Below are 72,089 nucleotides of genomic sequence, written 5' to 3'. Positions count from 1 at the left end.
TAACGAAAGCTTCCAGATCACCAAAGATGGGCCAGAGGGGGGCTAGGGGCCGTCCAGGCGACCTCCTGGCGCGACCTACCCCCTGGCCGCGCCAGCAGGCCACCTAGGTGGGGCCACCTCCTGTGATGCCCTACTTTGGCTCCTATTTTTACCCACATGGAGGAAACGCTGATTCCGGAACCCTTTTCTCCAGAAGCAATTCCGATCTCCGCCGCCATCGTCGACAAGTTTCAGGGGACAGAATTCCTGTGACGGCACCCTGCCAGGACGGGGAAGTGCCCCCGGATTCATCTCCAGCGATGTTGCTTCCTCCCTTCATGAAGCAGGAGTAGTTCCTCCTCGGGGCTGAGGTCTTCTACAATAGCTATGTGGTTAATTCTCTCTCCCATGATGTGATCTTGATTGTGATCATAGGCTATGTTAATCTAGGGTGATCCCATGATGTTTCCCCTTCTTCTATGTATTGGATTGATGTACTCACTTGATCTTATCTAGTATAATCCCTCAGACCATGGTGACAACGGTCTATTGGACATGGATTAGAAGAATATTTTCATGAGTGATTTCCTCTTTTGTGAATTGATTGAAGATTGAGAGTCTCTTGGTGCTTGTGTTTGACTATCATTGAGCTATGTTGTAGTGATTGTGGTACTCTCTTTGGATGGCCGCGGTGACACTGGAAAATCCATAGATGAGAACTATGAACTATGAGGTGTGCTTTTGTAGCCCTACATAATTCTCGTCCTCTCTTGATCACAAAGGAATGACCTCCAAGTACGTCTCCATTGCACATTTTAGTGGAAATATCATGTGATTAAACTATGTTAATGTTGTTGGGTGTTGCCACTAGTGAAAGTATGAAGCCTAGGCCTTGTTTTCCACCATTGAACACCGTTTACTTTCATTTTTGTTTCATGTTTGCTTGCTGCCATTTTTATTTCGGATTTACAATACCTTGTTTTACCATCCATATCACTTGCCTTTTAACATCTCTTCGCCGAACTAGTGCACCTATACAACTGACAATTGTATTAGGTGTGTTGCGGACACAACAGACTTCTTGTATCTTAATTGCATGGTTTCTTGAGAGAGACCATCTTAGACCTCTACTTCCCTGAGTTCGCTAAACCTTAGCTCATCCACTTGAGGGAAATTGCTGCTGTCCTACAAACCTCTACGCTTGGAGGCCCAACATAGTCTACAAGAATAGAAGCATGCGTAGACATCAAGCTATTTCTGGTGCCGTTGTCAGGGAGGTGAGTGCTTGAAGGTATATCTTTAGATCTTGCAATTAAATCTTTTTGTTTCTTGTTTTTATTTTCACTAGTTAGGCTTATGGACAACTCTGCTCTTGGTTTGTTGCTTGTGGGGAACCGCTCCACCGCTATTGTTGTGGAGAAGCCTCCCCCACCTACGAAAATTGTGCCCTTTAAAATACCAACTGGTATTATTGATTGTGTCTTGGCTAATCGATATGTAGGAGATAGACATCCAGGCGAACACTTGCTATATCTTTCACAACTATGCTCCTTATTTAAGCTCGTAGGTATATCAATGGATTTTGTTATGATAAAGCTATTCTCTCTATCATTAAAAGATAAGGCTTTGGATTGGTATAGGCTTCTTGATAACTCTCATTTGCTAAATTGGCAAGATCTTAAACCTCTCTTTTATGCAAAGTTTTATCCTCTTCATGAAATACATCAAGACAGGAAATATATTTATAACTTTTGTCTCGTGACGGAGAAAGCATCGCTCAAACTTGGGGGAGATTGAAGTCCCTAATTCTCAAATGCCCCAATCATGAGCTCCCCAAGGAAATAATTATTACTAATTTCTATGCGAGGCTCTCTCGACAAGATAAAGACTTGCTCGATGCTTCCTCTATGGGTTTTTCATAAATGGAAGGATTGATTCTAAATGGGAACTCCTTGAAATAATTTAACGCAATACTGAAGATTGGGAGATAGACAAAGGTAAAGAGTCAAGTATAAATTATGAGTATGATTGCATTAAGGCCTTTGTTGAAACTGCATGTTTTAATAAGTTTAGTGCCAAGTTTGGTATTGATTCTCAACTCCTTGTTGATTTCCCGAAATCTTTTGCTCACATCTTAATATGCCTAAGGAGAATTGGATCAAGCATCATGAACCTTTTAAAGAGATTTGCAAAGATAATGAAAATGTTAATGATAATTGCAACATGCATGATCCAATTCCTGAAAATGAAGTTTTATATAAGCATGTTAATTTTTGTGGAGTGGATATACCTTGTGAAAGGCCTATGATTGAAGAAGAGAAGTATTGTAAGCAACATAAGCATGAAAGAACAATCACTTGGGTTAGAGGTTTAAATGAAATTGCTAGAGAATTGTGTGACCTTTATCCTTTTACTTGTTAACTTTGTGGTATAGAGGGCCACTTTAATTTTCAATGCATGTATTTTCAAGACATAACTGTTAACCAGTTGTGTGATAACATGATCACTTCTGATCTTTATGATGAACTCATGTTATTTTTGATGTGTGAAGAGTTATCAGAAAAAACTTCTTGGCTAGATGATAATGCCTTAGGAATAAACAACACTTTGCAAAAATGCCATCTCTATTGTGTTGTTAATTGCCATAAAAATGATTACATAAGTAAGATTAGAAAGGAGGGAACTTTACCAAAGCATAAAAATGTCTCTTATGTTTCCACTAATAAAAAGGAGAGTTTCTCCCAAGTTTCCACTATTGTTTCTAATGATAAACCAGAATATTTGGAGGAGCTTTCTCTCCAACCACTTCCTCCTAAGGTGAAGATGAAGAAAAAGAAGAGGAGGAAGAGGAACAAGAAGGAAGAAGAACGGGTATCAACCTAGCCTGAGCATATTCCTCGCATCAACTTTTATCCTCAGAGACATAAATTTATGGAGGATGGTGAGCTTGATTGTTATTATCTTGATGATAAGTCCGTAGGTACTATTGAAGATGGTTTTGATTATGATATGCATGTTACTTATTGTGATTAGGAAGATGATGATAATGCTACTTATGATCTTGAAAATCTTTTTGGTACCAACTTTGAAAATGATGATATGGAAAGCTCTAAACTTGGGGATGGTAGGATTGCAAGTCCTTTACCCATTAGTGACGTGATAATTGATAATTCTTTTGCTAGTAAGAATAAATACAACATGTTTACAAATATAGTTGCTAGTAGTAATAATGCTCTTCTCTACCATGAAGATGTTATAACTCATATCTATAGTGATTGTAAAGATACATATGACATAAGGAGAAATGATCCATATGGAACTTGTCATAATCATGGAGGGAATTACTCCCTTGTTGAACACCATCTCTCCAATACACAATTAATCTATAGTGTTCAGGTTGTTTATGGTAGTCCTACTCCCACTATTACTAATGAGAGAGATTATGCTTATGGGGAGAGTAAGAGTACCTTTTTGCATGTGGATCATGGTAACAATGCTTTATGTGATACTTATATTGTTGAGTTTATTCATGATCCCACTAAAAATTATTATGAGAAGGGAACATATGCTTATAGATATTTCAATAATATCAAGTTCCCTCTCTTTATGTTGAAGGTTTGAAGCTGCACTTGTTTTGCCTTCCTATGCTTATTGATTTGTGCTTCAATGAATTATTATATTGCAATATTCCTATGCATAGGAAGCATTTTAGACTTAAATATGTTTGGTATTTGCTTCTTGATGCTCTCCTTTGTTCTACAACACTTATTCCTACGAGAGCATCGTTAAAATCTTAAGCCTATCTTTATGGCTATAAAGAAAGAGCTCTAGGAAGACAACCCTTGTTATCTTTACTTTGAGTTTTTAATTTGAGTTTTTAGTGGTCTTTATGTGTGTTACTACTGTAGCAACATCATTGTATCTTTATTTTTAAGCTTTGTGCCAAGTTATAGCCTCCGATGGCAAGAAAGTTCAAAAGTTGTGACATGCTGTCCAGAAACAGATTTTGTCTGCCTGGCGGAAAAATTCGCCAAAAATCACCAGATTATCTTTTTGATCTGAAGTTTTTTTACAGCATGATCTATATAATTGCCTTACTGGCATATGTTCTGAGTTTTTTTATTTGTGTTGCATAAGTGCCCCGGATAAATAATTTACTACCTATTGTTCTGTTTTTCACAGATTCTGCCATGTTTTGCGTTTCCATTGTTTTGCAAATCCTAAGTATACTTTTTATTTGCAAAAACCTTTTGGCAATCATGAAAAGCAGTATCTTTTCATGAAAAATCTTTATTTCCAGCACGTAATGAATTATTTTATTAAGGGTACTAACCACTCTAATCAGCTTATGATGAGTATCACATGAAGGGAGTTTTCAATTAGCGATGGGAGATGATGATGAAAGAAGATACAAGAGTGTGAAGCGCTCAAGCTTGGTGATGACCCCATGCACACCAAGAAATATTCAAAGGAGACTCAAGCGTCTAAGCTTGGGGATGCCCCAGTGCATTCCCTTCTCTATCAACAATCATCGGTTCATCCATCTCCGTGCTATATTTTTATCACTTCTTATGTTATGTGATATGCTTGGAGCGTCCCGCTCTTTACTTTTTTAGTTCGTTTTAGTTTTGCTTTCTGTTCATAACAAGTCGGAACCTAGCCTACCTTGTTTGGGAGACACACACGCTCCATTCTACTCTAGAACACAACATAGGTTTTCATGCCTATCTTTTTTGTGTGTTCTTCATCTTTTCGTAGCTACTGTCATGTTTAGCTCTTAGTTTTCATGCCTATCTTTTTAAGAGCTTTTATTTAGGTTGCATTTGTAACTCTCTTGATTTATCATGCTTATATTGTTTAGAGAGTTGTATCGTTGCACTGAGTTGTGTGTCTTGCATGAGTGGGTAATTGAGGTTGCTATTTAAGTATAGTAATAACTTGCAATAGTTTTCAGGTATTGATTTGAGTAATGTTTGGACTACTGGTGCCAAGAGCTTAAGCCTATTAGTGATAGCTGTCGTATTTTGGGAAATCCGTGTGTTTTTCAAAAACTAAAAATTAGTTGAGAACTCTAGCTACTAAATTGATCGCTAACCTCTGGAGGGGTTGGAATATATAGAGTACCCTCACGTTACCATGAGTCGAGGATGCGCAAGGATAACCGAACCCCCAAACACTCCTCCTCGGGGTACTTGTCTCTTTGTGGACCTCCTAACTAGATAGAGAGTTACCGATAATAAGTGTAAGAGTTCTTCGGACTAATGTGAGTATTCGATTGTTGGCACTTCCACCATGCATATTTTGCTAGCCTCTTCAGTACCGTGCATTTCCCTTTCCCACATTGAGAGTTGGTGCAAACTCCGCCGATGCATCCAAACCCATGACATGATATGCTCTGTCATACATAAGCATCATTATATATTTCCTCAAAACAGCCACCATACCTACCCATTAAAGCATTTCCATAGCCTTTCCGCGATACATTGCCATGCAACATCCACCATCTCATGACTTGATCTTCATATCGTACATGCATTTGCTTGATCGTAGATTCGCATGATAGTTGGGCCTAGCTCCAATTATTGCTACATGACGTGCTAGTATCATTGCATATCCTGCTACGCTGGTAGAGGCATACATTTGCATACATCATGATAGTTTACACTTGTCTTTATGTTGAGTACTTATTATAAAGTGTGATGATTTTTCTTTTATTCTTGTAAAACATTGAGTGTTGCCCTTAAGAGAGGAAAAGATCCCAAAGAGGACAAAACAAAAGATCCCAAAGAGGACAAATGAGAGATAAAACAAAAGAGCCAAAGAGGCCACAAAAAAAAATAAAAAAGAGAGAAAAAGAAAGAAAAAAAAAAGAGAAGGGGGCAACACTACTATTCCTTTTGAAAGATCCACACTCCTGCTCCATTGCTATATTGGTACTACATAGAGATTATCACTCATGCATAACTATGTGGGGACCCTTACACTATAGAACTTGGTTTGCGTATTCCAATGACGAGCCTCCTCAAATGAGCTGTAGGTCTTCATGAGCAAAAAAGTTGGATGCACCCCCACTACTTCCATTGAAGAGCTTACCTTAGCTCATATGTGCATCCATTACATGGCAATCCCAACTACACATATTTGGACTAACCTACTAACTCAGTGCACCCAATGCCAGTTTCTATCTGTTGATGTCTATTTTGCAGGGGCTTTTACCCAATCTTCCGAAGCCCGAAAAAATCCAGGAAAAATATATAAAAAATCAGCTTAACGAAAGCTTCCAAATCACCGAAGATGGGCCAGAGGGGGGCCAGGGGCCATCCAGGTAACCTCTTGGCGTGGCCTACCCCCTCGCCGCGCGAGAAGGCCGCCTGGGTGGGGGCCACATCCTCTGGTGCCCTACTTTGGCTCCTATTTTTACCCCCGTGGAGGAAACGCTGATTCCGGAACCCTTTTCTCCAAAAGCAATTCCGATCTCCGCCGACAAGTTTCGGGGGAGAGATTCCTGTGCCGGCACCCTGCCGGGACGGGGAAGTGCCCTCGGATTCATATCCATCGACGTTGCTTCCTCCATCCATGAAGCGGGAGTAGTTCCTCCTCGGGGTTGAGGTCTTCTACAGTAGCTATGTAGTTAATTCTCTCTCCCATGATGTGATCTTGGTTGTGATCATAGGCTATGTTAATCTAGCGTGATCCCATGATGTTTCCCCTTCTTCTATGTATTGGATTACTATACTCACTTGATCTTATCTAGCATAATCCGTGAGACCATGGTGACAGCGGTCTATTGGACATGGATTAGAAGAATATTTTCATGAGTGATTTCCTCTTTTGTGAATTGATTGAAGATTGAGAGTCTCTTGGTGCTTGTCTTTGACTATCCTTGAGATATGTTGTGGTGATTGTGGTACTCTCTTTGGATGGTCGCGGTGACATTGGAAAATCCATAGATGAGAACTACGAACTCTGAGGTGTGCTTTTATAGCCCTACATAATTCTCGTCCTCTCTTGATCACAAAGGAATGACCTCCAAGTACGTCTCCATTGCATGTTTTAGTGGAAATATCATGTGATTAGACTATGTTAATGTTGTTGGGAGTTGCCACTAGTGAAAGTATGAAGCCTAGGCCTTGTTTTCCACCATTGAACACCGTTTACTTTTAGTTTTGTTTCATGTTTGCTTGCTGCCAATTTTATTTCAGATTTACAATACCTTGTTTTACCATCCATATCACTTGCCTTTTAACATCTCTTCGCCGAACTAGTGCACCTATACAAGTGACAATTGTATTAGGTGTGTTGCGAACACAAGAGACTTCTTGTATCCTAATTGCAGGGTTGCTTGAGAGATACCATCTCAACCTCTACTTCCCTGAGTTCCATAAACCTTAGGTCATCCACTTGAGGGAAATTGTTGCTATCCTATAAACCTCTGCGCTTGGAGGCCCAACATAGTGTACAAGAATAGAAGCATGCGTAGACATCTGTTGTCCAACCAGTCTAGGTGGAAAACTTCCATTATGAAGCCGGCTGCGAGCAACCAGGCGATTTCTTCTCTTATTGTGCGCCACTTGCCCTCGGCGAAGCGGGGCAGGGGTTGTTTCACCGGCTTGGCATCCAGCGGCACAAGAAGCTTGTGATCGACGTACTTCGTCGGAACTCCCGGCATGTCCTTCGGAGACCATGCAAAGATGTCCCGATTCTCACGGACGAGCTCGCCTTCCTATTTGGCGCTGAGGTTAGCGCCAATGGTGATGCACTGCTTGGGGTTCGCAGGGTTGAGCGGCACCTGCTTGGTTTCCTTCACCGGCTCGAATGAGCCTTCGCCAACCGACTAGGACGCTGGAGTAGGGATCGCCGGCTGCTCGGTAGCCTGAGCCATGAGCTGGTCGATCTGCCTCTTCTCCTCAACGATCACCAGGGCATCGGCCAGACGGTTGTTGTCATGTGCACACTCGAGCGACTTCTTGTAGTCGCCAGGGATGGTGATGATTCCCTTAGGACCCGGCATCTTCATCTTGAGGTAGGCATAGTGGGGGATGGCCATGAATTTGGCCAAAGTCGGCCTGCCCAGCAGTGCATGGTAGGGGCTATTGAGGTCCACCACTTCGAACCAAATTGGCTCTCGGCGGAAGTGCGCCTTGTCACCGGAGAGGACATCCAACTGGATTTTGCCAATTGGCGAGCATGACTGTCCCGGTACGATGCCGTGGAAGACAGTGTTGATTGGCTGGAGGTCTTTCTCCTTCAACCCGAGCTTGAGCAGGGTGTCGCGGTCAAGGATGTTAATGATGTTGCCGCCATCGACCAACACCCGGGAGAACCGGCACGCAAAGTTGTCAGAATCGTGACTCAAGTCTTAGAATCTTACGATCTTACGATCCAAACTAGCCCCTCCGATTCTACGACTTTGCTCGTAGAATATAAGTTTCTGCGATCCTGATAGTTAAGATTCTACGATTCACGATCCTAGCAACAGAGCTCCGATCCGATTCAGGATCACGATTCTGACAACTTTGCCGGCAGGTGAGCCTCTTGGAGGCGAAGGTGGGGTCGAGGACGAGCGCGTATGAGCTAGGATTTGGCATCACCGCAGGATGGTCAGCTTGGCTCCATGTGATTGGCTTTTTGGACCAATGCATGAATTGGGGAGCCGAGGGGAACGTGGCGTTCACCTCGCACCGGCGGTGTTGCTGGTTGTGCTTGTCGCCACCTTCGCTGGTGAAGATGACGTAGGCCCCGTCTTGCTCGGGGTACTGGTCCTGGAGACAACCGTCGTTAGGAGGCGGCAGTGGTGGAGCCGGAGCCGGCCCTGGAGCCATAGCGCGAGGCGCTACAGCTGCCACCAGGGGAGCCGGCAGACCCTCACCTCAAGAAAATCATTGTGCGAAGCTGCACTGTCGGAGTGTATGGGTGGCCGGCTTCTCCCCGGTGTGCATCTTGCACGACGCATCGAGCATTTGCTCGAAGGTGAGCTTGGGCTGCTAGGTATTCTTGTCGGTCCGCTGCCGCTGAGTGCCGGCGTGAGCAGCCGGCGCTTCTTCCTCCACGTTGGCCACCTGCTTGCTTGCAGAGCGCGAATCAAGTTGATCCGCCTTGCGCTTGTTGTTCTGGCCACCTCGGTTGTCGCCAGACGTCTTGGGAGTGGACGACGTGGGGACAAACTTGTCCGAGGCGGTGACCTTGACCCGCATGGCGGAGTCGGCTGTGGCGTATTTGTCCGCCTTGGCCATGAGCACCACCAAAGAGGTGGGCTCGGAGCACATGAGCTTGTGCTTCAGTAGGGTGCCGTCTCGGCAGTCGTCAATGAAGTATTGAATTGCTTGTACCTCGTGAACTCCTTCGCAAGAGTTGCGCAGTTCTGTCCAGTGCGTGACGTAGTCGCGAAGGGGCTCGTCGGGCTTCTGGACGCACATGGCCAGCTCGCGAGGCTGGCCAGGGCGTTTGTAGGTGTCGGTGAAGTTGCGGACAAACGCCTCCTCGAAATCAATCCAAGAGTTGACGCTGCCGGCTGGCAGGCTATTGAGCCAAGTCCTGGCCGAGCCGGTCAGCATAAGAGGCACATAACAGACCGCTATGCGCTTGTTGCCCCTCGCGATGCTGACTGCGGTGGTGTAGTCGATCAGCCAATCCTCTGGCTTGGCGTTGACGTTGTACTTGGGGGTGTCTCAATGGAGAGTGAAGCCTTTAGGGAACAGCTCCTCTCGGATCCGGGGGTCGAAGCATGCCGGAACAATAGGGCCCTCCTCCTCCAGGAGGGTCGACTGCGCCAGAAGGTTGAGGTGCTTGCGAGCGTCGTTGTCGTTGTGAGGGACACGAGGGTCGATCCGGGCCGAGATCCCAAGGGTGCCCTGGGACTCAGTCGCCTTGGCCTTCTCTCGATGCCTTAGCAGGGGAACCTCGTGCACCGAATCACCCTCGTCGCCAGCCTCCTTGTGGCGCCGTATGGAAACCGGCTCGCTCTGGCACTGGGAACGCCGGTCTTGGCTGCCCTCACCCTTCCAACAAGAAGTGCGATGCATGGAGGAGCCTTGGGCATGATGACGGACGTTGGGGTTGCGGTGAGCCTCCGGGTCAGCTACCGGAGACATAGACTGCACGTGGCTGGGGTCGAAATGAGCCTCCTGCTCGTTGGCAGCGTCAAGGAGATCCCTGACACGCTTCTCTTGAAGGGCGCACTCCTTGCCCTCCAAACCAGACCTCTCTGCCATGGCCGCCTGGGCGGCCCGCATGTTGGCCACGGGAGTATCATAGATGGGATGCCTGCCACCTAAGGTTTCAGCCATGACCCGGCGGCAGCCGCGGACTTCGCCGCGCCGGCTGAGCCATCAGCAGACAGAGTGAGGCCCTAAGCGGAGTTATACTCATGCTGCGCGGCCTCCATCCGACGCTTGGCGGTGGCGATAGCAATGCCCTCTTCGAGGATCTGCTTGCAGGCCTCCTCGAGTGTGGCCCTAGCATCAGCTCGGTTCGCGATTGTAGTGATGGGCGTCTTAAGGCCGGCAAGGGTGGCGTGAAGCAGGCCTGCACAGCCCGCAGTGGGGTCGGCTGCATCTGCTGAAGCCTTGCCATGATCCTTACTGGTGCCAGCACCGATAACCATCACCTCCATGAGGTTGGAGATGATGACGATGTTATGCGGGGCAAGACATCCCGCACATGAAGGTCGATCGTCGCACACGAGTACATCGCTAGGGTACTCATCAGGTGCAAGCACATCCTCAAGGGAGAGCTTGCAGAAGCTTGCGCATAGCGTGTCGATGTCGATGCCCTTGCCGAGGTGGTGAGGCCCATAGTCGAGGCGCGGGTCGCAAAAGAGAATGCCGAGGTTCGCAACGTCAGCGACGACATCACTGGGCAGCTGCCCGCTGGCGAACTCCTCATCAAAGTCCGTGAGATGGCCTCGATCATCGGTCAGCATCGCGAAAACATCCGCAAGGGTGTGCTCCACAGGCATGCTGATTGATCCGGACGGGAGGCATCCGGTGGTGTTGGCGAAGGGTCCCGCCTAGAGCGTAACTCCGACCGGTGCCGCGGACGGCCCCACGGTGGGCGCTAAATGTCGTTGTTTACTCACTACAGTAGCCATGGGTAGGCTAAACATGAGTGGTGGGAACCGAAGGACACCAGCGGGCTCCGGGAACGGGATTGGTACAAGCAAGATAGATGCACGATGTACCCAGGTTCGGGGCTCTCTGTGGGAGATAATACCCCTAGTCCTGCCGGAATGGTTGATGAACCAGAGAGATTACAATGTGCTCCTTGAGCTGTTAGATGGAGGAGGAAGAAGAAGCCGCCGGCTGCTATGGCAACAATAGTCCTTCCTTGGCGCTAGGAATTCTTCTTGTTACTTCTCTGGTTTGCGTCGGTTTTTCTCTTGAAGAGGAAAGGGTGATGCAGCACACGAGAAGTAAGTATTTCCCTCAGTTTGAGAACCAAGGTATCGATCCAGAAGGAGGGTCTCGTCAAGTCCAGAGTACCTGCGCAAACACAAACAAGCTTGCACCCAACGCTTCAAAGGGGTTGTCAATCCCTTCAAGTTTGTTTGCAAAGTGAGATCTGAAGGCGGAAAGTGCAATGAAGTAAAAAGTGTAAGGCTGAAAATATGGTGTTGAGTAGACCCGGGACCATAGTGTTCACTAGAGGCTTCTCACAAAATAGCAAATATCACGGTGGGTGAACAAATTACTGTCGAGCAATTGATAGAACCACGCAAAGTCATGACGATATCTAAGGCAATGATCATACATATAGGCATCACGTCCGAGACAAGTAGACCGATACTTTCTGCATCTACTACTATCACTCCACACATCGACCGCTATCCATCATGCATCTAGTGTATTTAGTTCATGACGAACAGAGTAACGCCTTAAGCAAGATGACATGATGTAGAGGGATAATCTCAATTCAATGATGAAAACCCCATCTTTTTACCCTTGATGGCAACAACATGATGCGTGCCTCGCTACCCCTTCTGTCACTGGGTGAGGTCACCACATGGTATGAACCCAAAACCAAGCACTTCTCCCATTGCAAGAATCTTAGATCTAGTTGGCCATACAAAACCCACAACTCGAAGAGAATTACAAGGATATGAAATCATGCATAAGAGAGATCAGAAGAAACTCAAATAAGATTCATAGATAATCTGATCATAAATCCACAATTAATCGGATCTCGACAAATACACCGCAAAAGAAGATTACATCGGATAGATCTCCATGAAGATCATGGAGAACTTTGTATTGAAGATCCAAGAGATAGAAGAAGCCATCTAGTTACTAGCTATGGACCCGTAGGTCTATGGTGAACTACTCACGCATCATCGGACAAGTCATGGTGTTGATGAAGAAGCCCTACGTGTCCGAATCCCCCGTCCGGCAGGGCACCAGAACGTGCCCTAGATGGGATCTTGCGGAGACAAAAGCTTGCGGCGGCGGAAAAGTACTTTCGGTGATCTCCTGATTTTTTTGGGATTTTTAGGGAATATATAGGCGCAACGCCTAGGGTAGAGCGCGCTCAGGGGGGCCACAAGAATGTGGGCCGCGACCTCCCCCTGGCCGTGGGGTGGGGGCTTGTGGGGCCCGTGAGGCTCCCCTGCCTTGGCTCTCACAAGGGACAATGCTCTAATGATGATGATCATCACACTTTTATTTACTCACTGCTCAAAAAATGGTGATGACTCTATAGGAAATGCCTCCGGTAGTGTACCGGGATGTGCAACGATCTAGCATGGCGTATGACGTTGAAACATCTCGGTAGCTATCTTACGATCATGCAATGGCAATATGAGAGTGACGACACAAGTCATGAGACGGAACGGTGGGAGTTGCATGGCAATATATCTTGGAATTGCTATGAAAATGCCATAGTAGGTAGGTATGGTGGCTGTTTTGAGGAAGGCATATGGTGGGTTTGTGCACCGGCGAGAATTGCGCGGTACTAGAGAGGCTAGCAATGGTGGAAGGTGAAAGTGCATCTATACCATGGACTCACATTAGTCATGAAGAACTCACATACTTGTTGCGGAAGTTTTTATTAGTAATCGAAACAAAGTGCTAAACGCATACTCCGAGGGGAAGGGTTGGTAGGTGTTAACCATCGCGCGATCCCGACCTCAACACAAAGGATGACAATCAATAGATCAATTATGCTCCGACTTCCTAACATAGCGGTTCACCATACGTGCATGCTACGGGAATCACTAACTTTAACACAAGTATTTCTAGATTCACAACACCCTACTAACATAGCTCTTAATATTACCAAATCCACGTCTCAAAACTAATTGAGAGGAATCAAAACTTCTCTTTCTACTCAATGCACATGAAGATGGAGGTTTTTGCATCCTCTTTGGGTACCTATCACATTTGGGACTACTTTCATAGCATAAGCCAAATACCAAATCATGTACCGCCGTGCTCAAAAGATATGAGTGAAGCACCAGAGCAACAGTATCTAGCTCAAAAGATATAAGTGAAGCACTATGAGCAAAAGTATCTAACTCAAAAGATATAAGTGAAGCACAAAGAGCAAAAGTATCTAGCTCAAAAGATATAAGTGAAGCACTATGAGCATTCTAGCAAAATCACGATGAGTGCATGTCTCTCTCTCTCAAAAAGGTGTGCAGCAAAGATGATTGTGACAGAACAAAAGGAAAATACTCCTAAGATACAAGACGCTCTAAGCAAAACACATATCATGTGGTGAATAAAAATATAACTCCAAGTAATGTTACCGATGTATTGAAGACGAAAGAAGGGATGCCTTCCCGGGGCATCCCCAAGCTTAGGCTTTTTGGTGTCCTTGAATTGGCTTGGGATGCCTTGGGCATCCCAAAGCTTGATCTCTTTCTTCTCTTTATCTCTTTGTCCATAAGAACATCACCCAAAACTTGAAAACTTCACAACACAAAACATAAACAGAAACTCGTGATAACATTAGCACAAGAAAACAAACTACCACTTCTTTTGGTACTGTAGCAAACTTGAATTCTATATATATTGGTGTTGGGCTACTGTATTTTCACTTTTCCATGGCTAGTACCCCCGATACTAACCATAGTTTCATCAAAACAAGCAACCAACTCAACAAAAACAGAATCTGTCAAAAACAGACCAGTCTGTAGCAATCTGTATACTTCGTATACTTCTGGTACCTCACAAAATCTTAACAATTACGACGGCCTGGGAAAAAGGCATATCAACCAGCAGCAAAAAGAATCAACTCAAAAGCTCTTTCTGAATAAAAATTAAAAATCATCTCGTGAGCGAAAAGTTTTTGTCTTTTTCCACCAGGATCAAACAACCATTACCAAGACTAGTCATAAAGGTTTTGCTTGGCTCAAACACAAAAATAAACACAAAAAACACAATCACAACATAATTGTGAAGGTGTGGACACAACAAAATAGAAAGAAAAAGATAAATTCATTGGGTTGCCTCCCAACAAGCGATATTGTTTAACGCCCTTAGCTAGGCATAAAAGCGATAGAATCACGTATCGTCGTCTTTGGTGCTCAAACCGTAAGTGGCCCTCATCATGGATTCATAAGGCAATCTTATTTTCTTTCTAGTAAAGTGTTCCATGCCCTTCCTTAAAGGAAATTGGAATCTAATGTTCCCTTCCTTCATATCGATGATAGCACCGATAATCCTCAGGAAATGTCTACCAAGAATAATAGGGCATGTAAGATTGCAATCAATGCCAAGCACAATGAAATCCATGGGTACATAGTTCCTATTTGCAATAATAAAAACATCATTGTTTGCAATAATAAAAACATCATTGATCCTTCATATGGGTTTCTTGACAGTAGAATCAGCAAGATGCAAATTAAGGGAACACTCTTCAATCTCATTAAAACCCAGAACATCACATAAGGACTTTGGAATCGCAGAAACACTAGCACCCAAATCACACAAAGCATTGCATTCATAGTTTTTGATTTTGATTTTGATGGTAGGTTCCCACTCATCATGAAGCTTTCTAGGGATAGAGACTTCCAATTCAAGTTTCTCTTCAAGAGATTTTATCATAGCTTCGACGACATGATCGGTGAAGGCCTTGTTTTGGCTATAAGCGTGTGGAGAGTTTAACATGGATTGCATCAAAGAAATGCATTCAATGAAGGAGAAACTATCATAATTTAATTCCTTGAAATCCATGGTAGTAATTTCATTACTACTCAAAGTTTTAACGTCTTCAACTCCACTTTCAATGCTTTTAGCATCAAGATAGATGGACTCCGAATCATTGGGGCACTTTTCGACCAAAGTGGATTCATATCCAGCCCCGTAATCATTAGGTTTGACACAAGAAAACAAAGATTAAATAGGAGTCACACCAAGCACTTTACGATCTTCGTGATTCTCATCAAGAGAACACGCCTTTTTAAGCCATTCATGTCTAGCACGAATTTGGGCGGTTCTTTCTTGGCTCTCAATCATGGAAACACGCATAGCTTTCAAAGTTTCATCCATGTTGATTTTGGGAGGAGCACATCTAACTTTAAAAGCATCAACATCACTAGAAATTCTATCAACACTCTTACCCAAATCGTCAATTTTGATTAGTTTTTCCTTTATGGACGCATTGAAAATCTTTTGAGAGTTGATGAACTCTTTGATATTACTCTCTAGATCAGAGGGTAATTTATTGTAATTTCCATGATTATTGTTTTAGGAGTTGCCGAAGTTATTAGAGGAGTTACTAGGAAAAGGCCTAGGAACATAGTTTCCTCTAAAAGCATTGTTGTTGCCAAAGTTATTCCTACCAACAAAATTAACGTCCAAGCTAGCATTACTACTCTCAATCAAAGAAGACTAGGGCATATCATTAGGATCCAAAGGAGCACTTCTACTAGCAACCAAATTCATTAACTCGTCCATCTTAGCACTCAACGAGTTAATTTCTTCTATAGCGTGTACCTTCTTACTAGTAGGTGACCTTTCAGTGTGCCACTGAGAGTAGTTCGTCATGATGTTGTCTAAGAGCTTTGTGGCTTCCCCTAACGTGATTTCCATGAACGTTCCACCTGAGGCGGAGTCCAAGATATTTCTAGAAGTGAAATTCAAGCCTGCGTAAAAGATTTGAATAATCATCCAAAGACTCAAGCCATGAGCGGGACAATTTCTAATCATTAATTTCATTCTCTCCCAAGATTGTGCAACATGTTCATTATCAAGTTGCTTGAAATTCATGATATCATTACGGAGAGAGATGATCTTAGCCGGCGGAAAATACTTGGATATATAAGCATCTTTGCACTTATCCCAAGAATTGATACTATTTTTGGGCAAAGAAGAAAACCATGTTTTTGCGCGATCTCGCAACGAGAAAGGAAAAGGCTTCAATTTAATCAAGTCATTATCCACATCTTTCTTCTTTTGCATATTGCAAAGCTCAATGAAGGTATTGAGATGGGATGCGGCATCTTCACTAGGAAGGCCAGAGAATTGCTCTTTCATAACAAGATTCAGCAAAGCGGCATTGATTTCGTATGACTCCGCACTAGTGGCGGGAGCAATCGGGGTACTAATAAAATAATTATTTTTAGTATTCGAGAAGTCATAAAGTTTGGTGTTTTCATTCATGGTGACTTCGGCAAGCAGGCAAGCACACAAGCAAACAAAGAGCAAGCGAGGAAAAAGGGCGAACGAAAAAGGCAAACGAAAAAGGTAAATTGGTGAAGTGGGGGAGAGGAAAACGAGAGGCAACGGGCAAACAAAGTAAGTGAAGAGACGAGTTTGCGACACCTACTTGAATGAGTTCTTGACTTGATCTTCCTCCCCGGCAACGGCGCCAGAAATTCTTCTGCTACGGCAACAAAAGTTCTTCCTTGGCGCTAGGAATTCTTCTTGTTACTTCTCTGGTTTGCGTCGGTTTTTTCCTTGAAGAGGAAAGGGTGATGTAGCATAGGAGAAGTAAGTATTTCCCTCATTTTGAGAACCAAGGTATCGATCCAGAAGGAGGGTCTTGTCAAGTCCAGAGTACCTACGCAAACACAAACAGGCTTGCACCCAACGCTTCAAAGGGGTTGTCAATCCCTTCAAGATTGTTTGCAAAGTGAGATCTGAAGGTGGAAAGAGCAACGAAGTAAAAAGTGTAAGGCTGAAAATATGGTGTGGAGTAGACCCGGGGGCCATAGTCTTCACTAGAGGCTTTGATACGTCTCCAACGTATCTATATTTTTTTATGGTTTCATGCTATTATCTTGTCAAACTTTGGATGTTTTGTATGCCTTTTAATTATTTTCTGGGACTAACTTATTAACTCAGTGCCAAGTGTCAGTTCCTGTTTTTCCATGTTTTTGACCCCTTTCAGAGGAGATTTCAAAACGGAGTCCAAACGGAAGAAAATCACCGAAAATATTTTTTCTGGAACGGAAGAAGATCGGAGGACTTGGAAGCCAAGCCAGAAGAGCCCCAGGGGCCCCACAAGTCCCCAACCCGCGGCCAGGGGGGCTGCGCCATCCAGGCTTGTGGGCCCCCTAGAGGTCCCCTGACCTAGATCTTGCACCTATATATTCCCAAAAAAATCAAGAGACGATCGCAATTACTTTTCCGCCGCCGCAAGCTTCTCTCTCCGCAAGATCCCATCTAGGGCACGTCCTCGTGTCCTGCCGGAGGGGGGATTCAGACACAGAGGGCTTCTTCATCAACACCATGACCTCTCCGATGATGCGTGAGTAGTTCACCATAGACCTACGGGTCCATAGCTAGTAACTAGATGGCTTATTCTCTCTCTTGGATCTTCAATACAAAGTTCTCCATGATCTTCATGGAGATCTATCCGATGTAATCTTCTTTTGCGGTGTGTTTGTCGAGATTAGATGAATTGTGGATTTATGATCAGATTATCTATGAATCTTATTTGAGTTTCTTCTGATCTCTCTTATGCATGATTTCATATCCTTGTAATTCTCTTCGAGTTGTGGGTTTTGTTTGGCCAACTAGATCTATGATTCTTGCAATGGGAGAAGTGCTTGGTTTTGGGTTCATACTGTGCGGTGACCTCACCCAATGACAGAAGGGGTAGCGAGGCACGTATCGTGTTGATGCCATCAAGGGTAAAAAGATGGGGTTTTCATCATTGGTTTGAGATTATCCCTCTACATCATGTCATCTTGCTTAAAGCGTTACTCTGTTTGTCATGAACTCAATACACTAGATGCATGCTGGATTGCGGTCGATATGTGGAGTAATAGTAGTAGATGCAGAAAGTATGAGTCTACTTGTCTCGGACGTGATGCCTATATGCTAGATCATTCCCTTAGACATCGTCATGACTCTGCGCGGTTCTATCAACTGCTCGACAATAATTTATTCACCCACCGTGATATTTGCTATTATGAGAGAAGCCTCTTGTGAATTCTATGGCCCCCAAGGTCTACTGCACACCATATTTTCAGCCTTACACTTTTTACTTCGTTGCACTTTCCGCCTTCAGATCTCACTTTGCAAACAATCTTGAAGGGATTGACAACCCCTTTGAAGCGTTGGGTGCAAGCTTGTTTGTGTTTGTGCAGGTACTTTGGACTTGACGAGGCCCTCCTTCTGGTTTGATACCTTGGTTCTCAAACTGAGGGAAATACTTACTGCTCCTGTGCTGCATCACCCTTTCCTTTTCAAGGGAAAAACCGACGCAAACCAGAGAAGTAACAAGAAGAATTCCTACGTGCCAGGGAAGGACTTTTGTTGCCGCAGTAGAAGAATTTCGGGCGCCGTTGCCGGGGAGGAAGATCAAGTCAAGAACTCATCCAAGTAGGTTTCGCAAACTCATCTCTTGCATTTACTTTGTTTGCCAGTTGCCTCTCGTTTTCCTCTCCCCCACTTCACCAATTTGCCTTTTTCATTCGCCTTTTCATTCGCCCTTTTTCTCGCCCGCTTTTTGTTTGCTTGTGTGCTTGATTGCTTTATGAAGTCACCATGAACGAAAACACCAAGCTTTGTGACTTCTCGAATACTAATAATGATGATTTTATTAGTACTCCGATTGCTGTCGCCACTAGTGCGGAGTCATACGAAATCAATGCCGCTTTGTTGAATCTTGTTATGAAAGAGCAATTCTCTAGCCTTCCTAGTGAAGATGCCGAATCCCATCTCAATACCTTCATTGAGCTTTGCGATATGCAAAAGAAAATAGATGTGGATAATGACGTCATTAAATTGAAGCCTTTTCCTTTCTCGTTGCGAGATCGCGCAAAAACTTGGTTTTCTTCTTTGCCCAAAAATAGTATCGATTCTTGGGATAAGTGCAAAGATGCTTATATATCCAAGTATTTTCCGCCGACTAAGATCATCTCTCCCCGTAATGATATCATGAATTTCAAGCAACTTGATCATGAACATGTTGCACAAGCTTGGGAGAGAATGAAATTAATGATTAGAAATTGTCCCGCTCATGGCTTGAGTCTTTGGATGATTATTCAAATCTTTTACGCAGGCTTGAATTTCACTTCTAGAAATATCTTGGACTCCGCCTCAGGTGGAACATTCATGGAAATCACGTTAGGGGAAGCCACAAAGCTCTTAGACAACATCATGACGAACTACTCTCAGTGGCACACTGAAAGGTCACCTACTAGTAAGAAGGTACACGCTATAGAAGAAATTAACTCGTTGAGTGCTAAGATGGACGAGTTAATGAATTTGGTTGCTAGTAGAAGTGCTCCTTTGGATCCTAATGATATGCCCTTGTCTTCTTTGATTGAGAGTAGTAATGCTAGCTTGGACGTTAATTTTGTTGGTAGGAATAACTTTGGCAACAACAATGCTTTTAGAGGAAACTATGTTCCTAGGCCTTTTCCTAGTAACTCCTCTAATAACTTTGGCAACTCCTAAAACAATACTCATGGAAATTACAATAGATTACCCTCTAATCTAGAAAGTAATATCAAAGAGTTCATCAACTCTCAAAAGATTTTCAATGCGTCCATAGAGGAAAAACTACTCAAAATTGGCGATTTGGCTAAAAGCGTTGATAGGATTGCTTGTGATGTTGATGCTTTGAAAGTTATATGTGCTCCTCCCAAAATCAACATGGATGAAACTTTGAAAGCTATGCGTGTTTCCATGATTGAGAGCCAAGAAAGAACCGCCCAAATTCGTGCTAGGCATGAAAGGCTTAACAGGCGTGTTCTCGTGATGAGAATCACGAAGATCTTAAAGTGCTTGGTGTGACTCCCATTGAATCTTTGTTTTCTTGTGTCAAACCTAATGATTATGGGTCTGGATATGAATCCACTTTGGTTGAAAAGTGCCCCAATGATTTGGAGTCCATCTATCCTGATGCTAAAAGCATTAAAACTGGAGTAGAAGACGTTAAAACTTTGAGTAGTAATGAAATTACTACCGTGGATTTCAAGGAATTCAATTATGATAGTTTCTCCTTGATTTAATGCATTTCTTTGATGCAATCCATGTTGAACTCTCCACACGCTTATAGCCAAAACAAAGCCTTTACCGATCATATCGTCGAAGCTATGATAAAAGCTCTTGAAGAGAATCTTGAATTGGAAGTCTCTATCCCTAGAAAGCTTCATGATGAGTGGGGACCTACCATCAAAATCAAAATAAAAAAACTATGAGTGCAATGCTTTGTGTGATTTGGGTGCTAGTGTTTCTGCGATTCCAAAGTCTTTATGTGATATTCTGGGTTTTAATGAGATTGAAGAGTGCTCTCTTAATTTGCATCTTACTGATTCTACTGTCAAGAAACCCATGGGAAGGATCAATATGTTCTTATTATTGCAAATAGGAACTATGTACCCGTGGATTTCATTGTGCTTGACATTGATTGCAATCCTACATGCCCTATTATTCTTGGTAGACCTTTCCTAAGGACTATCGGTGCTATCATTGATATGAAGGAAGGGAATATTAGATTTCAATTTCCTTTAAGGAAGGTCATGGAACACTTTCCTAGAAAGAAAATAAGATTGCCTTATGAATCCATGATGAGGGCTACTTATGGTTTGAGCACCAAAGACGACGATACGTGATTCTATCGCTCCTATGCCTAGCTAAGGGCGTTAAACAATAGCGCTTGTTGGGATTTAACCAATGAATTTATCTTTTACTTTCTGTTTTGTTGCATCCACACTTTCATAATTCTGTTGTGATTGTGTTTTTTGTGTTTCTTTTTGTGTTTGAGCCAAGCAAAACCTTTATGACTAGTCTTGGTAATGGTTGTTTGATCCTGCTGGAAAAAGAAAGAAACTTTTCGCTCACGAGATTATTTTTCATTTTTATTAAGAAATATATTTTGAGTTTATTCTTTTTTCTGCTGATTTATATGCTTTTTCCCGAGACCTTCGTAATTTTTCAGATTTTTTGAGGTACCAGAAGTATACGAAGTATACAGATTGCTACACACTGGTCTGTTTTTGACAGATTCTGTTTTTGTTGAGTTGGTTGCTTGTTTTGATGAAACTATGGTTAGTATCGGGGGGTACTATCCATGGAAAAGTGAGAATACATTAGCCCATCATCAATATAGACGGAATTCAAGTTTGCTACAGTAACAAAACAAGTGGTAGTTTGTTTTCTTGTACTAATGTTATCACAAGTTTCTGTTTAAGTTTTGTGTTGTGAATTTTTCAAATTTTGGGTGACGTTCTCATGGACAAAGAGATAAGTAGTGGAAAGAGCTCAAGCTTGAGGATGCCCAAGGCACCCCAATCCAAATTAAAGGACACCAAAAAAGCCTAAGCTTGGGGATGCCCCGGGAAGGACTCCCCTATTTCGTCTTCAATCTATCGGTAACATTACTTGGAGCTATATTTTTATTCACCACATGATATGTGTTTTGCTTGGAGAGTCTTGTATCTTAGGAGTCTTTTCTTTTTGTTGTGTCACAATCATCCTTGCTGCACACCTTTTTGAGAGATAGAGACATGCACTCATCGTGATTTTGCTAGAATGCTCCTAGTGCTTCACTTATATCTTTTGAGTTAGATACTTTTGCTCTAGTGCTTCACTTATATCTTTAGAGCACGGCGGTGCGTGATTTGGTAGTTGGCTTATGCTATGAAAGTAGTCCCAAATGTGCTAGGTACCCAGAGAGGATGCAAAAACCTCCATCTTCATGTGCATTGAATAGAAAGAGAAGTTTTATTCCTCTCAATTAGTTTTGAGACGTGGATTCGGTAATATAGAGAGTTATGTTAGTAGGGTGTTGTGAATCTAGAGATACTTGTGTTGGAGTTAGTGATTCCCGTAGCATGCACGTATGGTGAACCGCTATGTTAGGAAGTCGGAGCATAATTGATCTATTGATTGTTATCCTTTGTTTTGAGGTCGGGATCGCGCGATGGTTAACACCTACCAACCCTTCCCCTCGGAGTATGCGTTTAGCACTTTGTCTCGATTACTAATAAAAACTTTCGCAATTAGTATATGAGTTCTTCATGACTAATGTGAGCCCATGGTACAGATGCACTTTCACCTTCCACCATTTCTAGCCTCTCTAGTGCCGCGCAATTCTCGCCGGTGCACAAACCCACCAAATTCCTTCCTCAAAACAAGCACCATACCTACCTACTATGGCATTTTCATAGCCATTCCGAGATATATTGCCATGCAACTCCCACCGTTCCGTCTCATGACTTGTGCCGTCACTCTCATATTTCCATTGCATGATCATACTAGATCGTTGCACATCCCGGTACACTGCCGGAGGCATTTCCTATGGAGTCATCATCATTGTGATCTTTGAGCTTTGAGTAACTAAAAAGTGTGATGATCATCATTATTAGAGCATTGTCCCATGCGAGGAAAAAAAATAGGCCAAAGAGCCCAAAAAAAGAGAAAATAAAAGAAGAAAAAGAGGCCTAAGAGCCCAAATAAAAAAAGAAATGAGAGAAAACGAGAGAAGTGATAATGCTACTATCTTTTTCCACACTTGTGCTTCATGTTAGCACCATGTTCTTCATGTTTGAGAGCTTCTTCCTTTGTCACTACCATATGCTAGTGGGAATCTTCGTTTTATAACTTGGCTTGTATATTCCAATGATGGGCTTCCTCAAAATTGCCCTAGGTCTTCGTGAGCAAGCAAGTTGGATGCACACCCACTAGTTTTCGTCTTGAGCTTTCACATACTTATAGCTCTAGTGCATCTCTTGTATGGCAATCCCTACTCATTCACATTGATATCTATTAATGGGCATCTCCATAGCCTATTGATACGCCGAGTGAGTGTGACCATCTCCTCCTTTTTGTCTCACAACCACCACCACACTCTATTCCACGTATAATGCTATATCCATGGCTCGCGCTCATGTATTGCGTGATAGTTATAAAAAGTTTGAGAAAGTAAGAGTGCGAAAACAATTACTTGGCCAATTCCGGGGTTGTGAATGATTTACATTAGTTGTGTGAGGATGATGGAGCATAGCCAGACTATATGATTTTGTAGGTATACCTTTCTTTGGCCTAGTTATTTTGAAACTTCATGATTACCTTGCTAGTTTGCTTGAAGTATTATTTTTTTCATGTCAATAGCAAACTATTGTTTTGAATCTTACAGATCTGAATGTTCATGCCACGTGAAAGAAGTTGCAAAGGACAACTATGTAGGTAGCATTCCACATCAAAAATTCATTCTTTATCACGTCCCTACTCGAGGACGAGCAGGAGTTAAGCTTGGGGATGCTTGATACGTCTCCAACGTATCTATAATTTTTGATGGTTTCATGCTATTATCTTGTCAAACTTTGGATAGTTTGCATGCATTTTATTTATTTTCCGGGACTAACTTATTAACTCAGTGCCAAGTGCCACTTCCTGTTTTTTCCATGTTTTGACCCCTTTTAGAGGAGATTTTGAAACGGAGTCCAAACGGAAGAAAATTCCTAAAAAGATTTTTTTCTGGAACGGAAGAAGATCGGAGGACTTGGGAGCCAAGCTAGAAGAGCCCCACGGCCCCCACAAGCCCCCACCCCGCAGCCAGGGGGGCCGCGCCATCCAGACCCTGGGGGCCATAGTGTTCACTAGAGGCTTCTCATAAAATAGCAAATATCACGGTGGGTGAACAAATTACTGTCGAGCAATTGATAGAACCGCGCAAAGTCATGACGATATCTAAGGCAATGATCATACATATAGGCATCACGTGCGAGACAAGTAGAACGATACTTTCTGCATCTACTACTATTGCTCCACACATCGACCGCTATCGAGCATGCATCTAGTGTATTGAGTTCATACCGAACAGAGTAACGCCTTAAGCAAGATGACATGATGTAGAGGGATAATCTCAAACCTATGATGAAAACCCCATCTTTTTACCCTTGATGGCAACAACACGATGCATGCCTCGCTACCTCTTCTGTCACTGGGTGAGGTCACCGCACGGTATGAACCCAAAACAAGCACTTCTCCCATTGCAAGAATCATAGATCTAGTTGGCCAGACAAAACCCACAACTCGAAGAGAATTACAAGGATATGAAATCGTGCATAAGAGAGATCAGAAGAAACTCAAATAAGATTCATAGATAATCTGATCATAAATCCACAATTCATCAGATCTCATCAAACACACCGCAAAAGAAGATTACATCGGATAGATCTCCATGAAGATCATGGAGAACTTTGTATTGAAGATCCAAGAGAGAGAAGAAGCCATCTAGTTACTAGCTATGGACCCATAGGTCTATGGTGAACTACTCACGTATCATCGGAGAGGTCATGGCGTTGATGAAGAAGTCCTCCGTGTCTGAATCCCCCCTCCGGCAGGGCACCAGAACGTGCCCCAGATGGGATCTTGCGGAGAGAGAAGCTTGCGGCGGCGGAAAAGTACTTTCGATGATCTCCTGATTTTTTTGGGATTTTTAGGGAATATATAGGCGCAACCCCTAGGGCAGAGGGCACTCAGGGGGGCCACAAGCCTGTGGGCCGCGGCCTCCCCCTGGACGCGGTGTGGGGGCTTGTGGGGCCCCTGAGGCTCCCCTGCCTTGGCTCTCAAGCTTCCCGATCTTCTTCCGTTACGGAAAAATCTTTTCCGGGATTTTCTTCCATTTGGACTCTATTTCAAAATCTCCACTGAAAGGGGTCAAAAACATGGAAAAAACAGGAACTGGCACTTGGCACTGAGTTAATAAGTTAGTCCCATAAAATATATAAAAGGCATGCAAAACATCCAAAGCTTGACAAGATAATAGCATGAAACCATCAAAAATTATAGATACGTTGGAGACGTATCACCGGCTCGCGCCTACCCCTCATTTATGAGTGGGGAGTGTGTGTATGAAGTTGACCGACCCTCTGCATGGAGGGGGATCGGGGGGGTTTTATAGTCGAACCCACCGACCTACAATATGGATAAAAGTACATAAGAAGGGGCCCGCCGTGGTCTGGTCTTGTCGATGGAGGGGCCACCGGCTGCGAGGTCCCATCTGGTCATCGGACCCGCCGGCCAGCCAATGGGGTAATGGAGTGGGTGCTCGCGGACTGGTACTATGCTGGGTTGACGGATCGGAGACGGCGTAGGTCAGCGCATGGCCGCTGACACTGTATCTGCCGTGTGCCTCAACCTTGTACCCGTGCTGACGCGTCTTCACCTTTAATCATAGAGTCCCGTCAAAGCCTAGGATTGGATGTGACAGGATCTCGCTAGCCGGCTAGCGGCCTCGCTAGCCGGCCTTGGAGTTGCCGTCTCTCCCCTAGCCATCAGGTGGCGTTCTAAACGGCCAGGAGAAGTAGCTGTGTGGCTCCTAGCCGGAAGGCGCTTCCTAGCCGGCCAGGAGGAGCTCGCCGTTTGGAGGTAGCTGAAGATTCTCTTTATACTTGGGCACAAAGGAATAAGCTCGATGAGCCTACCCCGAGGTTATCCCGCGTCACATATGTATTGTTTCTCGCTTCATATTCACCTCAGGCAGATGGTAGTTGTTGGTAGTTGTTGCCCTTTTTTACGGAAAACTTTTAAAATCCATCGGTTGATCAATGCGGGCACATCAGCCGCTTCCCCGACGAATCAGGGACTGTTTTAACCCATAAGACGTAAATAATTCACAGAATGAACTTGATCTGAAAGTATTTTTGGATCTGACCCTTTTTAGAAACGCCAGAACCCGTGGCGTTGCTACTCGACGCAAAAACATTAGTCTAACGTGACTGTTTCTGGTCCACATTCAAACGCCAGTCTATTTTGCATTGCAGTTCACATAAAAACGCCAGTAACCTTGGCGTCGCCACCCACAAGAGAAACGGCGTTTCAGCAGAGCCAGCAGTGGTGGGGGAGTACTAGTGGGAAACCAGGCGGGAAACGCCAATATCCGGTAGGCAGTAGGCAGCAGGCCGCGCTAGCGCAGCGACACTCTGCCAAAAGCCTGGTGCGGCCCAGGACGGGGGTCAAGGCTATCCGGGGTCGGTGACCGTAGGGATGGAGCTAGCTACTACTGTATCTCCTATCTATCTCCATCGGCGTATAGGCAGCTAGTAGCATGCGCGAGGGGCAGTTTCGTAATACCCCCAACACTAGTAGCTAGCACACAGCACCACAGGACAATACCCCCAGCGGATTTTTTCACTGTTTTGATCCTTAAGGCGTAAGTTCATCACATAACGAACTCGGTTCGAAAGTATTTCACGTTTTGACCCTTTTGGAAACACCATAGTCCGTGGCGTTGCAGGCCTTAGGCCAAACGCGAGTCTACTGAACGTTGCAGGCCTCATGTGCAACGCCAGTCTACTGGACGTTGCAGCCCTTAGTAGAAACGCCAAGGGGGCTGGCGTTGCAGACCAAAGCAGAAACGTCAAGGGGGTTGGCGTTGCAGACCAAAGCAGCATGCCGTGGGCTGGCTGGATGTCATCGCTGCGTTCCATAGTGGGTCTGCAACGCCAGGACTGTTGGCGTTTCACAATCGGCCTGCAACGCCACATTAGACTGGCGTTGCAAGAAAGAAAAAACGCCACGGTAGACAGGCGTGTCACTGTAGGGAAACAACGCCACCACTGTTGGCGTTTCACAGTGGGTCTGCAACGCCACGATAGACTGGCGTTGCAGAAAATAGAAAACGCCACGGTAGACAGGCGTATCACTGTAGGGCAGCAACGCCACGGTAGACTCGCGTTTCTATATGCGTCTGCAACGCCACGGGCTCCGACGTTTCAAAAAAGGTCAGATCGTGAAATAGTTTCAGTCAGAGTTCATTCCGTGAAATACTTTCATCCCAGGGGTCAAAATCGTGAAAAAAAATCCACCCCCAGCACTAGTAGCTAGCACATAGCATAGGCAGCGGCACAGGCGCTCTTGCTACAGCTACAGCTAGCTATTGGATCTCCTATCTATCTCCACACCCGCTGCCTTACAGACTTACAGCTACGCAGTTGCATGCATGCATGTTGTACGTGCCACCAAAGTGAGCAGCAGCGGGCCCTGGCCATTCATTCAGAGCATGGTTAATAGTATAGCCAACTGCTGGCTATAACCTATCTTATAGCTCATCTTATAGCTAGCTTGTACAATAGTTAACTATAAAAGAGTACTACTTTTATTCTATATGGCCCACATTTCATTCTCACAAAGCACCTAGGAGCACGTGCTAGAGCTGGCTCTTCACGAAGAGCCCGCTTTTTTCTCTCTCTCCTATTCTCTCTCATCCAACTCATCAAAAATATAGTATTTTAATCCTTACAGCGTGCTGACTGTACCTTATTGTACTTGCTCTCAGCTCATAGGAAAAGTCATCAGGATGAGCTAGTCATTACATGAGCAGCAGCGGGTTGTAATAAAATGCTGCAACGCCATTGTCAATGGCGTTTGCTACGTGGATAGCAACGCCAACACCACTCGCGTTTCTTAGTTTAACTACAATGCGACGGTAGACTGACGTTTGAACGTGGATCAGAAACGCCACGATAGACTGGCGTTTTTACGTGGAGCAGCAACACCACGAGCTCTGGCGTTTTTAAAAGGGTCAGATCCGAAAATACTTTCAAATTAAGTTCATTCTGTAATTTATTTACGTCTTATGGGTTAAAACTGTGAAAAAATCCGATGAATCACGTGTCCAGGTGGAGGCCCATAGTTGCTTTCTTTCATTTTTCCTAAATGACGTAAAGTTTTTGCCCTGCTGCATGCCACTTTTTTGACTGTTGCATGCCACTAACACTACGTACTAGTAATGCATGGCTGAATTATTGTCACGTCAAGTTGTGCTGTAGCTAGTAGTCCTATACAACTACACTAGACGTGCTAATATTTACGAGACATATGTGTTGCTACTGATGTGTGCATGTTGATGGCCATCGTAGCACGGGCTTGCTACACGGCGTGTCGTCACAACACGTCGACGATCGACCCAGCAAGGCGGTAGTGTCGCAGCACGTGGTGGCATTGTCGCAGCACCGGCTCACAGCATGTCAGTGGCGTCCCACCAGCTCGTAGCACAACGGCGTCCTCGCAGCACTGGCTCATAACCATGCCCGATCATAGCACGATGGTGTCGTCACAGCATCGGCTCACACCACAGCGACGACACTGCTCCACCGTCTCGCAATCATGGATGATCGTATTATGGTGGTATTGTTGCAGCACTGGCCCACAACACGGCAGCGACATCACAGTGCAACACGAAAAGCGCCAACCGGCTCACAATCATGACCGCTCGCAGCACAATGATGTTGTCGTAGCATCAACTCACAGTACGATGAAAGTGTCGAAACATGGGGTCGTAGCACGGCGGCACCCTTGCATCACCCAAGCACCATCTTACAATCATGACCACTCACAACACGATGTCATCATCACAGCATGAGCTCGCAATCATGGCCGCTCGCGGCAGAGTGGCGTCGTCCCAACACCGGTTCACAGCATGACGTCGTCCTCGTGACACCGTCTCGCAGCACTAGCTTGCAATCATGGCTGCTCACCACACGGTGGCGTCGTCGTAGCACTGGCTCGCATCATGGCGCTGTCGTTGCAACACTCGCTCGCAATCATGGCTACTCGCAACACAGCGGCGCCATTGCAGCACCGGCTCGCAATCGTGGCTACTCGCAGCACGACAGCGTTGTCGCAGCACCCACTCGTATCACGGCGGCACCCTCGCAACATCGACTCACAATCATGCCCGCTCGCGGCACGACGACACGCTCACAACATCGGCTCGTAGCACGGCGGCACCCTCGCAACAGTGACTCGCAATCATGCTCGCTCACGGCACTGTGGCATCACCGCAACACTGGTTCGTAGCATGGCGGCCTCGCTCGCAGCACCGACTCACAATCATGCCCACTCGCAGCATGGTGGCGCCGTCGCAGCATCAGCTATAGCACGACGGCACCCTCGCAACACCGGCTCGCAATCATGTCCGCTCGCGGGACGTTGGCATCGTCACATCAAAGGCTCGTAGCACGGAGGCACCCTCGCAGCACCGACTTGCGTCGTCGTCACAACACCAGCTCATACCACGGCTACACCCTTGCAGCATAGGTGAAAGGACGTGGATGTCGCCTAGAGGGGGGGGGGTGAATAGGCGCTTTAAAATAATTACAGTTTAGGCTTGAAAAAATGCGGAATAAAACTAACGTTTAATTTGTGAAGCACAAAACCTAAAACAACTAGGCTCACCTATGTGCACCAACAACTTATGCTAAGCAAGATAAACAACTAAGTGATAGCAAGATATATGACAATAAACAATATGGCTATCACAAAGTAAAGTGCATAAGTAAAGGGTTCGGGTAAGAGATAACCGAGGCACGCGGAGACGATGATGTATCCCAAAGTTCACACCCTTGTGGATGCTAATCTTCGTTGGAGCAGTGTGGAGGCACAAATGCTCCCCAAGATGCCACTAAGGCCACCCTAATCTCCTCACGCCTCGCACAATGCAAGATGCCGTGATTCCACTAAGGGACCCTTGAGGGCAGTCACCGAACCCGTACAGATGGCAACCCTTGGGGGCGGTCATCGGTACCCGTACAAATTGCTCGGGGCAATCTCCACGACCTAATTGGAGACTCCTACGCTTGCCCGGATCTTTACACCACAATGATTGAGCTCCGAGACACCACCAAGCTTCTAGGACGCCAAAGCATCCACAAAGAACAATCTCTAGGGTACTAAATACCAAAGGGTAATAAGCTTCTCAACTTCTCACTTCCACGTATCACCGTGGAGAACTCAAACCGATGCAACTAATGCAATGGCAAGAACACACGAAGTGGTCAAGTCCCTCACACTCAAATCCCTCCACAACAACAAAAGCTATGGAGAAATATGAGAGGAAGAACAAGGATCTCACAAAGAACTCCAAGATCTAGATCCAAGGGGTTCCCCTCACATAGAGGAGAAAGTGATTGGTGGAGATGTGGATCTAGATCTCCTCTCTCTTTTTCCTCAAGAACTTGCAAGAATCATTGGAGGGACTGAGAGTTAGCAAGCTCTAAGAAGGTCAACAATGGGGGAAGTACACGAGCTCAACGGATAGATACATCCAAGGGGGAAGAAGACCCCCTTTATATAGTGGGGGAAGAAATCAGACCGTTACCCCCACTTACAGCCCGAGCACAGCGGTACTACCGCTAGCCCCTGGCGGTACTACCGCTAGACCCTGGTGGTACTACCGCTAGACCCTGGCGGTACTACCGCTAGAGCAAGTCTTCGCAAAAATTCCGACGAAGAACAACCGCTCAGAGAGAGGTACAACCGTCCCGAAGCGGTACTACCGCCCACCCGGAGCGGTACTACCGCTCGCCACTGAAACAGCCATAACTTTCGCATACGAGCTCCGAATTGAGCCAACCCAAGCTTGTTGGATTCAGGACGACAAGAGCTATCCAAACAACGACAAACCCAAGCTTGTTGGATTCAGGAAACCTAAAGAATATGCAGTTATGAAAATGCCAATGATATAGAGATGTGAGACCTCTATGAATGAAGAACCGACAAAAACTCTAACATCGAAAACATCATAGAAGATGCATATGGACTTTGTTTTTGATGAAATCGAGCTTGTCAGGAAGATGACCATAAGCTCTAAAACTCACAAAGAGAAACACCAAACAAGAACCAAGAAGAATGATGCAAGGATGCAAATGTTTGAGCTCTCAACGAAGGATATGATCAAGCTACTCACTTGAGAGCCTCCCTTGATAGTACGACAATCTATGCTACAACAGAAAACCTATCAAGGGCAAACCTATACCTTGCACCTTGTCCTCTTGAGCTAGATGACGATGATCTTGGCTTCCTCAAGATGGACCACCTTTCTTGATTGCGTTGGCTTGATGAAGACTAGTTGATTGCTCCCCCATACACAATATGGGTGAGATGCTCTCCAACATATCTTCACAAGTCCATTGCCACCACAATGGACGCCAAGCTTCAAGCATGATATCTTCATGTTGATCCACTTGAACTTGCACACCGCAACCTTGATGACGATCACCACTTGACGTCATCCTCCATGGGTTGCATGAGATCTTTCTCTTGACGCAAGCCCATGGGAACACACCTAACCCCACACAGAACTCTCACGAAGACCATGGGTTAGTACACAAACACGTAATGGACAATGCTTACCATACCATGGGATCACTTGATCCCTCTCGGTACATCATGTACGCTTTGTGTGTTGATCATCTTGATTTACTCTTTGTCTGGCGATCTTGATCAACCTTGTGTCTCTATGACCATTCTTTGGATAATACTTTGAATACCACCTTGGTCATCATATAAACTCCTTGAACCCAATAGATGGACTTCAAGAAGTACGTATGGTCAAATCCTATAAATATAACCAAGGCAACCATTAGTCCATAGGGATTGTCATCAATTACCAAAACCACATATGGAGAAATATGCTCTAACAACACGCTCGCAATCATGGACACTCGCAACATATTGGCATCGTCGCAGCACCAGCTCACATCATGGCGGCGCCCTTGCATCACTGGCTTGCAATCATGGCTATTCACAGCACGGCATCATCGTGGCAACCGACTTGTAGCATGGTGGCATCGTTGCAGCACCGACTTGAAGCACGACGACACCCTCACGACACCGGCTCACAATCATGACCGCTTGCGGCATAATGGTATCATCGCAACACCACTCGTAGCACGGCGGCACCCTCGCCAAGTACCGGTTCGCAGTCATGGTCGCTCGCGATACTGGGGCATCATCGTAGCACCGCTTGTAGCACAACGGCACCCTCGCAGCATCGGCTCACAGTCATGGCCGCTCACCACACGATGGGGTGGTCGCCAGCTGGTCGCAACATGGTGGTGTCGTTGCAGCATGGGCTCATAACATGACGGTGCCCTCGCATCACCGGATTGCAATCATGGTTGCTCGTAGTACGGTAGCGTCATCGTAGTATCAGCTCATAATATGGCGTCTTTGTCGAAGCACCAGCTAATAGCATGGCGGCGCTGTCACAGCACTGGCACACAACACGTTGATGACAGTCGCGGCGTGGCGCCGTTGCAACATCGGACGGTAAATGACTGAACATACGCATGTAGCATAAATACTTGATGATGTATGAAATAGGAAAAAATGGTGCATTGTAGCTAGCTTTCTCTATAATGTGTAGTGAGAATGAATGGCCTGATACTTGACTCAAATAGAAGTATGTACCTGGTTCATGCGGGGTTGCTACATCAATATTGAAGTGACTAGGTAGCCTTTTGGAGCTGATGCCATGCGAAACAGTGTGTCGTGGCCTCAGCACCCGCGCAAATAAGAAAAGACAGATTGATCGGGAGAATCAGACGGTTGACAAATCCAGTTTTGTATAGTGTAGGTTTATTGTTAGTTAATGTATTTGGTTTCGTCGGTCTGCTTTTGAGTAGAAAGCATCGTAGGAGGCCAACAGGACAAATCACGCGAACCATCCTAGAGGCATAATGGGTCATAATTGGGTTGGCCCAAACCTGTGTGTTAAACAAATATGACCCCTAACGGGCATATATCGCATTGAAAATAACTAGACCAAAATAAGTGAAGACCTCAAAATATCTAGCCATAAACATCGGGTTGTAATGTGGGCCATAGTAACTATGGGTAATTAATAGGCCCAAAATAAGATGGAGGACTTATTTGGCCCACAGAGGCAATGGGCCATTAATAGGCCGAAACTCAACTCGTGCCTTGATGGGCCAGAAGATACCCAACACTTTTAGCAGGCCAAAGGAAAGCTTGGGCCTGAAATGTGCTGGGAAGCCCATGGGACAAGTTGAATGTTCATGAGGCAGTACACCCTACCTTAGACCAGTGTTGGCCCAATTACATGTTAGGTTGTTAACAAGCCAAATGCCGCTCGGGCCGTAAATGCGTTGACATACTACACGGGACTTTAACAAGCCGGATGTGAAGACGGGTCGGAATTGTGACCTGAAGGACATGGGTTGTTAATAGGCCGGATGTCACGTCGGACTATAAATGGTCCAAGTGTATTGTCAACCATTAATAGGCTGAAAGTTACACATGTCAGGAAAAGGTCCAACTCTCTAACGGGGCGCTAAAAGGCCGAAATATATACCTGATGGAAAACGGCTCAATTCCAACATGGGCCATTAATAGGCCGAAAACACATCAGGTTGTAATTGGTCTCATATACATAGCGGACTGTTAAAGGGTGGAAACTGCGGATGGGCCTCAATGGTGTAGAATGGAAAAGGGCCGCTGATGGGCCGAATTGATAACCTCCTTATGGGTCGTAGTTGTAAATGGGTCATGTGCAAGCAGGTCATTATTGGGCCCACCTATTTATACTAAATGGGCCATTGTTGGGTCGTGCCATGTGCCGACGTATCATAGACACCTCTGGTCCATTGGATGGATGACATCCATTGCAATGCAGAGCTGACACGTGCTTCCGTTGACAAAGAGAAGTTGACACGTGGAAAATTGCCATTGGTCGTGCCTCTTAACGGGTTTCGAATCCAAAACCGACACCCGATAGCTTAATGGTGACCCGTTATGGTGGCTACCATGTGCCAGTTACCCTTGACAAAATCACTTTCATGATGCATCATTCATAGTCATGAAAGTGAACACTTCCGTGATGATAAATATGGAACACTTCTATGGCACCACAGGTATGACTATCTTGATTCTATCATAAAATCATCACGAATGTTTACATGCGTGGCAGAAAATGTGATCTGTTGTGACAAACATGTATTATAATGAAAGTGTTTTTTTAGTGTTTGTCTATGGGAGGGATAGTTGCATGTCTCTCACTAGGCATGCAACTATAACGATCGCCCTCGACTACAACTGCATGTCTTTAACACGACTATGTTTATCTCGCGAAGGAAGAAATTGTTGTCTATCAATAGGCATGCACCTGAGTCGCCACTTGATTGCAACTACATGTCTTTGACATGATTGCAACTTAATTAGTGGTATTTATTAAGTTAAAAGTGTCATCCTAAGTCGACTTTTTCCTTGGAGATATCTTTTAGCTTCTTTTCTATTATTATCAAACAAGCATAGTCATCAGAGAACCAAAATCCGTTTGATCATTTCTAAATTAGTGTTTTTAACATTTCTCCCTTTCTGTTTATTTTTTTTTTATTTTCATTTTCCTCTTTATAACTAGAATGTGCCCCCTACTCTCTAAAAATATCCCTTCTACCATCACTTCTAGCGTTCTAACACTTCTAGCTATTTTTGGGCTTCTTTTACTTTGTGTCTGATTATCATTTTTTTGTACTTTTTTGTCACGTGGGAGGGCATGTTAAATACTATCATTTTCCATAGCTGGGCTTTTTTGGTTCTTGTAATTTATTTTCCCTTTTTTATTCATATATTTTGTGCAAAAAAAAAAGAAAGGGAAATAGACAAAAGACAACATGGTTACAGTGGGCAAATCCAGCTGAAAACATTCAAGTCTGTCACAGAAAACAAAGGACAACAGTACAATTTTTCTTGAATAACAAAAATTTCCTACCCCCCACGCCCTTATAGAAACAGCACACGTGCGAACGCAATCGATAATCCTCACATAAGTATGGATGACAGATAGTTCATGCGTTCATGAATTAATCAAGCATGAAACACGCTCTTTATTTTGTAAGTTACACCAGTACATACTTCTTGGACTTGAAACATGCATAGGGAGTGCTCAAGTGACGAGAAAAAGAGTGCAACCAGGGTAGTAATAACGACACAAAACCAGCACGGAGCGCACATACGTACTCCTGACAGCCAGCCTGTCGATTATTTGGGAGACGGCATGAAGGACACGAGCTCCTTGGACTTGGCCCACGCCTTGACGACCACCACGGCGTCGAACGGCCTATCCCCGCCGCCGCCCGCCGGGGCCCGGGCGATAACCTTCAGGTAGTATACCACCCCGGAGATGACCTGCTTCTGCGCCGCCGCCACTGCGGTGAACGCGAGCTGGACCTGGACGGGGTCGCCGTTGTTGCCTGATCCGCCGTGGCCGAGGCGGCGGTTGTGCTCGGCCACCGCGAACCGGCCCAGGGACTGCACCAACTTGTTCTTGCCCACGTCACTGATCTCCGTCCGGCCGCCCACAGCGCCTGCGGCTGCCGCCGGAGCCTGCGGATGCCCTATTTCCGCAGCGGCGATGGAGAGCGTGGCGAGGAGGAGGAGACAGGAGACGGCGGCTGCGGTAGAGGTGGCCATTTTTGTAGCTCTGTGTGTTGCGAATTCCTGTGTGTTGGGAGGGACAATACGCTGAACCCTCGGTATACTAATACCCGTGCTACGCTATGGAATGGATGACGAGGTAGTCATTGTTTATTTAAAGGAAAAAAGTCTATTTTAAATCTCAAATTTGTAAAGATCGGACCGAACGAATCCCCAAATCAAAATTCTGATCGATTACACTAAACTATTCAATCTCGATCTAAATCAAACCTTAAAACGAAGATTGTCGACGTGGGAAAGGATTACCGGGATTGGGCCCACCCAGTTCACAGCAACACGTGATGCACATTGTTTTGCTTCGGGTTTTTAGTTTGTTTTTCTTTTCTTTTCTGGTTCTTTTTTCTTTTGTTATTATTTTTATTTTCTGTTTCTGTTTCTATTTTTCTATTTTTATTTCTTTTCTCGTTACTGTGTTTCCTATATTATATGAACTTTAATGTGTGTTGCCAAAAATGTTCATTGTATATTTGAAAAATGTTTTTAAAATTTGTGTGCATTTTCAGAAAAAGTGTACAATCCCAATTTGTTCGTACTTTCGTGTTTTCACTTTCTTGGTGCTGAATTTAAAACATATTTTGTTTTTCATTTTTATTAAAAAATTGGAAAGTGTTTGTGATCTTAGAAAATATTAAAAAAATTCAAATAATGATCGTGTTTCTCGTAATTTGTTCATTTTACAGAAAATGTTAATTCTCACAAATTGTTCATATTTTTGGAAATTGTTTGGGATTTTCAAATTTTGTCCTTGTGTCATTTTTAAATTGGAATACCAAAATATTTTCACTTTTTAAAAAAATTCCACATTTCAAAACTGCTAGCAATATTCAAGAATTGTTTTCAAATGTCACGGGCACACATACATTGTTGCTGCCTTCGACGTCCAACAGACTCCATGCAATACATGTGTCCGATCTGATGCAGTGCAACAACCCTTCTCTTCCATCGTGAGCGCAAGCCAAAAATCGTCTTATAGGCTGAGCGCGTCGAGCGAGGTCTTGCCCTTTCCAGCCTCGAAGTAGAAGATGAGCATGGCAAGCATGGCGAGGCACGGGTGCTTGATCTCGGCCACCTTCACCCGCTCGGGCTTCTTGATGTCGGGCATGTAGACGCCGTCCTTGGTCTCGCCACCGAGGCCGAGGGGGGCGAAGAACTTGCTGTCCGGGTACCCTTGCTTGCCAGTGAAGTTGGCGAAGTTCTTGGCTCCGCGTGACCACGGCGTGGCCCACTTCACCGACTGGGAGTCCGGGTTGAAGAAGTCGACCCACCGCTTGGACACCACCCACCCCATGAGGAGCAGCTAGGTGCCGAGTGTTGGGGAACGTTGCATGGGAAACAAAAAATTTCCTACGCTCACGAAGACCTATCATGGTAATGTACATCTAAGAGTGGAGATTAGATCTACGTACCGTTGTAGATCGCACAGCGGGAAGCGTTAAGAAACGCGGTTGATGTAGTGGAACGTCTTCACGTCCCTCGAACCGTCCCACGAACCGTCCCTCGATCCGTCCCACGAACCGTCTCGCGATTTGTCCCACGATCCATCCCGATCTAGCGCCGAACGTACGACACCTCCGCGTTTAGCACATGTACAGCTCGATGACGATCTCGGCCTTCTTGATCCAACAAGAGAGACGGAGAAGCAGATGAGTTTTCCGGCAACGTGACGGCGCGCCGGTGTTGGTGATGAACTATTCCTGCAGGGCTCCGCCCGAGCTCCGCAGAAATCTAATCTAGAGGAAGAACTATGAGGTGTAGGTTTGAGTTGCACGTGACAATGTTGTCTCAAATCAGCCCTAAACCTCTAGTATATATAGGAGGAGGGGAGAGGCAGCCCTAGGCAGCCTTGGCGCACCAAGGAGTCCTCCTTGAGTCAGCCGAAGTGGGAGAGAGGGAGGAGTCCTTCTCCAATCCCACTTGGATTAGGACTCTTTTCTTATTTTTCCACCTCTTTTGGATTTTCCACTTTTTCCTCATGTGCTTTCTTTGGATGACTTTGTCAGCCCATTATACCTTATTGTACATCCAATAAACCCACGTGGACCCCTTGGGGCGTGGTGGGCCCACACAGTGGGCCCCCGGAACCCATTCGTCCCTCCCGATACACTGCCGACAATGCCCGAAAACTTTCCGGAATCCAAACACCAACTTGCTATATATCAATCTTCATTTCCGTACCATTCCGGAAACCCTCGTGACGTACGTGATCTCATCCGGGACTTCGAACAACCTTCGGTCACCAACACATATGACTCAACTATACTAAAACACCATCGAACCTTAAGTGTGCAGACCCTACGGGTTCGAGAACTATGTAGACATGACCCGAGACACTCCTCGGTCAATATCCAATAGCGGGACCTGGATGCCCATATTGGATCCTGCATATTCTACGAAGATCATATCGGTTGAACCTCTGTGCCAAGGATTCATATAATCCCGTATAACATTCCCTTTGTCCTTCGGTATGTTACTTGCCCGAGATTTGATCGTCGGTATCCCTATAGCTATTTCAATCTCGTTACCGGCAAGTCTCTTTACTCGTTCGGTAATACAAGATCCCCGTGACTCACACTTGAGTCACATTGCTTGCAAGGCTTATATGTGATGTTGTATTACCGAGTGGGCCCCGAGATACCTCTCCGTCACACGGAGTGACAAATCCCAGTCTTGATCCATGCTAACTTAACGGACACCTTCGGAGATACCTGTAGAGCACCTTTATAGTCACCCAGTTACGTTGCGACGTTTGATACACACAAGGTATTCCTCCGGTGCCAGTAGGTAACATGATCTCATAGTCATAGGAATGAATACTTGACACGCAGAAAACAATAGCAACAAAATAACACGATCACATGCTATGTTTATAATTTGGGTCTTGTCCATCACATGATTCTCCTAATGATGCGGTCCCGTTATCAAGTGACAACACTTGCCTATGGCCAGGAAACCTTGATCATCTTTGATCAACGAACTAGTCAACTAGAGGCTCACTAGGGACCGTGTGTTGTCCATGTATCCACACATGTATTTGAGTTTCCAATCAATACAATTCTAGCATGGATAATAAACGATTATTATGAACAAGGAAATATAATAATAACTAATTTATTATTGCCTCTAGGTCATATTTCCAATAGTCTCCCACTTGCACTAGAGTCAATAATCTAGTTCACATCGCCATGCGATTTTAACGAATCTAACACCCATATAGTTCTGGGGTTTGATCACGTCTTGCTCGTGAGAGAGGTTTTAGTCAACGGTTCTAAATCTTTCAGATCCATGTGTGCTTTACAAATGTTTATGTCATCTTATAGATGCTGCTACTACGTGCTATTTGGAAATACTCCAAATATCTACTCTACTATACGAATCCGTTTTACTACTCATAGTTATTCAGATTAGTGTAAAAGCTTGCATCGACGTAACCCTTTACGACGAACTCTTTAACCACCTCCATAATCGAGAAAAATTCCTTAGTCCATTAGTTACTAAGGATAACTTTGACCGATGTTCAGTGATTCAATCATGTATCACTCTCTGTACCTCTTAACAGACTTGTGGTAAGGCACACATCAGATGCGGCACACGGCATGGCAAACTTTAGAGTCTACGGCTAAGGCATAGGGGACGACCTTCGTCCTTTCTCTTTCTTCTACCGCGGTCGGGCTTTTGAGTCTTACTCAAATTCACACCTTACAACACAGCCAAGAACTCCTTCTTTGCTGATCTATTTTGAACTCCTTCAAAAACTTGTCACGGCATGCATTTCATTTGAAAGTTCTGTTTAGCATTTTGATCTATCTCCATAGATCTTGATGCTCATTGATCAAGTAGCTCTTTCCAGGTTTTCCTTTGAAACCCCCCTTTCAAACAACCTTTATGCTTTACAGAAATTCTACATTACCTCCGATCAACAATATCTCAACCACATATACTTATCAGAAATTCTATAGTGCTCCCACTCACTTCTTTGGAAATACAAGTTTCTCATAAACCTTGTACAAACCCAAAAGCTTTGATCATCTCATCAAAGCATATATTCCAACTCCGAGATGCTTGCACCAGTCCATAGAAGGATTGCTGGAGCTTGCACACTTGTTAGCATCCTTAGGATCGAAAAACCTTCTGGTTGTATCACATACAACTTTTCCTCAAGCAAACCATCGAGGAAACAATGTTTTGACATCCTATGTGCAATATTTCATAAATAATGCAGCAACTACTAACCTAATTTCAACAGACTTTTAGCATCGTTACGATTGAGAAAGTCTCATCATAGTCAACTCTTTGAACTTGTCGGAAACATCTTTGCGACAAATCGAGCTTTTCTTAATGGTGACTTTTCACCATCATCGTCTGTCTTTATTTTAAAGATGCATCTTTACTTAATAGTCCTACGACCATCAAGAAGTTCTTCCAAAGTCTACACTTTGTTTTTATACATGGATCCCCTCTCGGTTTTCATGTCCTCAAGCCATTTGTCGGAATCCGGGCTCACCATCGCTTCTCCATAGCTCGTAGGTTCATTGTTGTTCAACAACATGACCTCTAGGACAGGGTTACCGTACCACTCTGTAGTAGTACGCGACCTTGTCGACCTACAAGGTTTGTAGTAACTTGATCCGAAGCTCAATGATCACCATCATCAGTTTCCACTTCAATTAGTGTATGCGCCACAGGAACAACTTCCTGCGCCCTGCTACACACTAGTTGAAGTGACGGTTCAATAACTTCATCAAGTTCTACCACTCTCCCACTCAATTCTTTTGAGAGAAACTTTTCCTCGAGAAAGGACCCGTTTCTAGAAACAAACACTTCGCTTCTGGATATGAGATAGGAGATGTACCCAACTGTTTTGGATATCCCATGAAGATGCATTTATCCGCTTTGGGCTCGAGCTTATCAGACTGAAACTTTTTCACATAAGCATCGCAACCCCAAACTTTTTAGAAACGACAGCTTAGGTTTTCTCCAAACCATAGTGTATACTGTGTCATCTCAACGAAAATATGCGGTGCCCTATTTTAAAGTGAATGCGGTTGTCTCTAATGCATAACCCATAAACGATAGTGGTAATTCGATAAGAGACATCATAGTATGCACCATATCAAATAGGGCGCGGCTATGACGTTTGGATACACCATCACACTATGGTGTTCTTAGGTGGCATGAATTGCGAAACAATTTCCACATTGTATTAACCATGTACCAAAATTCGCAACTCAGATATTCATCTCTATGATCATATCGTAGACAGTTTATCCTCTTGCCACGATGATCTTCAGTCTGAAATAGCTTTGAACTTTTCAATATTTTAGACTTGTGATTCATCAAGTAAATACTCCTGTATCTACTCAAATCATCAGTGAAGTAAGAACATAACGATATCCACTGCGTACCTCAGCACTCATTAGACTGCACACATAAAAAATGTTTTGCATCCAACAAGTTACTTTCTTGTTCCATGTGGTATGATTTTGCATGTCTCAAGTGATTCAAAATCAAGTGAGTCTAAACGATCCATCTGCATGGAGTTTCTTCATGCGTTTATACCAACAGGTATGGTTTGCATGTCTCAAACGTTTCAAAAATGAGTAAGTACAAAGATCCATCAGCATGGAGCTTCTTCATGTATTTTACACCAGCATGACTCAAGCGGCAGTGCCACAAGTAAGTGGTACTATCATTATTACTTTGTATATTTTGGCACCAATATTATAAATATGTGTAACACTACGATCGAGATTCAATAAACCATTGAAGGTAATTATTCAAGCAAATAGAATAACCATTATTCTCTTTAAATGAATAATCGTATTGCAATAAACACGATCCAATCATGTTCATGCTCAATGCAAACACCAAATAACAATTATTTAGGTTTAACACCAATCCCGATGGTAGAGGGAGCGTGCGATGTTTGATCACATCAACCTTGGAAACACTTCCAACACTTATCGTCACCTCGCCTTTAGCTAGTCTCCGTTTATTCCGTAGCTTTTATTTCCAGTTACTAATCACTTAGCAATCGAACCGGTATCTAATACCCTCGTGCTACTAGGAGTAGTAGTAAAGTACACATCAATATCATGTATATCAAATATACTTCTGTTGACTTCGCCAGCCTTCTCATCCACCGAGTATCTAGGGTAGCTCCGCCTCAGTGACCGTTCCCCTCATAACAGAAGCACTTAGTCTCGGGTTTGGGTTCAATCTTGTGTTTATTCATTAGAGCAGCAATTGGTTTGTCATTTCATGAAGTATCCCTTCTAGCCCTTGCCCTTCTTGAAACTAGTGGTTTTACTAACCATCAACAATTGATGCTCCTTCTTGATTTCTACTTTCGCAGTGTCAAACATTGTGAATTACTCAAGGATCATCATGTATATCCTTGATATGTTATAGTTCATCACGAAGCTCTAGCAGCTTAGTGGCAGTCACTTTGGAGAACCATCACTATCTCATCTGGAAGATTAACTCCCACTTGATTCAAGCGATTGTTGTACTCAGACAATCTGAGAACATGCTCAACGATTGAGCTTTTCTCCTTTACTTTGTAGACAAAGAATCTTATCGGAGGTCACATACCTCTCAACAAGGGCACGAGCATAAAATCTCAATTTCATCTCTTAGAACATCTCTTATGTTCCCTGACGTTTCAAAACGTCTTCGGCGCCTTGCTTCTAAGCCATTAAGTATTACGCACTGAACTATCACGTAGGCATCAAAACGTGTATGTGATATGTTCGCAACATCCACAGACGACGCTTGAGGTGCAACACACCGAGTGGTGCATTAAGGACATAAGCCTTCTGCGCAGAATGGGGACAATCCTCGGTTTTACAGGCTCAGTCCGCAAAGTTAGTACTATCATCTTTCGACTAAATTTTCTCTAGGAACATATAAAAACAGTAAAGCTATAGCGCAAACTACATCATAATTCGCAAAGACCTTTTGACCATGTTCTTGATAATTAGAGTTTAACTAATCAAATTACTGATAAACTCCCACTCAAAAAGTACATCTCTCTAGTCATTTGAGTGGTACATGATCCAAATTCACTAACTCTAGTCCGATCATCACGTGAGTTGAGAATAGTTTCAGTGGTAAGCATCTCTATGCTAATCATATCAACTATACGATTCATGCTTGACCTTTCGGTCTCATGTGTTCTGAGGCCATGTCTGCACATGCTAGGCTCGTCAAGCTTAACCTGAGTGTTCCGCGCGTGCAACTGTTTTGCACCCGTTGTATGTGAACGTTGAGTCTATCACACATGATCATCACGTGGTGTCTCGAAACGACGAACTGTAGCAACGGTGCACAGTCGGGGAGAACACAATTTCGTCTTGAAATTTTAATGAGAGATCATCTTATAATTCTACCGTCGTTCTAAGAAAAATAAGGTGCATAAAAGGATTAACATCACATGCAATTCATAAGTGACATGATATGGCCATCATCTTGTGCTTCTTGATCTCCATCACCAAAGCACTGGCATAATCTTCTTGTCACCAGCGCCACACCATGATCTCCATCAATGTGTTGCCATCGAGGTTGTCGTGTTATCTATGCTATTACTACTAAAGTTACGACTTAGCAATATAGTAAACGCATCTGCAAACACAAATGTTAGTTTAAAGACAACCCTATGGCTCCTGCCGGTTGCCGTAGCATCGACGTGCAAGTCGATATTAACTATTACAACATGATCATCTCATACATCCAATATATCACATCACGGCATTGGCCATATCATATCACAAGCATACCCTGCAAAAACAAGTTAGACGTCCTCTAATTTGTTGTTGCATGTTTTACGTGGCTGCTATGGGTATCTAGTATGATCGCATCTTACTTACGCAAAAACCACAACGGAGATGTGCAAATTGCTATTTAACCTCTCCAAGGACTGCCTCGGTCAAAACCAATTCAACTAAAGTTGAAGAAACAAGCACCCGCCAGTCATATTTATGCAACGAGGTTGCATGTCAATCGATGAAACAAGTCTCTCGTAAGCGTACGAGTTATGTCGGTCCGGGCCGCTTCAATCCAACAATACCGCCGAATCGAGAAAAGACTAAGGATGGCAGCAAATTGAACATCACCGTCCACAAAACCTTTTGTGTTCTACTCGATATAACATCTACGCATGAACCTAGCTCTGATACAACTGTTGGGGAACGTTGCATGGGAAACAAAAATTTCCCTACGCACACGAAGACCTATCATGGTGACGTCCATCTACGAGTGGAGATTAGATCTACGTACACTTGTAGATCGCACAGCGGGAAGCGATAAGAAAGGCGGTTGATGTAGTGGAACTTCTTCACGTCCCACGAACCGTCCCATGAACCGTCCCTCGATCCATCCCACGAACCGTCTCGCGATCCGTCCCACGATCCGTCCCGATCTAGCGCCTAACGGCCGGCACCTCCGCGTTCAACACACGTATAGCTCGATGACGATCTCGGCCTTCTTGATCCAGCAAGAGAGATGGAGAAGTAGATGATTTTTTCGACAGCGTGACGGCGCACCGGTGTTGGTGATGAACAATTCCTGCACGGCTCCGCCCGAGCTCTGCAGAAATCTAATCTAGAGGAAGAACTACGAGCTGTAGGTTTGACTTGCACGTGGCAAAGTTGTCTCAAATCAGCCCTAAACCTCTAGTATCTATAGGAGTAGGGGAGAGGCAACCCTAGGCACCTGGGCGCACCAAGGAGTCCTCCTTGGGTCAACCGAAGTGGGAGAGAGGGAGGAGTCCTTCTCCAATCCCACTTGGATTAGGACTCATTCCTTATTTTTCCACCTCTTTTGGATTTTCCACTTTTTCCTAGTGGGCTTTCCTTGGATGACTTTGTAATCCCATTATACCTTATTGTACATCCAATAAACCAAAGTGGACCCCTTGGGGCATGGTGGGCCCACCCAGTCGGCCCCTGGAACCCATTTATCACTCCTGGTACACTGCCGGCAATGCCCGAAAACTTTCCGGAATCCAAACACCAACTTCTTATATATCAATCTTCGTTTCCGAACCATTCCGGAAACCCTCGTGACGTCCGTGATCTCATCCGGACTCCGGAGAATCTTCGGTCACCAACACATATAACTCAACTATACTAAAACACCATCGAACCTTAAGTGTGGAGACCCTACGGGTTCGAGAACTATGTAGACATGACCCGAGACACTCCTCGGTCAATATCCAATAGCGGGACCTGGATGCCCATATTGGATCCTACATATTCTACGAAGATCTTATTGGTTGAACCTCTGTGACAAGGATTCATATAATCCCGTATAACATTCCCTTTCTCCTTTGGTATGTTACTTGCCTGAGATTTGATCGTCGGTATCCCTATACCTATTTGAATCTCGTTACTAGCAAGTCTCTTTACTTGTTCCGTAATACAAGATCCCCGTGACTAACACTTGAGTCACATTGCTTGCAAGGCTTATATGTGATGTTGTATTACCGAGTGGGCCCCGAGATACCTCTCCGTCACACGGAGTGACAAATCCCAGTCTTGATCCATGCTAACTCAACGGACACCTTCGGAGATACCTGTAGAGCACCTTTATAGTCACACAGTTACGTTGCGACGTTTGATACACACAAGGTATTCCTCCGGTGCCAGTAAGTTACATGATCTCATGGTCATAGGAATGAATACTTGAAACGCAGAAAACAATAGCAACAAAATAACACGATCACATGCTACGTTTATAATTTGGGTCTTGTCCATCACATGATTCTCCTAATGATGTTATCCCGTTATCAAGTGACAACACTTGCCTATGGCCAAGAAACCTTGACCATCTTTGATCAACGAACTAGTCAACTAGAGGCTCACTAGGCACAGTGTGTTGTCTATGTATCCACACATGTATTTGAGTTTCCAATCAACACAATTCTAGCATGGATAATAAATGATTATTATGAACAAGGAAATATAATAATAACTTATTTATTATTGCCTCCAGGGAATATTTCCAGCACCGAGGAGCGACCTGAAGGAGAATGGCGCCATCGTGCCAGGCTGTGCTCTGGCCTCGAACCACGGCACACCGATGTACACCTCACTGATGAAGATCCCAGCACTACGGCCATCGCCCAACGCGTGTGGATCAGCGACACAAGACGAAACGACTAGTGGGATGGTGGGCCGGCCCAGTCGTGCATCAACCCCGTGCATCGAGCTCCTGTATGACGCTGAAAGGACGTCATGTCGCCTAGAGGGGGGTGAATATGCGCTTTAAAATAATTACGGGTTAGGCTTGAACAAATGCGGAATAAAACTAACGTTTAATTTGTCAAGCACGAAACCTAAAACAGGTAGGCTCACCTATGTGCACCAACAACTTATTCTAAGCAAGATAAACAACTAAGTGATAACAAGATATATGACAAGAAACAATATGGCTATCACAAAGTAAAGTGCATAAGTAAAGGGTTCGGGTAAGAGATAACCGAGGCACGTGGAGACGATGATGTATCCCGAAGTTCACACCCTTGCGGATGCTAATCTCTGTTTGGAGCGGTGTGGAGACACAATGCTCCCCAAGATGCCACTAAGGCCACCGTAATCTTCTCACGCCCTCGCACAATGCAAGATGCCATGATTCCACTAAGGGACCCTTGAGGGCGGTCACCGAACCCGTACAAATGGCAACCCTTGGGGGCGGTCACCGAACCCGTACAAATGGAAACCCTTGGGGGCGGTCATCGGTACCCGTACAAATTTCTCGGGGCAATCTCCACAACGTAATTGGAGACCCCGACGCTAGCCCGGAGCTTTACACCACAATGATTGAGCTCTGAGACACCACCAAGCTTCTAGGATGCCAAAGCATCCACGAAGAACAATCTCTAGGGTACTAAGTACCAAAAGGTAATATGGCTTCTCAAATTTCACTTCCACCTATCACGGTGGAGAACACAAACCGATGCAACTCATGCAATGGCAAGAACACACGAAGTGGACAAGTCCCTCACACTCAAATCCCTCCACAACAACAAAAGCTATGAACAAATATAAGAGGAAGAACACGGAGCTCACAAAGAACTCCAAGATCTAGATCCAAGGGGTTCCCCTCACATAGAGGAGAAAGTGATTGGTGGAGATGTGGATTTAGATCTCCACTCTCTTTTCCCTCAAGAACAAGCAAGAATCATTGGAGGGATTGAGAGTAAGTAATCTCTAAGAAGGTCAACAGTGGAGGTAGAACATGAGCTCAACGGATAGATCAGTTCTAGGGGGAAGAATACCCCCTTTGTATAGTGGGGGAAGAAATAAGACCGTTACCCCACTTACAGCCCGAGCACAACGGTACTACCGCTAGCCATGGCGGTACTACCGCTAACCCCTGGTGGTACTACCGCTAGCCCTCGCGGTACTACCTCTAGAGAAGGCTTCGCAAAAAGTCCGACGAAGAACAACCGCTCAGAGAGTGGTACTACCGTCCCGAAGCGGTACTACCGCCCACCCGGAGCGGTACTACCGCTCCTAGAGCGATACTACCGCTAGGGAGAGGTAGTAAGAAATTACTACCGCTCCTGGGGCGGTACTACAGCTCCGGGGACGGTACTACCGCTACAAGAGTGGTACTACCGCTCGCACGAGGAGCGATACTACCGCTGGAAACTGAATCTGCTCTAACTTTCGCATACGGACTCCGAATTCAACGAAACCAGGTTTGTTGGAAAGCTAACGACATGGGCTAACACTATATTGGTAGAAATATCAATAAGAAGCAAGTGAGAAAAGTCCTATAAGAAAATGGTGATAATCCTTCTTCAAATAAGACCGATAAAAACTCTCAACATCGAAAACATCATAGAAGATGCATATGGACTCTGTTTTCGATGAACTCGAGCTTGTCATGAAGATGACCGTAAGCTCTAAAACTCACAGAGAGAAACACCATACAAGAACCAAGAAGTATGATGCAAGGATGCAAATGGTTTGAGCTCTCAACGAACGATATGATCAAGCTACTCACTTGAGTGCCCCCCTTGACAGTACGACAATCTATCCTAAAACAGAAAATCTATCATGGTCAAACCTATACCTTGCACGTCGTCCTCTTGAGCTAGATGATGATGATCTTGGCTTCCTCAAGATGGACCACCTTTCTTGATTGTGTTGGCTTGATGAAGACTAGTTGATTGCTCCCCCATGCTCACTATGGGTGAGCCACTCTTCAACATATCTTCACAAGTCCATTGCCACCACAATGGACGGCAAGCTTCAAGCATGATATATTCGTGCTGATCCACTTGAACTTGCACACCGCAATCTTGATGACGATCACCACTTGATGTCATCCTTCATGGGTTGTATGAGATCTTCCTTTTGACGCAAGCCCATGAAAACACACCTAACCCCCACATAGAACTCTCACGAAGACCATGGGTTAGTACAGAAAACACCTAATGTACAATGCTTACCATACCATGGCATCACTTGATCCCTCTCGATACATCTTGTATGCTTTGTGTGTTGATCATCTTGATTTACTCTTTGTCTGACGATCTTGATCAACCTTGTGTCTCTATGACCATTCTTTGGATAATACCTTGAATACCATCTTGGTCATCATATAAACTCCTTGAACCCAACAGATGGACTTCAAGAAGTGCCTATGGACAAATCCTATAAATATAACTTAAGGCAACCATTAGTCCATAGGAATTATCATCAATTACCAAAACCACATATGGAGAAATATGTTCTAACAATCTCCCCCATTTTGGTAATTGATGACAACCACTTAAAGAGAGTTTATATAAGGAAATAAGCATAACCAAGCACACACATGCAAAGCAATAATGCATGCGTACAAGATGTAAATGCTTATGCAATAAAAGAAAAACCCTCTAAGCATAACCAAACTAAACTCTCTAAACTTCTCCCCCATTGGCATCGATTGCTAAAATGGACAAAAAGTTTAGAAAGCCAATATAGTAGGCGGTCCTCCAAAAAGTGTATACTTCTCAATAAATGAGTGCAGAGAAATACACATATACAATGATAAGAACTTGGAGGAAAACGAACTATATCAAGGACCCAAAGACTGCAAATAAAAGGATCGTATGCCACACGGACATACAAAAATAGAGGCAAGCAATCAAAAGATACCAGATCGAACAAACAATCATATGGTCCTTCGAACCACATGAATAAAAGATATTATGCTAAAGGCAATAGAGTGTTTTATCAATACTAGAGAAGCTCCCATGATTTGTGCACTAATAAAAGATTTTTTTATTTGATACAAGTGCACAAAATAGGATCGTTGCTCCCCCAAAATTAATGAAAACACACAACGAGTGCAAGAATATAGATGAGACAATAAGCATATCACTTGCAAAAAAGAAATGGTTGAGCAACATGTAAAAGAAGCAACTTAAGAATAGGCTCAACCAAAATAATGTGTGTGAGTCATGGCAAAGCAATTGAGAAGACTAAGATAGGGATGAGCATTACTCATCAACATAGTCTTGATGAAATGAGAAACAAAGTGCAAGACATATCTTTCCCACACACATATACTGGAAAATGGGTTCACAAGCTTACTTATAAACAAAATAAGAACCAACGCTTGCCACAACCCATGGTGAAGATAGGAAATAAGTGGTGGGGAACGTCGCATGGGAAACAAAAAATTTCCTACGCGCACGAAGACCTATCATGGTCATGTCCATCCACGAGAGGGGATGTGTGATCTACGTACCCTTGTAGACCGTACAGCAGAAGCGTTAGTGAACGCGGTTGATGTAGTGGAACATCCTCACGTCCCTCGATCCGCCCCGCGAACCGTCCCGCGATCAGTCCCACGATCTAGTGCCGAATGGACGGCACCTCCGCGTTCAGCACACGTACAGCTCGACGATGATCTCGGCCTTCTTGATTGAGCAAGAGAGACGGAGAGGTAGAAGAGTTCTCCGGCAGCATGACGGTGCTCCGGAGGTTGGTGATGATCTCGTCTCAGCAGGGCTCCGCCTGAGCTCCGCAGAAACGCGATCTAGAGGTAAAACCGCGGAGATATGTGGTCGGGCTGCCGTGGCAAAGTTGTGTCAAATCAGCCCTAAAACCTCCGTATATATAGGGGGAAGAGGGGGAGCCTTGCCTTGGGGTCCAAGGACCCCTAAGGACTTCGGCCGAGCCAAGGGGGGGAGATCTCCCCATTCAAACCGGGTCCAACTAGGTTTGGAAGGAGGAGTCCTTCCCCCTTTTCCCACCTCCTCTTTTTTTTCTCTTTGATTTTTCTTCCTATGGCGCATAGGGCTCTTTTGGGCTGTCCCACCAGCCCACTAAGGGCTGGTGCGCCACCCCCAATGCCTATGGGCTTCCCCGGGGTGGGTTGCCCCCCCGGTGAACTCCCGGAACCCATTCGTCATTCCCGGTACATTCCCGGTTACTCCGAAAACCTTTCGATAATCAAATGAGGTCATCCTATATATCAATCTTCGTTTCCGGACCATCCCGGAAACCCTCGTGATGTCCGTGATCTCATCCGGGACTCCGAACAACATTCGGTAACCAACCATATAACTCAAATACGCATAAAACAACGTCGAACCTTAAGTGTGCAGACCCTGCGGGTTCGAGAACTATGTAGACATGACCCGAGAGACTCCTCGGTCAATATCCAATAGCGGGACCTGGATGCCTATATTGGATCCTACATATTCTACGAAGATCTTATCGTTTGAACCTCAATGCCAAGGATTCATATAATCCCGTATGTCATTCCCTTTGTCCTTCGGTATGTTACTTGCCCGAGATTCGATCGTCGGTATCCGTTTACCTATTTCAATCTCGTTTACAGGCAAGTTTCTTTACTCGTTCTGTAATACAAGATCCCGCAACTTACACTAAGTCACATTGCTTGCAAGGCTTGTGTGTGATGTTGTATTACCGAGTGGGCCCCGAGATACCTCTCCGTCACACGGAGTGACAAATCCCAGTCTCGATCCATACTAACTTAACGAACACCTTCGGAGATACCTGTAGAGCATCTTTATAGTCACCCAGTTACGTTGTGACATTTGATACACACAAAGTATTCCTTCGCTGTTAGTAAGTTATATGATCTCATGGTCATAGGAACAAATACTTCACACGCAGAAAACAGTAGCAATAAAATGACACGATCAACATGCTACGTCTATTAGTTTGGGTCTAGTCCATCACGTGATTCTCCTAATGACGTGATCCAGTTATCAAGCAACAACACCTTGTTCATAATCAGAAGACACTGACTATCTTTGATCAACTGGCTAGCCAACTAGAGGCTTGCTAGGGACAGTGTTTTGTCTATGTATCCACACATGTATATGAGTCTTTATTCAATACAATTATAGCATGGATAATAAACGATTATCTTGATACAGGAATTATAATAATAACTATATTTATTATTGCCTCTAGGGCATAATTTCAACAGTCTCCCACTTGCACTAGAGTCAATAATCCAGCCCTCACATCATCATTCGAATTACATTGTAATAAATCTAACACCCATACAGTTCTGGTGTTGATCATGCTTTGCCCGTGGAAGAGGTTTAGTCAGCGGGTCTGCTACATTCAGATCCGTGTGCACTTTGCATATATTTACGTCCTCCCCTTCGACGTAGTCGCGGATGAGGTTGAAGCGTCGTTTGATGTGTCTGGACTTCTTGTGAAACCGTGGTTCCTTTGCTAGTGCAATGGCACCCGTGTTGTCACAGAACAAGGTTATTGGATTCAGTGCGCTTGGCACCACTCCAAGATCCGTCATGAACTGCTTCATCCAGACACCCTCCTTAGCCGCCTCCGAGGCAGCCATGTACTCCGCTTCACATGTAGAATCTGCTACGACGCTCTGCTTGGAACTGCACCAGCTTACCGCACCCCCATTAAGAATAAATATGTATCCGGTTTGCGACTTAGAGTCGTCCGGATCTGTGTCAAAGCTTGCATTGATGTAACCTTTTACGACGAGCTCTTCGTCACCTCCATACACGAGAAACATCTCCTTAGTCCTTTTCAGGTACTTCAGGATATTCTTGACCGCCGTCCACTGATCCACTCCTGGATTACTCTGGAACCTACCTTCCATACTTATGGCCAGGCTAACGTCCGGTCTAGTGCACAACATTGCATACATGATAGAACCTATGGTTGAAGCATAGGGGACGGATCGCATATGCTCTCTATCCTCATCAGTTGCTGGGCACTGAGTCTTACTCAATCTCGTACCTTGTAAAACTGGCAAGAACCCTTTCTTGGACTGTTCCATTTTGAACCTCTTCAAAACTTTATCAAGGTATGTGCTTTGTGAAAGTCCTATCAGGCGTTTTGATCTATCCCTATAGATCTTAATGCCTAAAATGTAAGCAGCTTCTCCTAGGTCCTTCATAGAGAAACTTTTATTCAAGTAATCCTTTATGCTCTCCAAAAACTCTACGTTGTTTCCAATCAGCAATATGTCATCCACATATAATATTAGAAACGCCACAGAGCTCCCACTCACTTTCTTGTAAATACAAGATTCTCCAACCACTTGTATAAACCCAAATGCTTTGGTCACCTCATCAAAGCGTTTGTTCCAACTCCAAGATGCTTGCACCAGTCCATAAATGGATCGCTGGAGCTTGCACACCTTGTTAGCATTCTTAGGATCGACAAAACCTTCGGGTAGCATCATATACAACTCTTCCTTAAGGAAACCGTTAAGGAACGCTGTTTTGACATCCATCTGCCAGATTTCATAATCGAAAAATGCAGCTATTGCTAACATGATTCTGACGGACTTAAGCATCGCTACGGGTGAGAATGTCTCATTGTAGTCAACTCCTTGAACTTGTGAAAAACTCTTTGCCACAAGTCGAGCTTTATAAACGGTCACATTGCCGTCAGCGTCCGTCTTCCTCTTAAAGATCCATTTGTTCTGAATAGCCTTGCGGCCCTCAGGCAGTACTTCCAAAGTCCACAGTTTGTTCTCATACATGGATCCTATCTCGGACTTCATGGCTTCTAGCCAATTGTTGGAATCTGGGCCCACCATTGCTTCTTCATAATTTGCAGGTTCATTGTTGTCTAACAACATGGTTGATAAGACGGGATTACCGTACCACTCTGGAGCAGCACGTGGCCTCGTCGACCTGCGTGGTTCGACAGAAACTTGAACCGGAGTTTCATGATCATCATCATTAACTTCCTCCTCAACCGGCGTCGCAACGACAGAGGTTTCCCCTTGCCCTGCGCCACCATTCAGAGGGATGAGAGGTTCGACAACCTCGTCAAGTTCTATCTTCCTCCCACTCAATTCTCTCGAGAGAAACTCCTTCTCGAGAAAAGCTCCGTTTTTAGCAACAAACACTTTGCCCTCGGATTTGAGATAGAAGGTGTACCCAACTGTCTCTTTTGGGTAACCTATGAAGATGCACTTTTCCGCTTTGGGTTCCAGCTTTTTAGGCTGAAGCTTTTTGACATAAGCATCACATCCCCAAACTTTAAGAAACGACAACTTTGGCCTTTTGCCATACCACAGTTCGTATGGTGTCGTCTCAACGGATTTTGATGGTGCCCTATTTAAAGTGAATGCATCTATTTCTAATGCATAACCCCAAAATGATAATGGCAAATCGGTAAGAGACATCATAGATCGCACCATCTCTAATAAAGTACGATTACGACGTTCGGACACACCATTACGTTGTGGTGTTCCAGGCGGTGTCAACTATGAAACAAATCCACATTGTCTTAAGTGAGCACCAAACTCGAAACTCAGATATTCACCCCCACGATCAGACCGTAGGAACTTGATCTTCTTGTCATGATGATTTTCAACTTCACTCTGAAATTGCTTGAACTTTTCAAATGTTTCAGACTTGTGCTTCATTTAGTAGACATAACCATATCTACTCAAATCGTCAGTGAAGGTGAGAAAATAACGATATCCGCCGCGTGCCTCTACGCTCATCGGACCACACACATCGGTATGTATGATTTCCAACAAGTCACTTGCATGCTCCATTGTTCCGGAGAACGGAGTTTTAGTCATCTTGCCCATGAGGCATGGTTCGCACGTGTCAAGTGAATCAAAGTCAAGTGACTCCAAAAGTCCATCGGCATGGAGTTTCTTCATGCGCTTTACACCAATATGACCTAAGCGGCAGTGCCACAAAAATATGGCGCTATCATTGTTAACTCTAACTCTTTTGGTATCAATGTTATGTATGTGTGTATCACTATCAAGATTCAATATGAACAATCCTCTCACATTGGGTGCATGACCATAAAAGATGTTACTCATAGAAATAGAACAACCATTATTCTCTGACTTAAAAGAGTAACCGTCTCGCAATAAACAAGATCCAGATATAATGTTCATGCTCAACGCAGGCACTAAATAAGAATGATTCAAGTTCATAACTAATCCTGATGGTAACTGAAGTGAAACTGTGCCGACGGCGATTGCATCAACCTTGGAACCATTTCCTACGCGCATCGTCACTTCATCTTTCGCCAGCCTTCGTCTATTCCGCAGTTCCTGTTTCGAGTTGCAAATATGAGCAACAGAACCGGTATCGAATACCCAGGCACTACTACGAGAGCCGGTTAAGTACACATCAATAACATGTATATCAAATATACCTGATTTTTCTTTGGCCCCCTTCTTATCAGCCAGATACTTGGGGCAATTGCGCTTCCAGTGACCCATACCCTTGCAATAGTAACACTCTGTTTCAGGCTTAGGTCCAGCTTTTGGTTTCTTCGTCGGATTGGCAACAGGCTTGCCACTCTTCTTTGAATTACCCTTCTTGCCTTTGCCGTTTCTCTTGAAACTAGTGGTATTATTCACCATCAACACTTGATGCTCTTTACGGAGTTCAGACTCTGCGACTTTCAGCATCGCAAACAACTCGCCGGGAGACTTGTTCATCCCTTGCATGTTGTAGTTCAACATAAAGCCTTTATAGCCTGGCGGCAGTGATTGAAGGATTCTGACAGTGATAGCTTCTTGCGGGAGTTCAATCCCCAGCTCACCCAGACGGTTTGAGTACCCAGACATTTTGAGCACATGTTCACTGACAGACGAGTTCTTCTCCATCTTGCAAGCATATAATTTATCGGAGGTCTCATACCTCTCGATCCGGGTGTTCTTCTGAAAGATAAACTTCAACTCCTGGAACATCTCAAATGCTCCATGATGCTCAAAGCGACGTTGAAGTCCCGGTTCTAAGCCATACAAGACTACACATTGAACTACTGAGTAGTCCTCCTTACGTGCTAACCAAGCGTTCTTAACATCCTGATCAGCCGTAGCGGGTGGTTCATCTCCTAGCGCAGCATTAAGGACATAATCCTTCTTCCCAGCTTGTAAGATTAGCTTAAGATTACGAGCCCAGTCTACAAAGTTGCTTCCATCATCTTTCAACTTAGCTTTCTCTAGGAACGTATTAAAATTCAGGGTGACTGTCGCGTGAGCCATGATCTACAACACAAATATATTCAAAGTGGACTTAGACTATGTTCAAGATAATTAGAGTTTAACTTAATCAAATTACTCGCTAAACTCCCACTCAAAAAGTACATCTCTCTAGTCATTTGAGTGGTTCATGATCCACTTACACTAGCTCAAGTCCGATCATCACGTGAGTTGAGCATAGTTTCAGTGGTAAGCATCTCCATGCTAATCATATCATCTATCTGATTCATGATCGACCTTTCGGTCTCATGTGTTCCGAGGCCATGTGTGCACATGCTAGGCTCATCAAGCTTAACCCGAGTGTTCCGCGTGCGCAACTGTTTTGCACCCGTTGTATGTGAACGTTGAGTCTATCACACCCGATCATCACGTGGTGTCTCGAAACGACGAACTGTAGCAACGGTGCACAGTCGGGGAGAACACAATTTCGTCTTGAAATTTTAGTGAGAAATCACCTCATAATGCTACCGTCGTTCTAAGCAAAATAAGGTGCATAAAAGGATTAACATCACATGCAATTCATAAGTGAGATGATATGGCCATCATCACGTGCTCCTTGATCTCCATCACCAAAGCACCGACACGATCTTCTTGTCACCGGCGCCAGACCATGATCTCCATCAACGTGTTGCCATCGGGGTTGTCGTGCTACTCGTGCTATTAATACTAAAGCTACATCCTAGCAAAATAGTAAACGCATCTGCAAGCACAAACGTTAGTTATAAAGACAACCTTATGGCTCCTGCCGGTTGCCGTACCATCGACGTGCAAGTCGATATTATCTATTACAACATGATCATCTCATACATCCAATATATCACATCACATCGTTGGCCATATCACATCACAAGCATACCCTGCGAAAACAAGTTAGACGTCCTCTAATTTTGTTGTTGCATGTTTTACGTGGTGACCATGGGTATCTAGTAGGATCGCATCTTACTTACGCAAACACCACAACGGAGATATATGAGTTGCTATTTAATCTCATCCAAGGACCTCCTCGGTCAAATCTGATTCAACTAAAGTTGGAGAAACTGACACCCGCGAGTCATCTTTGAGCAACGGAGTTACTCATAGAGATGAAACCAGTCTCTCGTAAGCGTACGAGTAATGTCGGTGCGAGCCGCTTCGATCCAACAATACCGCGGAATCAAGAAAAGACTAAGGAGGGCAGCAAAACGCACATCACCGCCCACAAAAACTTTTGTGTTCTACTCGAGAAGATATCTACGCATGAACCTAGCTCATGATGCCACTATTGGGGAACGTCGCATGGGAAACAAAAAATTTCCTACGCGTACGAAGACCTATCATGGTGATGTCCATCTATGAGAGGGGATGTGTGATCTATGTACCCTTGTAGACCGTACAGCAGAAGCGTTAGTGAATGCGGTTGATGTAGTGGAACGTCCTCACGTCCCTCGATCCGCCCCGTGAAACGTCCCGCGATCAGTCCCACGATCTAGTGCCGAACGGACGGCACCTCCGCGTTCAGCACACGTACAGCTCGACGATGATCTCGGCCTTCTTGATCCAGCAAGAGAGACGGAGAGGTAGAAGAGTTCTCCGGCAGCGTGACGGTGCTCCGGAGGTTGGTGATGATCTCGTCTCAGCACGGCTCCGCCCGAGCTCCGCAGAAACGCGATCTAGAGGTAAAACCGTGGAGATATGTGGTCGGGCAGCCGTGGCAAAGTTGTGTCAAATCAGCCCTAAAACCTCCGTATATATAGGGGGAAGAGGGGGAGCCTTGCCTTGGGGTCCAAGGACCCCTAAGGACTTTGGCCGAGCCAAGGGGGGAGATCTCCCCTTCCAAACCGAGTCCAACTAGGTTTGGAAGGAGGAGTCCTTCCCCCTTTTCCCACCTCCTCTTTTTTTTCTCTTTGATTTTTCTTCCTATGGCGCATAGGGCTCTTTTGGGCTGTCCCACCAGCCCACTAAGGGCTGGTGCGCCACCCCCAATGCCTATGGGCTTCCCTGGGGTGGGTTTCCCCCCCCCCCCCCCCCGGTGAACTCCCGGAACCCATTCGTCATTCCAGGTACATTCCCGGTAACTCCGAAAAACCTTCCGGTAATCAAATGAGGTCATCCTATATATCAATCTTCGTTTCCGGACCATTCCGGAAACCCTCGTGACGTCCTTGATCTCATCCGGGACTCCGAACAACATTCGGTAACCAACCATATAACTCAAATACGCATAAAACAACGTCGAACCTTAAGTGTGCAGACCCTGCGGGTTCGAGAACTATGTAGACATGACCCGAGAGACTCCTCGGTCAATATCCAATAGCGGGACCTGGATGCCCATATTGGATCCTACATTTTCTACGAAGATCTTATCGTTTGAACCTCAGTGCCAAGGATTCATATAATCCCGTATGCCATTCCCTTTGTCCTTCGGTATGTTACTTGCCCGAGATTCGCTCGTCAGTATCTGTATACCGATTTCAATCCCGTTTACCGGCAAGTCTCTTTACTCGTTCCGTAATACAAGATCCCGCAACTTACACTAAGTCACATTGCTTGCAAGGCTTGTGTGTGATGTTGTATTACCGAGTGGGCCCTGAGATACCTCTCCGTCACACGGAGTGACAAATCCCAGTCTCGATCCATACTAACTTAACGAACACCTTCGGAGATACCTGTAGAGCATCTTTATAATCACCCAGTTACGTTGCGATGTTTGATACACACAAAGTATTCCTCCGGTGTTAGTAAGTTATATGATCTCATGGTCATAGGAACAAATACTTGACACACAGAAAATAGTAGCAATAAAATGACACGATCAACATGCTACGTCTATTAGTTTGGGTCTAGTCCATCACGTGATTCTCCTAATGACGTGATCCAGTTATCAAGCAACAACACCTTGTTCATAATCAGAAGACACTGACTATCTTTGATCAACTGGCTAGCCAACAAGAGGCTTGCTAGGGACAGTGTTTTGTCTATGTATCCACACATGTATATAAGTCTTTATTCAATACAATTATAGCATGGATAATAAACGATTATCTTGATACAGGAATTATAATAATAACTATATTTATTATTGCCTCTAGGGCATAATTCCAACAATAAGAACCTTGTCAAGAGGAGGGATACCAATCAAAATGGCAAAACCCTCATCAAGACAAGCATGAGGAAATATAATCTTCATGGTAAAAGAGTGCATCAAGATGTAGGAAAATAAGATACGCACTCAAGACAAATCCTTTCACGAAGCCACCAAAATTGAGAAAGGAAATGCAACGGTGGACGTGAAAGAAAAGAGGATATCACTTAGAGATGTAACTTATCTCATGTGTAAAAGATTCTAAGTAGAAGACAATCATGAAGATATATATCCACAAAGAAGGATGTACACACGAAATGGTTACAAAAAGGAACAAACAAGATATCCAAAAGGAAGTCATAAATATATAAATATGATCTTTGCTTGGAAGCATAGCACATGGCCTAATATTTTCTTATTGTACAATATGAACTTCCAACATACGAACATCAAAGACATCCAAACTAGCAATAAGGCATCATCGTTCAGATGCTTTGAGAAAGGAAACAAGTACTACAAGAACGAATCAAGAGATTCATGCCATGATGCAACCTGGAAAAGAAAAGACAGGTTTGGTCCTTTGCAAGAAATGAATGCATGAAGTAGATACTTGTTACCGAGACAATATTGGATTGATGTAGTAGATAGTTGTTCGTTGATCATCCTAACTTGGCTCCAATAATCACATGGTCTCAACACCTTCCTTATAGGTGAGCCGAGCATCCAACGCATCTCCAATTGTTCCTGGAACAACAAAACAAACAAAATGGTGCCCAAGCTCATTGGGACCAAAGAGTTAGAAAACCAACAATACATAGGACAAACTTCACATACATATGTGCACATAGATATGAATTTGAATTTCATGCACACTTTAGCCAATTTATGACAAGGTGGAGTTTCCCCTATATATTGGGTCAAAGCAATAAAGCAAGCAAAAGAAGCTATATATAGTAAATATGCATGCTCAAGGCTTTCAAGAATCGACTCAACACAAAGTTGATAATACACCAAAAGACAAGGTATCAAGTGATAATAAGATACCAAACGAAAAACTATCACTTGAAGGATATCAATTAAAAGATACCTCAAGGAATGAGATATATATTTACACATGCCAAATAAAAGAAAACAAGATACCAATTGAAGGAAAACAAACACGAGGTATCTAGTTTCCAAAAGAGAGCTAGGTTCCAACAAACCAAACCCTCGACAAATTTTCATGATGGCACAAAGCATCATAAAGAGCAAGACTTGCCTCCCATCAACACGCACTTGATGGGGATCAAAAGATTTTATGATGGGCGAATAAAGAGAGTGTTCTAAAGAAAATAGGATAGCTCCCCCAAGGGATGTGCATTATATAGAATTTGCATTTAAATACAAAATGCACAAGATGGGATCATCACGTTCTGTATATCTATAAAAACACTAGACATGTTAAAATAGATCCACAAGAGGCAAGGAAGACAAACGAAACACAAAATCCAATGTAAAGACGATTAACAATTCCTACCACATGATGGGAATACCAATTGTTAAGGACAAGAAGTATTTTGGAAATGATACTCATTGGTAGATCGCAAATATATCCAAGATCATCTTTACCCATAAAACGCAAGCAAATGAAACTTGTAGAGCTAACATGCCACATAGGAACAAGATAATTTACAATATCAACACTAAGTGGCAGTACCTCAAATGTACACATTTCTAGGCTTGTAATATGCACATAGCATATTACTCCCCCATAATGTGATAACCCAACAATATTAACAAGTGGCATATTAAAACCAACAAGAGATAATTAATGGACCATATAGAATTTGAATTTCTCATGAGTAAGACATACCACATATAAACTAGATAATCTTGAAATATCAATACTAAGTGGTATTCCCAATGTATACACATTTATAGGATTGTGAGGTGTCCAAAGCACATCACTCCCCCACAATGGGATAATCCATTAATCTCTCACAAGAGCCAACAAAGATACAAACAAGATGCAAAAAGGCTCAATACAAGACTCACATGTACATGATATGCAAACCAACATACACATACTCGATTACTCAAGATAAGCAAGTTGGAAGCACAACATATACAAACACATGCAAGGTACAAAACCACAACATGCAAAGGGGAAAGTAACTAACAATGTAAATAGTTTAAGTACAAGTTACCGTAAGGAGGCACATTGGATATAAGATAGAAACTCGATAATCTAAATGACTTGGCTTGAGATAATATGAATAATGAAGACCCCTTAATTCTTCATTATGTATCAAAGTCTCCAATGTCCTCCACATTCACCTATTGATCAAGTTTGAGCTTGTTGGTCCCCAACCACGTTGGGTCCTAAGAGGTTAGTCACAATAGGCTTGGCAACCCAAATGGTACTTTTCTTGACACCACTTTGAGTACCAACAAACTTGGCAAACACATTGCCAACCTTATCCTTCACAAGAGAATAGATATCATCAATAATGATTGGGTTGGATAAATTACCTCTCGTGCAAGAAGAAGCAAAGTGACCCTTCTCATGACATAAGTAGCAACATCTACCCTTTAATTTCTTCCCTATTGATTTCTCAACATGAGGAGTGTTGGCTTGGGTCTTCTTGGGAAGGGGGCTTTCTTCAACTTGTAATTGAGTATGTGATTGAACTTGTGGCCGCTTCCCTTGTTGCTTGTGACTTTGGGGCTTCTTCTTTAGTGGGCAAGATCTAACATGGTGCCCTTCAATTTTGCACTTGAAGCAAATAATCTTGGCCGAATTCTTGACTTGTTCTTGGCCCTTCTTCTTGAAGCTTTTGTACTTATTCTTCTTGTTGGAGTTGAGTCCAAGTCCATATTTGTCATTTAGGGATATTTTCCCATACAAGACATTGTTGAGTGTGGACATTCCTTCATGACTCTTTTCCAAGTCTTTCTTCAAGGAAGCGACTTGGGCCTTGAGCTCTTTGATTTCCTCTACATGGTTAGTATCAACACAAGTACTAGAGGAAGTATAAGCTTCATTGTTAGAGCAACAAGGCATGGAAAGTAATTCATCACAAGATGTAGCAACATTATGAGTAGATGTATTACGAGGACTAGCACATGGCAATATAGCTTTTTGACTAGAAGTAGTGCTAATGTCCACATGAGGCTCACTCGATGTTACCTTGGTAGTAATAGCCTCATGAGCTAATTTTAGCACATTATGGGATACTAGAAGATCATAATAAGAGATTGTGAGCATTACATGACTTTCTTCCAATTTCCCATAATTGCTAGATAGCAACTCAAGTTGAGCCCTTAGCTCAACATTCTCCTTTAAAATGGATGCTTCACAAGAAGTAGAGTTAGTAGCACAAGCATCATTATTAACAATAAGAGGAGAAGGAAACTTGGCAAGCTCTTTAGCATATGAAGCTTCAAGTTGAGCATGAGACTTGGTGAGTTCGATGAGCGAACTCTTATTAGCCCTTGAGCCATTTTTGAGGTGCTCATAGTCCTCAACGAGTTTAGCATGTGCAACTTCAAGCTTATCGTATTTAGTTCTAAAATCATTAGCCACCTCGAGAGCTCTATCATGGGATTCCTTTAATCTAGATAATTCTATATCAAAGGTTTCCTCAAGAGATTCCTTGGTGGTTTGTTCATTTTCAAGAGCTCGAGATAGGTCCGCTATCTCGTTAGTGTAATCACGCTCATGACCTTCCATTGTCTCAATGGTGGCCTCATGCTCCTCGAGATGAGCTTCCAACTCCTCAATGTATTTCTTGCCCTCAGTGGAAATATACATGATTTCCAAGAAGTTGGAACAAGCAAGTTTATTATTATAAAGAGATTTAAAAATCATTTCACCCTTAATTTTTAAGGATGCAATAATATCACTCTCTTCATCATTATTCTCATCCTTAGTATCATCAACATCATCATCATGAGATACATTGGGATTCAAAGTAGGAGATACCTTTGAAGCCTTAGCCATAAGGCAAAAGTGAGTAACAATAGATGATGATGTAGGATCCCTTGAAGCATCATTCAAGGCCACATCTTGTTCCATGAAGTGATGAATTTCCTCTACATTGTTAGCACAACAACTCGAGGAAATATATACATTTTTATCATGGCAACAAGATATAGGAATCATATCATCATGAGATTTAGTCAAGCAGTTTTTACATGATATGCAAGGACTATCAACACAAGCATGTAAAACATTTAGAGTGCTCGAAGTGTTAATTCCCAAAGATGAACCATTGAAATAATATAGTGAAGAAGGATCATCAACAATAAACCCACTATCATCATTGCAATGATCACCGCAACTCACCATATCATTACCTTGTGGCAATCCACATGTAGGTGAAGTAGATAAAGTTGAGAAGAGCACACGACCGGAGGTGGAGGGAGAACAATCATTCCCATAAATCTTGGATGTACCATATTTATCTTGAAGCTTTGTCCACAACTCATGAGCATCCCGAAATGGCATGAGTTGAAATATAACTACATTGCTCAAAGCATCAATAAGCACATTAGAAGCTTGAGCATCGAGATAAGAGTTTTCTCATCCTCTAAAGATATATTCTGAGAATCTTTTGGAGGAGAAAAACCCATATCTACAATTCGCTCTAAATTTGGGTCCAAGACCCGAAAGTGATTAAGCATGCGAATTACCCAAACATCAAAATTTGTGCCATCGAAACTAAGAGTGTCAGAGAATCCTAAACCCCTAGTCGACATCCTTACTCTCTAGGTGGTTAAACCTAATAAAGAGAGACCTAGCTCTGATACCAATTGAAAGGACGTGGATGTCGCCTAGAGGGGGGGTGAATAGGTGCTTTAAAATAATTACGGTTTAGGCTTGAACAAATGCAAAATAAAACTAACGTTTAATTTGACAAGCACGAAACCTAAAACAACTAGGGTCACCTATGTGCACCAACAACTTATGCTAAGCAAGATAATCAACTAAGTGATAGCAAGATATATGACAAGAAACAATATGGCTATCACAAAGTAAAGTGCATAAGTAAAGGGTTCGGGTAAGAGATAACCGAGGCACGTGGAGACGACGATGTATCCCGAAGTTCACACCCTTGCGGATGCTAATCACCGTTTGGAGCGGTGTGGAGGCACAATGCTCCCAAAGATGCCACTAAGGCCACCGTAATCTCCTCACGCCCTCGCACAATGCAAGATGTCGTGATTCCACTAAGGGACCCTTGAGGGCGGTCACCGAACCCGTACAAATGGCAACCCTTGGGGGCGGTCATTGAACTCGTACAAATGGCAACCCTTGGGGGTGGTCACCAGTACCCGTACAAATTGCTCGGGGCAATCTCCACAACCTAATTGGAGACCCCGACGCTTGCACGGAGCTTTACACCACAATGATTGAGCTCTGAGACACCACCAAGCTTCTAGGACGCCAAAGCATCCACGAAGAACAATCTCTAGGCTACAAAGTACCAAAAGGTAATGTGGCTTCTCAAACTTCACTTCCACCTATCACCGTGGAGAACTCAAACCGATGCAACTCATGCAATGGCAAGAACACACGAAGTGGACAAGTCCCTCACACTCAAATCCCTCCACAACAACAAAAGCTATGGAGAAATATAAGAGGAAGAACAAGGAGCTCACAAAGAACACCAAGATCTAAATCCAAGGGGTTCCCCTCACATAGAGGAGAAAGTGATTGGTGGAGATGTGGATCAAGATCTCCTCTCTCTTTTCCCTCAAGAACAAGCAAGAATCATTGAAGGGATTGAGAGTAAGAAAGCTCTAAGAAGGTCAACAATGGAGGTAGAACATGAGCTCAACGGATAGATCAGTCCAAGGGGGAAGAAGACCCCCTTTGTATAGTGGGGGAAGAAATCAGACCGTTACCCCCACTTACAGCCCGAGCACAGCGGTACTACCGCTAGCCCTGGCGGTACTACCTCTCGAGAAAGTCTTCGCAAAAAGTCCGACGAAGAACAACCGCTCAAAGAGAGGTACTACCATCCCGAAGCGGTACTACCGCCCACCTGGAGCGGTACTACCGCTCCTAGAGCGGTACTACCGCTAGGGAGCGGTAGTAAGAAATTACTACCGCTTCAAGAGCGGTACTACCGGTGGCACCAGGAGCGGTACTACCGCTGGATACTGAATCTGCTCTAACTTTCGCATACGAACTCTGAATTCAACGAAACCAAGTTTGTTGGAAAGATAATGACATGGGCTAACACAATCTTGGTAGAAATATCAATAAGGAGAAAGTGAGAAAAGTCCCATAATAAAATGGTGAGAATCCTTCTTCGAATAAGACGGTAAAAACTCCCAACATCGAAAACATCATAGAAGATCCATATGGACTCCATTTTCGATGAACTCGAGCTTGTAATGAAGATGACCGTAAGATCTAAAACTCACAAAGAGAAACACCAAACAAGAATCAAGAAGTATGTTGCAAGGATGCAAATGGTTTGATCTCTCAACGAACGATACGATCAAGTTACTCACTTGATAGCCCCCCTTGGCAGTACGACAATCTATCCTACAACAGAAAACCTATCAAGGGCAAACCTATACCTTGCACGTCGTCCTCTTGAGCTAGATGATGATGATCTTGGCTTTCTCAAGATGGACCACCTTTATTGATTGTGTTGGCTTGATCAAGACTAGTTGATTGCTCCCCCATACTCACTATGGGTGAGCCACTCTTCAGCATATCTTCACAAGTCTATTGCCACCACAATGTACTACAAGCTTCAAGCATAATATATTCGTGCTGATCCCCTTGAACTTGCACACTGCAATCTTGATGACGATCACCACTTGATGTCATCCTTCATGGGTTGTATGAGATCTTCCTTTTGACGCAAGCCCATGAAAACACACCTAACCCCCACATAGAACTCTCACGAAGACCATGGGTTAGTACACAAAACACGTAATGTACAATGCTTACCATACCATGGGATCACTTGATCCCTCTCGGTACATCTTGTACGCTTTGTGTGTTGATCATCTTGATTTACTCTTTGTCTGACGATCTTGATCAACCTTGTGTCTCTATGACCATTATTTGGATAATACCTTGAATACCATCTTGGTCATCATATAAACTCCTGGAACCCAACAGATGAACTTCAAGAAGTGCGTATGGACAAATCCTATAAATATAACTTAAGGCAATTATTAGTCCATAGGAATTGTCATCAATTACCAAAACCACATATGGAGAAATATGCTCTAACACACACAAAATGCGTCATATAGGAGGTCCTCGAATTACCACCACACGATCTGACTGGCCCAAATCTGGTGTGCGCCCTTTAGATTTTTTTGAACGAAAAAATTAAAACGGGTGGGCCCACCAGACGAATCCTAGTTAACACGATGTCAGGCTTCGATTTAGACCGGGATTTTGACTTGAGGTTTCATACTGTCCGACCTCTAGAAGGTCGGGGATTAGATATACTTTTCCTTTACAATAAAAGATGTATCAAGTGAGTGATCACACTATATTGTTGATGAGGCTGTCCGTAATGGTAGTATCATAGGTAGTATCATGCATGCCAACTAGGCAATTTCGATGAGGTGGCATAGAATTAAATGAAGAAAGAGAGGGTTGAGTATCATATCATGATACCATATCATATTAAATGATGTGCTACTATGTGTCTTGCATGACAATAAATAAACTATCTTATGATACTAACATATGATACTTTGCATTATGGATGTGGTATCATAGACTAGTATCATATGCATGATACTAGTATATGATACTAACCATTACAACCAACCTAAGTACACACTGAGCAAAATCAAGTGTATGGTTTCCGATTGATGAACCCCCTTGTCCAAACCAAATATTTTCTTCTGCATTTTCAACCTTGCTTAGGACTTTTTGTTGTCTACCCAGGTTTCTCATTGCTCCCAAATTGTGGGGACAAAGAGCATGTGGCAAACCGTGACAACACCAACCTGCTTTTGGTTAACACATGTTTCCACCTTCAGCCCACACAACATTACCTCCTAGAAATGGTGACACAATAAGAACCTCACTTTATCATTTCTGCATGTATGTGGGCATTGTACAATGCAACATGTAATCCAAGCATAACAGATAATGGTAAATTATGTCTCAAATAAATTGAGTTTTTGCGACATCTCAAATAAATTGATTTAACATTCCAAACCACTTTGCATGGTTTGAAGAAAATTAATATCATATCATATCATGTAATGGTATATTGAAGAATAGTGCTAAGCGTATTATTGACCCATAAACATATCACAATTAGCAGCTAGCCAAAAGAACTCGCATGAAAAAGGAGAACATGGATAAAAACACTTGGTACATAAGAGAGTATACCCTTCTTTTAGCTGTTTGCTCAAAATAGTTGTGCCAACAATATTAGCTCTTGAGCTCGAGCTTCACCTATCTTCTCACCTAAAAGGACAACAAACAATCAGTACTGTGTATATAAATGGTCTGCTGTATATTTTAGCAAAGGAAAAAAACAAGGAACCTATAAAGGGTCTATAGTATATTTATGCCAAGGAAAAACTACGGACTGCATTTGCAGTACTTTTTGTACAGAGCAAATAAATAAAATATAAAGTAAAAGATGTTTTGAACCATATGAAGGGGTGAGTGAAGAAGTACGAAAATATTAGTACTTGACTACTTGTAATGTCCTTAATTAGATTTCTGGAAAGAAAAATGCAGATAGCAGATATCAACGAAGCAAATATTCAGGTTGTGGCCAAAAAATTGGAGTGAAGAACTGGAAATATTGAAGAATTGCCTCTCAGAGACACTTCAAGTGTGAGCGACAATAGGTGTCAGTTGTGACCTCACTTCCACGTCGATTGCCAAGGAGACATGCTTGTTGTGTAATATGGTTCTGAACCTGATGGCAATTAGGCATGCTTATCCACATATGCACAATCTGAAGTCAACAGAAGCAATGAACATAGAGAACATAAGATATAAAAGTCAAAGTAGAAGCTCACGAAAGAGACAGCCACGGTTACGCATACTGCTGGCATTTTTAATTAAGTTTACTTCAAGTTCTCTATAATCGGATGTTAAACAAATCTCCAAGTTGCCACATGACCACGGGCACGGCTTTCCGAAAGATATTAACCCTGCAGGGGTGCTCCAACCAGTCCATCATAAACTATCACAAGCTGCCCTCGAGAGAAAACCTCGACCTCGATATATCCCGAAGTATCACTGATATCCTAGTGCATGAGACTTTCGCTAAGAGTAAAACAAATCCAGCAAGACCGCCCGGCAAACCTGATCCCAATAGGAGCCGCATGTATACATGTCTTAGGGCACTACCGAATGGGAAAGCCTACGAGTAAAACCAAACTCCAAATTTCCCTGTGGTGGCCCCACAGTCTGCCCGTTTGGACCAACACTCATGAGGAGCACTAGACCGGGTTCTTGATTAATTATCCACGGGGTAGATATTCACTATGCATTTTGTTAAGTTGTTTAGCAAACTTATTACCAATGTTGGGCCTTGCCGGAAAAATCTTAACTCAAAACGAATTATCAAGGGTATCCCCATAACAACCCCAAAGGTGTTAGGAGCACTCAATATGGAACATAACACCAATAATTGGAACTAGGGCGGCAAAAGCAGAACAAAACACCGAGAAAAAGGCCAAGCCTTCCTCCTTCACCAAGTATATATGTTCATTAAATTAAATAGCAGTAATAAAATGATATTCAAAATGTCCATGTTGACACATGGATCGGCCTGCACCTGCAACTAGCAAAGCTATAAGATGGTTTGAACAAGCGCTAACTTAGCCAATCAATGTTTGCTAGGATGTGAAGGGGTTAGAGGCTTTTCATGGCAATGTTTGGAGGCTTGAATTTTCAGGTGGTAGGCAGCAATAAATAGCGATGGGAACGAGACATCTAAGCACAACAAAATTAGAAATGATATCAAGGTCACGATCATCTTGCCTCGCACTTCTTCTGAAGGATAAGGCTCCTGCTCTTCAGGAACTTTCTCAACGGGATCCTCGTACTCGTTCTCAGCATTCTATGCTACCCAAAATAAAATACACGTCCAATGAACACACAGCAAGGCACAATGCTTCAAACATTATGATGCATGAGTATGGTATGAAAGGGGCATGACAGTGCTACACTAGTCATCTTTCTCATGCATTTATTTAATTGTTACCATTCTGGACAGAACCTCAAGATTAATTATTTGGGCATGCATGAACATAGAAAAAATGGATGCATCACAAGAAAACGGTATAAATGCATATAAAGAACGTCGCAAACCGAGCTACGGATCTCTCACAACTCATAAAACAAGATACGAAAGGCAACGATGATAAAACATAATTTAAGAGAGGCTATGGGCAATTCCTTGGCACTCCAAGTATGCCACTGGATTGGGCATGAAATTTTAGGAAAAATAGACCTAAATATCATCCCAAACAAAGGATTACAACTCACACAAAGCACAAAACAATTCAACAACCAATATGTCCACAAACAACAACATACCACTTTGATCATGTGATAACTAGCAGCTACAGCCACCCATCAAGTTCAACCAAGACATGAAGATGAATCTATCAAAGAATAAAATGGTCACTAACAAACAGAAACATGGATAGGTTCGTGGATCAATGGAAACCAAGCTCATAACATGGCAAAAATTATACACATTAGGACTTTGTCAAATTCTCAGTTTTACACTAGCAGTTTTACCACGATGGCATGTTGACAGCAATAAAACTCTACCCTAAAGTAATTTTCATGGCATGAAACTTAACAGGGTGATAGAGTGCAACAACTACTACAAATCACTCCCACCAAACACGAGCTAAAATTGCACAGAATTAATGGTAGCATCCTCTAAACATGGCATGAAGATAATAGCGCATTCTCAGACTTAGCCAAAATCTCACAAAATGAGTTCACATCAATTTACATCAACATGGCAAGTTTAACAGGAAAAGTAGCTAAGATGCAAAACCTATTTGGCAAAGTAGTGGCATCATTTGAGAGAGGGAAACATGCTTTTTAATTCACATCAAAGTACAAGCACAAAGAACTTGTAGATGCATGGCAATCATCATGGCAACAAGGCTACTTGAAACAGTTTTCAGACTTAGTCATATTTCAACATATCACAAACAACATTATTGGGATGACATGTTGACAACAAGAAACCCACAAATACACAAAGTTTTCATGGAAAATAAAAATACCAGGACCTAGTACTCTGAAAACACTACAACTTTCATGTTCATAAGTTTTCCAAAGGGTGTAAGGATTAATTCATACAAAATTAACAAAATGGCATCTTAGCACAAAATAACATTTTCATAAACTTGCTCAAATGACAAAACTAATGCCCCCATTGGATTCCTTGGAATTTTCTACCTGAAAATCATATATCATAAGGCTAGGTTCCTGTAGAAAAATCTAACACAACACTAAAACAAAAATTCACCTCACTAGTTATAACTAGTCATATGCCGAATCTGGCATGTTCCATTTCTCGCCATCTCCACATCTGGACATTTCCTTATATGGAAATTCTTTAATTGAATTAACTAAAAAATAGAAAAACATCAAAAAAAAAATAAAACAAGGGGGGCCCATTGGCGGTGACACCAGCGTCCCCTCAGGATGACAAGTGGGGCCAGGTCCCACTATGAATGCCACAACATAGGACCCAAAAATTGGGGGGGGGGGTGTAAACGGCACCTGCGGGGATCGAACCCGGGTTTACCCACAAGGAGCAAGAGGTTGCGACCACTCGGCTAGGTGGGATGGTCGATACAAGGGGGTCTCACCCCTTCTGACCCAAGGAAAGGGTTAGCCTTTCTGTGCCTTGCGACACAGGGGCAAACAACGACGACAACGCGACTCCGGTGACCATCGAGGTATAGGAGTGGCTGTGGGGGTTGCGGAATGGCTCGGGGTTCCATTTTGGACCCAAGCCGGAGCTGCCATGCACAGAGGGCGCGAGCTACGACGACGCTAGCAGATCTCTCGGGTACGGCGGCTCGGCGCTATGGCTACGGCAAGACGAACCGGCATCTACAGGGAACAAAATGAGGAGGAGAAGGTTGGGATGGAGGTGCTGCTCACCTTGTGCCCTTGCGGACACGAAGACATGGCTGGATGCGGGCAGAGCCAACGGCGGGGACCTCTCAACCTCCGACGCTGCTCGGGGCAGAGCGCGTCCAAAGCAGGAAAAAGACCAACGGAGCAACGCTTGGCCTTTATGATCCCTCGCTGGCGAAGAGGAAGAAGAGGCGACGGGGAAGCACACGATGCCGGGGCATAGACGTCGTTGACGTCGACGCGGCAGCTGGCGACGGGGCCAGCTCTGTACCGCTCGCACTCTCTCGGGCTAGCTAACGCACAGAGGGGAGAAGCCCCTGGGTGGCGGTGGAACGAGTGATGACGAGTTGATGGATATACTTCTCACCCCTCGTTGGTTACCCCGAGTGGAAGGTGGAGATGTAGTCAGCAGCAGATTTCCCTTACACAGAGACTGTAAGGTTTATCGAACCAAGAGGACTCCTAGGAACAACAAGTAGGTGTCTTCCACCCTGGCGCTAGCAGAAGACGTGGACCTGCACACACAAAAAATAACTTTGCTCCCAACGAGTTCAGAGAGGTTGTCAATCTCTCCGGCCTTGTAGTTTGCAAAGGATCAAAACACAAGCGGGAAGGTAATAGTGATGCAACGGAAAAGTAAATGAATGCGGTAAATGATGGAGGTGTAAACAATAATGGTGATATGAATCGGAGTCACATGATGTTCACTAATGATGTCTCTCTCCCAAAAGATGATAAACAACTATGCTTGGGTAAACAAATCACAATTGGGCAATTGACAAAATTATGATCGCACCGCAATGCTAATTATGCTACTTGATAGTTAGAGGTTCAATAGTAATGGGTAGTACGCCAAGACAGGTAGACCATTTATTCATCAGCATCTACTTACTAATCATCCACCTTGAGATATCTATCCAGAACATCTCTACGGTATTAAGTTGCGAGCCCGACCCAAAGTGGAAACTCAAAGCAACGGTCAACTGCATTAACGAACTATGCGTAAGGTAAAGAATCCTTGCAACCGTGGTCACAAGCAACATTGTTTTCTCCCTGGTGGCAACAAGCACATCCCCTACTCTCATGTTTCTATCACTCAAGCTAGACATTGAGGGTCATGAACCCACAATCATGCATAACGCTCCCTCTTGGAGTTACAATCTACTACTTGTCCAAAGCAATAAATAGCAACGGAGAACATGCATGAATCACTAAGGAGTATAATATAAAAGGATAATCAAATATATAACTCATAACAATCTGAACATAATCTCATAATCCATCGGATCCCAACAAACCGAGCATAGCAATAGCAAGAGAATTACATAGATGCTTGATCTTGTAGGCCAGCTCACAAGGACTAACCATTGAAGCACAAGATTGGAGAGAAGACATCACATAGCTACTAGTCCTGGAGTCATGGTCCAAGGAGGACTACTCACGACACGTCCGGGAAGCGTCCATGGTGGTGGAGAAGCTCCCGGAAGTCAATCGTCCCTCCGACAGGGTGCCGGGAAGATGTCTCCTTATGCTCCCGATCTCGGAAGCGCTGCGGTGGCGGAACGATGGAGAAATTCGCGATTCCAGAAAGTATGCTAGGGTTTCCTCTAGGGGCCAGTAATGATATTATTTTTCTATTTTATAACTATGTCTGTTTCTAAGGCGAGTAATGATATTCCCACAAGGAAAATTGCTTTCCAGCCTTAGAAAATTCTGAGTAAATTCATGGAAGCTCAGAAGGACATATATTTTCCATATATAAGATTTTCAACCCTATTTTATATTAATATTATTTGAGAAAAACCCTGAA

At 43.9% G+C, this 72,089-nt stretch overlaps 2 protein-coding genes across 2 annotated transcripts; both read right to left on the bottom strand.

Moving 5' to 3' along the window:
- Positions 1–34,980: 34,980 nt before the first annotated feature.
- On the bottom strand, positions 34,981–35,702 carry LOC123430179 (cysteine proteinase inhibitor 10-like). The gene has a single exon (XM_045114072.1). The coding sequence runs from the start codon at positions 35,592–35,594 to the stop codon at positions 35,163–35,165; it is 432 nt and encodes a 143-aa protein (XP_044970007.1). The 5' UTR covers positions 35,595–35,702; the 3' UTR covers positions 34,981–35,162.
- An 883-nt stretch (positions 35,703–36,585) lies between these two features.
- On the bottom strand, positions 36,586–36,906 carry LOC123430178 (chlorophyll a-b binding protein CP24 10A, chloroplastic-like). The gene has a single exon (XM_045114071.1). It carries the CDS (start codon positions 36,904–36,906, stop codon positions 36,586–36,588), a length of 321 nt encoding a protein of 106 aa, XP_044970006.1.
- Positions 36,907–72,089: the final 35,183 nt, after the last annotated feature.

This window comes from Hordeum vulgare, chromosome 2H (assembly GCF_904849725.1).
Source record: "Hordeum vulgare subsp. vulgare chromosome 2H, MorexV3_pseudomolecules_assembly, whole genome shotgun sequence".
Taxonomy (NCBI): Eukaryota; Viridiplantae; Streptophyta; class Magnoliopsida; order Poales; family Poaceae; genus Hordeum; species Hordeum vulgare.
This window is presented reverse-complemented; position numbering and strand designations above follow the sequence as displayed.

What these genes read in the sequence shown, in the direction of transcription:
- LOC123430178 (XM_045114071.1), bottom strand. Translation starts at nt 36,906, where the DNA reads ATGGGGTGGGTGGTGTCCAAGCGGTGGGTCGACTTCTTCAACCCGGAC.
- LOC123430179 (XM_045114072.1), bottom strand. Translation starts at nt 35,594, where the DNA reads ATGGCCACCTCTACCGCAGCCGCCGTCTCCTGTCTCCTCCTCCTCGCC.